Source organism: Diceros bicornis, unplaced genomic scaffold (genome assembly GCF_020826845.1).
Source record: "Diceros bicornis minor isolate mBicDic1 unplaced genomic scaffold, mDicBic1.mat.cur scaffold_54_ctg1, whole genome shotgun sequence".
In the NCBI taxonomy this organism is placed as follows: Eukaryota; Metazoa; Chordata; class Mammalia; order Perissodactyla; family Rhinocerotidae; genus Diceros; species Diceros bicornis.
Genome location: NW_026691418.1, coordinates 725447 through 797535, shown reverse-complemented (window position 1 = coordinate 797535; position 72089 = coordinate 725447). Strand labels below are relative to the sequence as shown.

General features: G+C 43.3%; 1 protein-coding gene and 3 long non-coding RNA genes across 5 annotated transcripts; all 4 read right to left on the bottom strand.

The window, feature by feature from the left end:
- Window positions 1-19018: 19018 nt before the first annotated feature.
- Window positions 19019-21713, bottom strand: LOC131403079 (uncharacterized). The gene is made up of 4 exons (XR_009219203.1): window positions 21621-21713; window positions 21150-21253; window positions 20597-20666; window positions 19019-19080 (listed from the first exon to the last, which is right to left on the bottom strand). It is a non-coding gene; the product is annotated as an uncharacterized LOC131403079 (long non-coding RNA).
- Window positions 21714-22421: 708 nt separating this feature from the next.
- On the bottom strand, window positions 22422-23275 carry LOC131403049 (ral guanine nucleotide dissociation stimulator-like). Its single transcript, XM_058537441.1, has 3 exons — window positions 23121-23275; window positions 22602-22978; window positions 22422-22448 (listed from the first exon to the last, which is right to left on the bottom strand). The coding sequence occupies exons 1-3, from the start codon at window positions 23230-23232 to the stop codon at window positions 22422-22424; spliced, it is 516 nt and encodes a 171-aa protein (XP_058393424.1). The 5' UTR covers window positions 23233-23275.
- An 8-nt stretch (window positions 23276-23283) lies between these two features.
- Window positions 23284-25439, bottom strand: LOC131403080 (uncharacterized). 2 transcript variants are annotated; one of them, XR_009219205.1, is made up of 3 exons: window positions 25084-25439; window positions 23923-24033; window positions 23284-23311 (listed from the first exon to the last, which is right to left on the bottom strand). It is a non-coding gene; the product is annotated as an uncharacterized LOC131403080 (long non-coding RNA). The 2 variants fall into 2 exon arrangements; XR_009219204.1 differs by lacking the exon at window positions 23284-23311 and adding an exon at window positions 23594-23605 and having other exon boundaries at window positions 25084-25438.
- Window positions 25440-46470: 21031 nt separating this feature from the next.
- Window positions 46471-49415, bottom strand: LOC131403082 (uncharacterized). Its single transcript, XR_009219206.1, has 4 exons — window positions 49382-49415; window positions 47199-47306; window positions 46860-46895; window positions 46471-46495 (listed from the first exon to the last, which is right to left on the bottom strand). It is a non-coding gene; the product is annotated as an uncharacterized LOC131403082 (long non-coding RNA).
- Between the last annotated feature and the right edge of the window lie 22674 nt (window positions 49416-72089).

Sequence of the window (72089 nt, the reverse complement as noted above, 5' to 3'; positions counted from 1 at the left end):
TTCTTTTTACAATTTCTATCTCTTTATTGATATTCTCTGTGAATTGAGACATCATTCTCTTTATTTTCCTTGGTTCTTTGTCCCTAATTTCCATTAGCCCTTTGAGCATATATAAGAGAGTTGTTTTAAAGTCCTTGTCTCATAAGTAAGTCCAATGCTTGGGCTTCCTCAGGAAAAATTTCTTTCAATTTCCATTTTATCTCATATGAACCAGCTATACTTTCCTGTAGTTTCATATCAATTGTAATTTTGTAGTGGTAACTGGACATTTTGCGTATTACAATGTGGTCGTTGTGACAATCAGATTCTCCTCCCTCTCCAGGTTTTGCTGTTGTGGCTTTTTATGAGCTGCAATCATCCTTTTGTTTAGTGACTTTTCAAAATATTTTTGCAAAGACTATGTTCATTGATGTGTGTGGTCACTTAAATCTCTTTTCAGTTATCTTAACAATCAGCAAGTGATCTGACAGAGATTTCTTTAAATGCAATGATCCAAAAGAACACATTTTAAAAAAAGAAAAAGTTAAAATCTCTCCAGCCTTTGCAGCTGGGGCCCCTGCACCTCTTCCTTAGACTTTACTCCCTACCTGCATGGAGCCCACAAATCTGCCAGAGGTGCAGGCCCAGGTCCTCTCAGGTCTTTTCTGAGCACACGTCCAGTCCTGGCCGTGCACATTGCACTCCCGCTTCCCTGGTATAAGCAGTGGCCCTTCTCAGCTTTCATCCCCAAAAAACTTCCTCCTCAGATCCCTCCTTGCCAGATTTTTATGTCTCTCTCCTGTCCCGGCCATCATCCCTTGCACGAGCATCTACCAGTAGCATAGACCTTTAAATCTTTCATCAGACAATGACACCACTTGGAGTCCATCTAGCCTTAGGGGTATAAATACATGTCAACTTCTGCGCTGTTCCCTCAGGGACCCAAAAGACAGATCACTACCACCCAGTCACAGAATCACCCCATTGTAAGAAGCAGGTTAGTATTTGTCTCCTGGCATGAGGAAGCCATACAAGGAATCTTGGCTCCCATCTTCACATCCTCTGTTGTACCAGAGAATGGCAGCGGGTAGGCATTAACCAAAAACACCACAATGCTTTCTTACACAAATTCAGCCACGTTTTCCTTCATTAATCACTCCTTTGGATGCTGTAAGGTTTTTATTATATTTCAGAGTTCTGAAACACTCGATTCTGTCAGTTTTCTCCAACTGAACAGTTGCTTCAGTGGAGAGACTGGTTCTGTGATTACATTAGTTTGCCGTTTTTGTTAACAGAACTAGGGAAATGTTTTGATATGTCACCTTTGTCCTTTTTCTCCTTCATGTATATTTTGTTTGATGGTTGGTTCTCAAAAATTCTTTTATTTTGTAAAATTTCTCTTTCATATGAATTTAAGAATCACCATCACGATTTCAAAAAAATATATGATTTTTAAGTTTATTACATTGAACCAAGTACTTTTGAGGCAAACACTCCTCCAATATTGTTGGTGAAAACAACTCCTCTGATATTGTTACCATTCACATCTGCCTGATCCAGCTCCCAACCTCAACTTGAGGGTAGAGGATGTGGTCGGTTGAAGAATGTCTCCCAAAGATTCAAGCTCACCCGGAACCTCAGAATGTGACCTTATTTGGAAACAGGGTCTTTGCAGATGTGATTAAAGATCTGCAGATGAACTCATCCTGGATTTAGGGTGGGCCCTCAATTCAATGACTAGTGTCCTTATAAGAAGAGGAGAGGGCACAGAGACGTGGAGGGAAGAAGATCATGTGAAAGATGTAGACAGAGATTGGAGATCTGCTGCCACACGACAGGGAAGCAGGAACCACCAGGACCTGGAAGAAGTGAGGTAGGATTCTCTGCTGTTGATAAACTGTGATTCAATTGTAGGGATCCCTTTTGTTCTCACTCAAACCCTCAAAACCAAATAGTGCCTTGTCTTAAAAATTCTGATTATCATGTGGCTTATCATATGGATGTCCTGAAGATCATGGACCACGCCCGATGCCATCATTTAAATTTCTCAGTTCTGCAATTATCACATGTGAACACCTTCATTTTTCAATGTAACTCATTGAAATCATGGTATACATATAAGAATTCGTCAAGAATAATTTAAAGGTATGGGAGAGAAAACCCAACCAAAGTTAACTTGAAATAATTTAACAGAATATACGAGGGAAGAAAAGATCCAATGAGGGAAGAAATCAGCTCATGGTAATGAGAATTGAGGAGTAGATTGTGACCAAGTGCAGAGAGGCAGCATACAAATGAGGCGGCAGGTCTTGTCCTGACTGCACCCATGCCAACACCTATTGTACTCTCCTCCCGTGTGGTCTCAGACGTTGTCAGTGGCTCCTACACTGTGGCCTCACTGAGCCCAGAACTCCAGGTCGGCCAGGTAAGAACCCCGTGTATACACAGCTCCACCTCCTGTTCCATAAAGGGTCCTGTGCCTGGATCCTGTTGGACCAGAGAGGGCTTTTTGACGCCCTAATCCTATGACGTTTGGGGGTTTGGAATATGCAGATTAGCTCACACTGAGGAATCAGAACACCTTAGTCCTAGGGAGGAGTCAACCCCACACCACAGCTGTGGACTCTGGCAGGGAGTCATCGCTGTGTTAAATCCAGAGGCCATTGTCAGGAGGCACAAGGCACAGCTGTCCACCTCCACTCACTCTCTGCCCTTCTATTTTGCAATCACTCATTTATCCTCTGAAATAGGCTTCCTTCCCCATGACTGCTAAGACTACTCTATCAAAGGTCTTCAAGAAAGTCCAGAAAATTCCAGATCCTTCCAAAATCACATCAGTCCTTTTCCCTCCTGACCCAGTAATAGAGTCCTACAATCTCACTTCTGTAACTTGACCCTTTTTTCCACCAAATATTGTTCATGACATGTTTATTGAATAATTATGGTGCGCCCTATTCTGTGAGCAGGTGGACAAGTTTCCTTGACTGAGGACCTAGTGCCAAGGTGAAGGCAGCAAGCCTGCTGCCAACATTCTCTCGGTGCTAAATGCTCCCAAACAATATTTTCCTTGTTAAGAATCTAAGGTGAACTCTATTTTAAAAAATCACCGAGGTGATTTTAGGTAACAGATAAGGCTGTAACAGGTAGTCTAAGAGCTAATTAAATTATATGAAAATGTCTTGTATTTGAGTTAACATTTGGCAAAAAAAGGATACAACTTATGTTAGATTGAGATATAAAAGCAAGCTTAGTAAAGTAAGACATTTATAGAATCAAATTAATTTAACGTTAAACAACGTTAAAGCTCTTTACAATAGGTATCATCTTTTCCTGATTACAAGTATTCTAAAAAAAAAATAACTAAAAATACTAAACGATCCCTTAGGCCAAATTACCTTTAATATAAAAGTGAGTAAGAATCATGATAAGCAGAAATTGCAGTATACAAGGACAAGTAAAGATCTTCTTTCCTGTCACATGAAACCCGATCTCTCACCCACACAACTGTCTACTCTTCACATTTATGTCTCTCAAAAGAGTTTAATAAAGTACAATTATAAAATGACAAAGCATCACAGTCCAGAGTAAGAAGCAGGGTTGACATTAAATGAGGTGAGTGAAACTGGGGGCTGTTCATGGGGAACACTTCTTGGTTTCTTCAGTATGACCTTCTCCTATTTTCCATCAGGTCTCAGAACATCCGTCTTGGCTCCTTGCTCTCTGGGCCTCCCTGGCAAACCTCTCTGCCCTCAGGACCTCAGCCAGTCTCTCCCTTGCTTATTTCACTCTCTGACTCTGTCTGTGAATGTCTCCATAAGTTACAAGTTGTGTTTAGAGTGGCTGTGGGAGACCGAGACCCACTCCTGGAATCAACTCTGCCCAGTCTGAAGACTGTGTGGCAGTGGGCTTGAGGCTGGTGTCTACAGACTCAGCACCAGCACAGCCCAGGCATTCACCTGGACCACCTGGTGCAATTATACTTAAGGTATTTGTGATATCAAAAGTGCTTAAAATTTCTCCTTCACTGCTGCAGGACTGGAGACCCTGCAGTCTCCTGTATGCACAGACTTACTTGAGCTCCTGCAAGGTCTCCTCTCGCTGACGGTAACTGACCTCATAACCAGGGTGGGAAGTCATCCTTGTAACTGGCCTCTTGAAAATGCAGCTGGTGAGTCTTCTAGGAAGTGCAGACCTTTCACGATGTCTCTGCTTGGTCTTGGCTAAATGGACCTGTTTTTCTTCTCTGAAGTCTGGGGCATCATATTTCTTTTGAGCTTTCCCCTTTGAAAAAAAAAATGAAATGTTAAATTAGAATAAAATGGGGGATGCAGACTGCCAGCCATGGAGAATGTTCTCACTTCATTTGGATCTTCCACCCTCCTGTATCTTGGAGAAATTTCTCTCAAACTGCCCTGTGCATCACAATCATCTGGAGGGTTGTTAAAACACAGATTGCTGGACCTCAACCCAAGTAGGCTTGGGGAGGGCTAAGAATTTGGATTTCTAAGTGTTCCCGGATGCTGCTGATACTACTGACACAGGCACCACACACTGAGAACGAGATCCTGGGATATCAAACTGATATGAGTCAAGGACAGAAAGGACTATGAAAACTGGATGATTCTGTGCCCAGAGCATAGGAATTTAGTGCCTCATCTCTAATGAAATCACGTTCCTCTCAGCAATTTGATGCTCACTTCATTTGCACACCCAAGTCCCACCTTCACTCAAATATCCTCCTGTTCATAAGTAAATAACTCACACACGCCATATTCCCATCACATAGTTCCAGCCACTGTAAAACCCATTTTTCCTCCCCTGACTCTTCCTTTCTCCTCCTACTCCTCCCTGTTAATCTGGGCTCCACCATCTGACTTAACACAATTGACGCTTCTTAGAAGTCAATCCTGCTCTCACATTTGTTCCACATCCACACCCTCTTCTAGGCCAGCCCATCCATTTCCCTGGCTTCACATACCATTAATGAACTAGTAATACCCATAGAATCAGCACAAATCTGGCTTCAATCCTGAGACCCAAATACCCATCTGCCCACTCACAACATCGGTGATAACTTGATGACCAGCTCGAAGTGAGCTGGTCCCAAGTTGAACCAACCAGCTCTGCAAATAATCACCCATATCTCAGCGTCCTCTAATCTCGCTTGTTTGTACTGATATTCTGTCTACACCTGAGTGTCATTCTGGACACCCTGTCACCCCACACTCATATATCAATGAACCATTCATCCACCCTCCTGAATCCACCTAAAGATTCTCCACTTTTGAATACTTCTTGAGCACCTTTCAGATTTCCTACAAAATACCATTTCAACAGAGTGACCTTTCCTGATCCAGCCACCAAAATTAATATCACATTTTCTGTTAATTTTTAAAATTTTAATTGTATGTGTATTATCATCTACTTCTCTCATAGTGTTTTTCTCACTAAATTGGATACTCCATGAAGTGAAGACTAATGTGGACTGTAATGTTTTATACTGCCGTATTCACTCATTACTTTGCCCTTACAAGGTACTCAATATATTTATGGAAAGAAATTATTCAAACTCCAAAAAAACTTTCTAAATTTTTCAAACAAATTCACTCATCTACAGTTATACAAGGATATAATCTGTTTTGTGGTATACTGCAATAAATTATCACTAAGATTGCAAATCCTTTCTGTCTGTAATCCATGATAAGACACTAGGCACAATAATCTATTTAAAATGTAAACCTAATCAGTGCACCTTTCCTTTACAATCTCTCATTTCTGTCTTCAGATAGTTTTTGAAAGTGAAGTCATAAATCTCACTTCATCTCTGTTGTCCTGCCATAATTATTAATACCATCTCTGGGGCCAGCCCAGTGGCCCAAGTGGTTACGTGCACTTGCTCTGCTGCAGTTGCTTTGGGTTTGCCGGTCCGGATCCCAGGCACGCACTGACGCACTGCTTGGCAAGCATGCTGTGGTGGCGTCCCGTATAAAGTGGAGGAAGATGGGCACGGATGTTAGCCCAGGGACAGTCTTCCTCAGCAAAAAAAAAAAAAAAAAATAGAAGAGGCTTGGCATATGTTAGCCCAGGGCTTATCTCCTCACACACACACACAAAAAATACCATCCCTTTTGTTCTCCAACATGTCCCAGTTTGGAGGGAAAACTATTTGTGCTTCCCATTTATAGAACACCCATTATATGCCGAGTTATGTACTAAAACCCGTGATCCAGAATTTAACATAAAAAGTCACTTCCCCTGTTTATTTTAATCTTGGTGAGAGGAATGAGTTAATAAAGAGACGGATGAATTTCTAATATAGTGTTAGGTATAATTAGATCCTGTAATAAACAGTAAGGGCTACACAGAGATAGAGAGACAGAGGGAGGGATGGAGGAAGAAGAGTAAGGAAGGATAAAGGGGAAAGAAATTACTTACAATTATTTCATTTATTTATTTACCTTGTGAGGAAGATTAGCCCTGAGCTAACATCCATGCCAGTCCTCGTCTTTTTTTTTTTTTCTGAGAAAGGCTGGCCCTGTACTATCATCTGTGCCCATCTTCCTCAACTTTATATGGGACGCTGCCCCAGCATGGCATGACAAGTGGTGCCTTGGTGCACACCCGGGATCCGAACCCTGGCCACCAGGAGCAGAGCATGAGCACTTTACTGTTACGCCACAGGGGCCGGCCCACCTACAAATAGATGATGCAGAGATTAGGGAAGGACTAACTGATGAGGTGATATTTGAGCACAGAACTGAATATTTTTTAAAAAAGACCAATCACATTGTGGGTAAAATGTTTTCCAGAGATGGGAACAGCGTAAACAGTGCAGGGCTGAATACTACGTCCAATTCCCAGTGATGCTGTTGGTTAAAAACAACACAAAACAAATGTTTGGCCTATTAACCCAAGAAAGCTCCCTATACAGAAAAGTACAATACCGTGAACATCACTTAACAAACCTTAACACCTAGGAAACAAATTTCAATAAGGTATCTTCTTGTTTTAAGAGCTACTGCTTGCTCACTTATAGAGGTTTCACAGAAGGACAAAGGGTACAAACGGACACTCTTGCCGTCCATATGGATTCCACACTCACCAGAATAGGCTGGCTTGAAAAACAGGCCGATGCAGGTTCCTCCATGGCTTCAGAGTTGTCCTGCTCACACCACTTCTGATGTGCAGACAGGCTGTGGAATGCTGGAAAATGCAAGGACTTCTGCCTCTTATTCCCCTTTTATGGAGGAAGGGAGTGGATAATCCAATCAGTGGATAATCCAGGGGAGACATCCTGTCTCTTATCAATGGGATTTGAGAGATTCCTAAAGCTTTATACCTAAAAATAAATGTTGGGTTATTGACACTGTCAGCTACTGTTGGTATGAAAACATTTAATACAATTGTGGGGGTAGGTGGTATTTGCAGTTTCTATCAAAATTTTAATGTTTCCTTTTTCTTCCACTAATGATACCTTTGTAAAAATGGGAATGGAAGTTCATATGTACAAAAATGTCCATACCTCTTATGTTTTAATAGGAAAAAATAGAGACTGTGTAAACGTTTATCAATAAATGAATGTCCAAAATATTTATTAACAATTCTCTAGACTACATCACACAGCCAATAACAAGAAATTAGTATTTAGTGCATTTACATCTAGTGTAATTACCAGTAAACTTGTAATTATTTCAACCGTCTTACTCTTTCCCTATCCTTTGACCTGAAAAATTAATGTTCCTTTACTCTCTTTACTTCACTGATGTTGATTTAACTCTTATTATTCCGTTACTTCCTCTATAAACTTATTACTTGGAATCATATAGAAATATTTAATTGCACTAATGGTTAAATCCTGAATCCTTAATACAGTCTAATATGAATAATTACTTTTACCATCTCCCCCAAATGCTAATACCTTCAACACTTTCAATTCTATTTTTAACATTCTTAACATTTGTATTACTGTTTTCATATATTTTATTCCATGTATATTTTAATCTCCATGAGAGATTTCTAGAATTACTTCACAAAATAAAATTCATTTATATTTATTTATAAAATATCCTTTCCTTTCCTCTTCAGTCCTTCCTGCATTCTTGGTTTTCAAGCTGGGTTAATTTTCCTTTGGATGTGATAACTCACTGCAGTATTTTGTCTAATTCAAGGCTGCTAACAGTGAAAAGTTTCACTTTAATTTTTTCTAGGACATCTTTATTTGGGGCACTATTGCTGCTGGGTGTAGAATTCTGGTTTGACATGAGATTTGTTTTAGCATTTTAAAAATGCTGCTCTGTGGATGTCTATCTTATTTTCTTTATAGTTAGAATCACCAATTGGCCTTTTTCTTGCTTATTTGGCCTCTCTCCTCCCTAAAATACTTTACATTAACTTTGGTTTTTAGACCATAGTTTATTTCATTAATATTTCCTGTGTAGTCACTCTGCTTAGGGAATGTTGAATTAATTGAATCTGTGGATTGATGTCTTTCATCAACTTGTAACATGCTTGTGTATTTTCACTTCTGATATCAATTCCTCCCCACATTCTCTCCACTGTCATTTTAATCACACCCCATGTGTCTTCTAATTCTACCCTGAATTTTCCAATGTCATTTGCCCTATGATTTTGTTGGGAGATTTGCTCTTGAACTGTCTTCCATTTTAGTAAACCAGCCTTTGCTGGAATCAATTCCTTCTTAATTACTTAAATTCTTAATTTCAGTTCTAACATAAACACAATATATCACTTTAATTTATAAAAAAAGAGATAGCAGAGCAGTTTGACAATGAGAAAATGATTTCCTTTTGATGCAATAAAGCTCAAATAGATGGGAGAAAATTACATATTGGATCATATTGAGATATATGAGGAGCCAGTATTCATTAAAATTGACCAGCAAGACAGAGGGGGCAGAAAACCTGAGTATCTTGTTCTTTGTACTGATGTGGACTACATTTTGAAATGATAATATATAGATTTCTTGAGTTAAAGAAAAATGTTATAAAATCTGGTTTCATCTGTTTGTATTTACTTACTTTAACATGTGTTCTGGAAAATTTAAATAACATAGGTCACGTTGTGATATCTCTGTTGGTCTTGTTTGGATAGAGCCATGATGTGATGGTTAATTTTAGCTGTCAACTTGACTAGACTCAGGGGTTCCCAGATAGACTGTGAAGCATTATTGCTGAGTATGTCTGTGAGAATGTTTCTGGAAGACATTATCATTTGATTCCATGGTCTGCATAAACAAACTCATCCTCACTAGTGTGGGTGGGCATCATCTAATCTGTTGAGGGCTCAATAGAACAAAAAGCAAACAATGGCTGAATCCATTGTCTCTTCCTGACCTGGGATGTTCATCTTTTCCTGGACTTGGACATCAGAGGTCCTGGTTATCAGGCCTTCAGAATTTGACTGAATTATATCACTGGTTTTTCTGGTTCTCCAGCTTGCAGATGGCATATTGTGGGACTTCTCAACCTCCATAACCTTGTGAGCCAATTCTTACAATAAATCTCCACTTCTATATATTTATATATATTCTATGTTTGTATTTCTCTAGAGAATCCTGACTAATACACATGGATAACAAAGTGCATATTAAGTGCACATGGAGGAAATTTCCTGAGTCATAGGAGGTTCCCAAATCCCCAGGAGGAAGCAACTCATCACATCCAGGCAGCAGGCATGAGCACGTGCACACACACACACACACAAGATATTTGAAAATGTGCTCAAGCTCAAATTCTCACTCTCTGCTTTATTGTTCATCACAGCATGATTTACATGGCATGTTATACATCCTTTGCCATTTATTATCTCTTTCCTCCCACTAAGACTAAATCAAACAGGGACAGTGAGACTGTTTAGTTATTTTGTAGATCACAGGTTTTACACCAGAGCTTTGCATGTAGTAAGTGCTCTAAAAATAGAATGACCAAATAGTTTTCCATCCAAACTGGAACATATCAGGGAATGAAAAGGGTAATATTAATAATTATGATAAGACAACAGGAGAAATATGTGCTGAAGACAGAAATGGAGGATTTAAAAGTTAAGATGAATTGATCACTTTCGCATTTTAAACAGATCATTGTGACTAGACTCTCATGATTGGATTACGAGGATAAAGGATTTGGAATCTTAAGCTACTCCTGCTAATTTATTGCAGTGTACCACCTAAAGGTGGTATCTTTGCACAAGAGTAGTTAAGTGGAGTGGCCGGCCCCCTGGCTTAGTGGTTAAGTGTGTGTGCTCTGCTGCTGGCGACTGTGGTTCGGAACACCAGGTGGGCTCCTCCAGCCATGCTGAGGCCGAGTCCCACATACAGCAACTAGAAGGATGTGCAACTATGATATACAACTATCTGCTGAGGCTTTGGGGAAAAAAGGGAGGAGGTCTAGCAATAGATGTTAGCTCAGAGCCGGTCTTCCTCAGTAAAAAGAGGAGAATTAGCATGGATGTTTGCTCAGGGCTGATCTTCCTCGGGGAAAAAAAAAAGAGTAGTTAAGTGGATGGATTTAAAATATTTCATGAAGCAATATTTTAGTGTTTGAATTTTGTATGTATATGAATATAATTTATATATTGTACACATAATATATGTGAGCCCTTTTTGTGTGCAAAGCCATATGTGAACATTATTGTGGGAAAATTTGGAAAATCCACATTAGTCTTGTCTTCATGAAATAACTAATTTAGTGAGAAACAACTAAATCTTGAAATTAATAATAATGCACCTATAAATAAAATAGAAAAAAAATCAAGAAAGAGGAAAAATGGAGTTTTGTAATTTAGGTTACTGGAGCAGGAGTGTTCACTGTCTGGAAGTGATATTTTGTATGAGGTCTGAAAGGTGAGTAGAAATAAATCAGAAGTGGATAACCTGTAGGTAGATTCAGAAGGGTGGATGGATGGTTCATTGATACGTGAGTGTGGGGTGGCAGGGTGTCCAGAGTGCCACCCAGGGGTAGACAGGTTATTACCAAAAATAAGTGAGTTTGGGGACACTGAGAGAGAAGCCAATTATTTGGGTAAGTGACTTGTTCAACTTGGGACCTGGTCATTGTGAGTTGAGTCATAACTGATGTGGTGAATGTGCAGGTTGATAAATGGGTCTGGGGTTCAGAGTTAGGTCTCTGTTGATTCTTTGGACATGTTTGGCTTATTAGTGGTATTTGAAGCCAGGGAAATGTATGGGGTTGCCCCAGAAGGAGGGTGCAGATGGGGAACAGGTGTCAGAGAAGGGTTGACTTCTAAAGCATCAGTCATTGTGGGGTGGTCATAAAGAGAAGCCTGGAAGTTGCTCGGGAAGTTTAGACAGGCAAGAGCAGGACAGTGTAGGGTGGTGGATCCCAAGGACAAAGCGGCGTTTAAAAGGACATTGGAGTCCGCAATGTCACGTGTTACTGCAGAGCTTATCAGAAAAATCATGAAAAGTCCCCAGTGGATTAGTAAGAGACACGGCTTGTGAGGTTAGCAGGAGAATCATCCACAGAATGGGGATGGGATTGGGTAGGCTCTGTGGAAACAGAGGCATTGGGATATATGTGACCTTATCAAAATGGATCCCTGGCAGGAGGAGGAGAGGAGGGGTGTGGAGGCTAAGGACTATTCGGAATGCTGGCTGAGAGATTGGTTTGTAGATGGTAGAGATTTGTGCATATTTGAAACTTGAGGGATGATTCCAGTAGGGGAGTTATGGAAAGCACAACAAATATTGAGGGCATAATGTCATTGAAATGGAAGGATAAGATAAAAATCAGAGTGGTTTCAGCCAAAAAATCAATTTCTTTGGATATAACATCAGAAAAGGTGTGATACATGAATTCCTTATGAGGAATATTTGTAGATCTGATGACTAGAGAGTGTAATAGTTCTTGTCTGGTGGTTAACAATTTATCTGTGAAATGTGGAGGAGTTCGGAATATAGAGATTTATGGAACTCAAGAAATGGAAAGAAATGAGCAGAGCATTCAGGAAGCATTAGAGTAATGCATATAGGTCCATTGGTTGCTGTGATTCTCTGTTGGGATCCACAGGCTCCTGGTGCATTCTCTGTTCAGTGCAAGTGTCAACATGGCATGGCAGGTATTTGAAATCATCTGAGGTGTGCAGGGTTAATATGATGGCAATAAAGAATCTGGGAGTATGGTCAGTGGATGATTGAAATGATGGACTGTGAATCTGAGATTACTAGAAAGGATTATGAGAAGAAAAGAAAGAGAGGCTTGTGAAGATATTCCTACTGGAGTAATCAAGTTCATTGAAGAATGGTTATTTAGAGTGGATTTCTTTGTGTAAAAACTGGAAATGTGGAAATTTGTGGTGGGAATATGGTGTTTGTGAATTACTGATTTGTGAGCAGGAGAATTTTGGGTGAAGATAGGATCAGGGTGTGGAAATGAACGACTAAGGATGGAGTAGTGAATAATTTCATTAGAGGTGAGGCCCTGAAAGGAGCTCTGGAGTCCTTGGAACTCTGTGTCCCAATAACAGTGGGCTGTGGGGCACCAGCATGTGTGTATTTGACCATGACAGAGAGAGGAGGAGAGGAACGTCTTGAAGCAAGATGGCGGAGGGAAGTTGGTCTGGATTTGACACTGGATAATGACCTTGAGCTTTCTGTCCTTGTCTCACATCAGCTTGATGATGCCACTGAATCCTCTTCTCCACATGTGGTCCCTGTACCAGCAGCTCAACATCACCTCTTAGAAATGAAAATTCTCCATTCCTTCCCCAGACCTACTTGGGTTGAGATCCAGCAATCTGAGATTTAAAAACCCTCCAATGATTGTGATGCACAGTGTGATTTGAGACACATGTGTCCAGGGAGAGAAGGAGGGTGGAATATCCACGTGAGCTGAGAAGATTCTCCATGGATGGTAGTCTTCATTCTCCATTTTGTTCAAATTTCATATTTTATTTTTTTTTGAAAGAGAAAGCTCCAAAAATATTCTCCGAATTCATAGTGGAAACAGTAAGACTATGAAACTAAAACCATTCAGAAAACTGAAGATCTATGCACCCTGAAGCCTAAGCAGTTGCATATTCCAGAGGGCAGTTACTGGAATAACTTCCCATCCTGGCGGTGAGGTAAGGTGCAGTCAGTGGGAGGAGACCCTGGAGAAGCCCCAGCAAGTCTGTGGATACAGTAGACTGCAGGGACTCCAGGCCTGCAGCAGTGAAGGAGAACTCTTAAGTTCTTTGGAGTCACAAATACCTTCGAAACAGTCACACAGGCTGGTCCATGTGAATCCCTGGACCATGCCTGGGCTGAGGCATCTGCACACCAGCCCTGAGCCCACCCGGGCCACTGTCACTATTGGTCAGAGATGAGTCCAGGAATGGGTCTGAGTCGCTCATAGCCCCTCTGCAGTCAACGGACATCTTCTAGAGATATCAGGAGACAGACACAGGAAATGAAGGAAAGCATGGGAGAGACTGACTGTGGTCTCGAGGACAGACGAGATTGCCGGGGAGACAGAGAGAGCAAGGAGCCAAGAAAGGCATCCTGAAAACACAGTGAGGAAAGCAACATCGGTGCTGAAGAAAAGGAGAGTGGTGTCGTTGAGAAATTCCCCATGAGACAGGCTTGACTCTCACAGCATCTCTTTGTAACGTCCATCATGATCTTGACCTTTCATGGTAAACCTCAATTTTTATTTACCATGAGTTTTCTCCTTTTTATATTAAAATTGATAGGATAATTGAAGCTGAAGTATTAGTGTTTTGAACTTACATTTGTTTATTCTAGAACTTACAGTCAATGAAGTGATGATACCTACTAGAATGAGATTTGTCTTTGAATGTATATTAAATCCGATTCCATAAATTTTTATTATGATTTTTCATGTAATTTTTTTTTCAGAGAAAGATTCACCCTGAGCTAACATTTGTTGCCAATCTTCCTCTACTTTTTGTGTGGGTCACCATCATGGCATGGCTGCTAATGAGTATTGTAGGTCCATGCCTAGTAACTGAACCTGGGCCACCAAAGCAGAACATGCCAAGCTTAACCATTCAGCCAGGGGAAAGCACGCTGATTTTGCATCTAATTATAACATAAAATCCATCAATCTTTTTCTTCATTGTCACATGGTAATTCAGACATAGGTGATTTCTATATCATGAATTAAGTATCTCTTATCTGTTACCTGGCAAATTTGTGTAGCTTTGATTTTGGAATCTCCAGAATGAGCATACCCCCGGGGGCATTATTTTCCACTTAGAGAACCTTGGCAGTAGGCTCATTGTCTTCCTTCCCACACTAGATCCAGAGTCGTGGAAATGTGTTTCCCTTGCACACAGCACAGAGCACATAGGAATTACTCAACAAACATATGAGAAGTGAATATTTGGTGGCATCATCAGGTCATTCACAGAAGCCAGACTGAGAGAGAGCTTCCTTAGGTCAGGAAGGAGAAGCATTCCTTCATATTTGTGATGTTTTAGTTTGTAACATTGAAATGTGAACACCAAGTATACTGTTTTTATCAAAATTGTGTTCTGAAGGTTTTCAAAAATCTCTAAAACTCAGAGTAGAGAAAAATCAATCTCTGTGAACCTGTTACTTGCTTCAAAGATTGTCAACTCGTATACCATCTGGCTTTCATTATCTTCACACCAAGACCCCAAGAATTAACCAGAGGAGATGGCTGAGAGCACATCATTTCAGCTGTAAATATTTAAGTTTCTCTTACAGATGAGGGATTTTTGGAACACAAACAGAATAACGTTATCACACACAAAAATAAAAATGTCATTCGTATAATCAACTATCTAGTCAGTATCCAAATTCTCCCAGTTTTGTCAAGGTTATTTCCTGGTTTTACATTTTATTTGAGTCAGGATCTTAATGAAACCCTTCTTTTGCAATTGGTTGATCTGTTTCTGAAGTCACTTTTAATCTCTTAGTAATTCATGCATCTTGGGATTTGGGTGGGATATGAGTGTGTGTGTTTGTGTTGTCTACATCGATGTGTGAATTCTTACTTTCCTGGATGGCAGTGCCCTGAAAGGAAGGACCTGGGCTGTGGGAACCAAGATTTCTACTCTGCTTCTGGCTGAACTGAAAAGGCCTCCCTGGGTGACACTTGAAGCCTTCAGAAAGGAGGGGAAGAGGTACCAAGGAATTCAAGACAATGGCCCTTGTCTTACAGGGTGTTTCCAGGGCATGATGTTCCAAATGGCTGGTGCTAACCCTTTAGCTCCAGGTCGTCGTGTGAGTTCTCGGCATGAGCTCTGAGCGGTGTCTGTTAACCACCCACCTGGGAAGCATTTCACCATTTTAATTGGTAAGGTTGTGTCTGTTGTGTCTAAGATTGGTGGCATTCCCCTTCTGGACCAACTTCTATACCTGCCCCTCTCCTGCCTCATCTTTCAAAACTCCCAACAGGAAAGTTTCACATCCCTGTAACACAATCCCATATAACCACAGCACAGACTGGGGAAAAGAACACAGCCGCCCCAGGGAGTATGTGCTCTATGCCCTCAGGCCCAGCATCCCCTTTGGGACAAGTCAGTAACAACACGAGTGAGTGTGTAAACTAGTGATTATCTGAGACCAGGGACCTCAGAACCACATGCGCCCAGATGTCACCCAGGGCAGCAAGGGATAATCTGGGTCATTCAGTGGACAGGATTAAGGTCTATTGTACTGGCAAACCAGAGCTTACCCCTGATCCATGAGGACCAGCTGGGGTGGAATGGCCATGATGATTCTGACAGAGAGGCTGGGGACCATCTAGGAAATTTCTGCCCAAAAAGAATCATACAAGGAAGTGCAGGGATGTTGGAAATCCTAGTTCACTGGGAGCAGTTAGGTTTATGGAACAAAGTCCTGCTGTAGATTTAAAAGGTGCATCATGAATCTTTCCTTCTGGATATGAAACAAGCAGGAAAAGGACTTCCAAGGGCATGGACCAGGATCCCAGGAGGATTCCAATCTAGTCGAAGGGTGAATAGGGAGCCCTAGAGGCGGCCTGATGGGGATGTCCTGTGGGCCCTTAGTCCATCTGCACATGGTCTTCCTCTGTCCTTTTCTGTTACACATGCAAACTTTTATCTTTTTTTCTCATTTAGTGTTGATGCAAATCTAGAGACTGGTTAGAAAATGGCAAGTTCCAATATCTGATCAAAGAAACCTCAACAAGAGAAGAAAAAAACATTCCTTCTTTCTGGAAAGCTGTAGAAAGACAGCCACTGTCCTGGGGAAGGACATGGTCCTGGTAGGTGCTATTTGAAAGACAACCACATTTCAGTGGTTATTGCTCTGCCTGGGAAAGTCCCTCCAACCTCTACATCCAGAGAGATCTGAGGGGCTGTCTCTGCTCCTGGCCCAGGTGAACCACACAGAAATGCACCTGTCCTCTGAGGAAGGGGGACGTGAGGGTTTCATTCAGTAGCCAGGGAGGAGGTTGGCCCTCATCCCTTCTGCCACATACAATAAGCTGTGACCATACACAAGTTCTTAATTCAAGGAGGAAAGTGAGATTCTGTGTCTCATTTACATGAGCATAAGAAGTGAAAGAACCACACCACAACACTCAGGCTGTGACAGAAACAGGATATAACGTAAGAGTCAAATCTACCATTTACTAGTAAAGAAATAATATCACTCCTCCCCAATTGGTTAACAGTCGCTGGGGTGCAGATGTCAGGGAGTTGGAGGGGGTGGTGCCCTCCCTCTGGGGCTTTAGGGGAAACCAGGGAAAGTCTTAGGATGTCCTCGTTCACTCAGGGTGGGAAGAGCTGGCCCGGTACACCCTGAGGGCGCCAGTGTCCCTGCTGGTCAGGAGGAGCTGCACTTGAGGTCTCCAGAGTGTGACGGCTCATCGCCAAATGCATGGCGGCTGAAGAGAAGAAACAGACTATTTTGGGGTACCTCCCCGAGATTCATGGCACACCTCCTTGCCCCCCTGCACTCTGATCCAAACCCTGTGCCGTGTGCTGAGTCCATCAACAGCACCCCGTTTGTCCCTGATGCAGGAGGCATCATTTAGCATCACTCATTTCAGAGGAGGCAACAGAATCCCAGAGAGGAGAGGGGAGAGGCCCGTCCCAGGCCTGGTCAGCAGTGGAGCTGTGATCCAGGCCCATGCTTAGCCTGAAGCTGTACTGAGCCCCTAGATTCAGTCGCTGCTGGTCCCAACACTCACTCGGCCCTAAAGTGGAGGATGTCTGGTTCCTCTTTCTCTTGAAGAGCCGCATTTTGCTCGCCTTCTGGTGTGCGGGCTCCAGCTGGCAGGAGACCCAGTAGCTACAGGACAGAGTGGACCTGTGAGCTGCCAGGAGCCACACCTCAGGTGCCCCTCCCAGAGCCTACCAGCAGCTGAGTCCCAGTGCCCCATGGGTCACCACGCTATGAGTTCTGAGGCTGATTAGCGAGCCAGACCACAGCCTCTGGAGCTGGCCATCAGAGAGAGTCTGCCCTGCCCTCACCCAACTCCTGTCCCCCTCACCTGTCATGGACACTGATGAGCTCCATGGCCTGGAACCAGGCCCCAAATCGCTCTTCGGGCTCCAGGTCACACGCATTTGCAGCCTGCTGGAGCAGCTGGATCCTCCTGATGACTTTGAATTTCTGGGAGGAAGGACAGGATGAAGATAGGGCTTGGGTGGGGAACACTGCCAGGGACTTGTGCAGAGTGAGGATCTGGTCTGGGGTCTGTGCTCACTCGGGAACCCTCCTTCCTTCCCACTCCAGTCAGGACTTGCCTGTCCTCACAGTTGGCTTGAATTAGTTCCTCATCCAGGAAGGTGTCCTTGATGCCAGCCCCCCCTGCACCCACCAACATGATGGGATACCCAGCTTTGTGGATCTGACCCAAGGGATGAGGCCAGAGAATGTCTTGCTAGGGGAGGTCTGTGATTTCCACTTCCCCACCTTCCCCACAGCTGCTCACCTCACACCCTTTCTGGAAGTTGGCCCGATTCCCTGGAAGGGAGACAGCCAATGTCCATCAGAAACAGCCCCCTAAGCCCATAACTAACTCCCATCCCACCCCTTCTCAGGCTGCAGGAACGTCAGGGCCCAGCAGAGGGCAGACCTTCCACAAAGAGAACTTGACACTGGGCCAGGCTTTGGGCTCCAGAGCGGGAGGGACAGGGGAGCTGAGGCCAGAGACCTTATGTAGCACACCCTCTCTGATGACAGATGGGGAGACTGAGGCCTCAGGGAGGAAGGGACAGCTGGACCACAGAAGTGCTTCCTCACTTGCAGGGGCTGATGGCACTCCCCCAGGGGCAGGGCCTGAGGGGGAGGCTGAGTGCAGCTCAGACACAGCCTCCTGCAGCTCTGCAGGCAGGTAGCTCTGAGCTTCACCAGCCCAGGGAGCCTGGTGGAGGGCTTACGTGGGACGTCTATTCATGCATTGCTAAGCTGGGCCTGACTCTCCAGCTCCCAGGGGTTGCCATGGGGCTCTCATGAGAGAAGGTTTGCCAGGTACTGAGAGCTCAGGGCCCAGTGCAGGGCTCTCGCCTCCCAAACCTCAGGATCCTGCTCCCTGGCCCCACCTCCAGGCTCACTCACTTCCAGATCATCCTCCATCCCTATGTCCAGAAGCTTCAAGTGATAGAGGAACGTGCCCAGGACGGGGACGACACCCTGTGAAATCAGGGTGGGAGTGGTGAGATGAGTCCCACCTCTCAGGTGCCCCCATGGACCCTCCCCCAAATCCCTTCACCCCAGCCTCCTGCCCACCACAGACTCCCACAGAGAGCAGCCTAGGACCCTCAGCGGCCTCCCCTCAGTTGCACCCTCCAGGACCACCCAACTTCCCCTGTCACCTCCTAGGGGCGGCTTTTGGCAAATCCCAGGGTATGTGCTCACTGCCCCTCTGCTCTCTAATTCACCCTGGGCCCAGCCCTCCCAGGCCTCCTCCTGGTCACTTCCAGGGCAGGTATTTCAGGCTCTGGGGCTCCAGGAGCTGGGCTGGAGGAGGATGGACCCCTCTCTTAGGGAGGCCTCAAGCCGTGAGGAGAGAGACACCCTCCTCTGACACCCTCCCCATCAGGCCCCCTCACATGCTGCTTCTGCCTCTCCTGGGTTCCCTGGGGATCCATCTCTAAGGTGGCCCACACAGAGGTCACCTCCTGCAGGGTCAAGGACAGGCTCAGGGAGGCCATGCTCCCTTCCCCATGTCTCCCAGGCCACTGATCCTGGACCCCGGACATCTGGTGTCTATGGCTGCTCCCATTCCAGAGTGCTCTGATTCTAGATCACTCCCATCTCCAACACTCCCTCCTCTGTGCCCTCAGGCCTGCACAGGCCCCTAAGCCTCTCTCCTCATCAGGAAAGGGTGAGGAGGACTCCCATGCCTCCCAGGGTCCCCTGAGGACTCAGTGTCATCTGACTGTCACCAGTACTCTCCCCTCCCCCCTCAAGGAGGAGGAGCACAAAGCTCCTGCACGTTCCTCTCCCCCTTGTACCTCATCACCCCTGTGAGGCCTGCACCACAGATCATCTCCCTCCATTTACTAGATGAGGAGACCGAGGCCCACAGAGGGGCAGTGACTTGCTCAGGGGCCCACAGAGGAGACCACCCCCACCTCCCAGCCAAAGGGCCTGGCCCCCGGCTTTCACTCCTCCTCCAGACACACCTCTGACCAAGGTCCTGTCCTCTGGACTCTCGGGGTGTGTTGATGCCCTCAGTCAACCTGAGCCATGGATCGGGAGGCACAAGGTGTCTCGGGGTCTTATCCAGGTGGATTCTGTGTTTTCCAGCCCCCTGAGATTCTCTGACACCAGGCTGGACCTGAGGCCATGCCAAAGGCCTCAGCTCCCTTGGATCCCCTCAGGATGAACCCTGCACAGAACTCCTCCTTTATTCACTCAGGAAGGGGACCCTGTTGTACCACATCTGAGTGACAGTATAGGGGGTGAACATGGCGCTGTGTAATGGTGACATTTGCCATCTTTTTTACTTGGAAACTTCTAATGTCCTGTCAGGAAGGTCCATTAAGGATCTGTAGGTTCCCCGATAATTCTCATTGCCATCTGGGGCGTATCTTTGTCAACAAGGAACCAGGTGAGACTCACTGGTTTGTCAGCAGTGACCACTATAGGGCTAGATCGCACAGTCCCAGAGAGCACACAGTTCTGTCCCAGATCCACCATTTGGCCCAAGACTGGGCAGCCCCTGTGTCCACAAGGCCTGTGTGACCTCACAGTGCCCATCCCTGGGGCAGGCAGTGTGCCCTCCCTTGCGAGGTGCAGTGAAGACTGAAGGAGCAGCAGGGGCCTGGCTTCCTGAGGATAGGCTGGGCTGCTGTAGGAAGAAAGAAACACCCACCCACTCCATCCACCCACCAGCCTGGAGGAAGAGGGCCAGCTGATGGGTCCGCATGGAAGCCAGAGACCTGCTCATTCTGCCAGCTCCTCACCTCCTGGAACAGTCCAGGTGACACCACTGTATCCCGTGACCAAGGCCTCCTGCTCCAAACAGTCCCCACCAGCCCCTGCAGCTCACACCCCCTGTTTCCTGTCAAGCTGGACAAGACAGACCGTTATTTCTCAGGGAACCTTAAGTGAAAAACATACCAAAGCACATCCTGCCTGCTCTCTCCCCCCCTCACCTCCCCTCCTTCCAGATCTCCAGCCTCCACTCACCTCCTTGAGCAGCTTCCTGCTCTCCTGCTGGCTTGTTTTCATCAACTTTTTAAGTTTTGTACAGTTCTTCCTGAGGAGGGAAAAAAAGAAAGAAACACTATGGAGTGGTTTGAGGGTAAATCCATTTTGTTTGAAAACCCAGAAGATCCAGACAGCCTGGATGAGCGTTTTCACTGTGTCCTCTGAGCCCTGAGTTGTCTGGGACTGGGGAGGGGGCTCTCCTATTGTCACCTGGGGCCTCCATTTTCTTATCTTCTCAGCAGATGTGTTTTAAACAGTCTTAATTTCATGTGGACAGAGAGTTCTGTTGCTGAAAATACTTGAAAATCTTCAATTTGGCTCAAGTCAGGATCTGTCACTTAGGGAAACTGATTCCTGAAGCAGAACCACTGGCTTAAGTTTTCAGAAAGACTCCAAGCCTTCCAACCATGTCAGACCCTATCGTCAGGGTTTGCTGTCTCCCAGGAGGTCCCAACTGACTGAAGGGCAATGCCAGCCCTGTGCGGGGTCTGGTCCACCCAGGTGGTACAAGCATGGAGAGAGGCCCACCCACCTGGACACCCATCTCCATGTCTCTTTTAAATGCTGAATGGAGGGGCCCTGCAGAGCCCAGAGGATCACATGGAGTGAGAAAAGGTTCCTCAGGCCTTGGTATTCCTGGGGAAGGGAAGAGAATGATCTGTGAGGGGGAGCTTGAGCCCTGTTTCCTCTGGCTTCTGTCGCCTCATTGACGTCTCTTGTCCTGGATGAAACAGCGGCTCAGGGAACCCGGGAATGGCACAGCTGGAACCTGATGAGGAATACTTCCAGGAGGAGGATTTTAGCTCAAGCCAAGGAAGGAGCCCAGGAAGGGGTGAGCTTCCCACCACTGGGACCAGGAGTCAGGTCATCGAGGCACTGGCAGGAGGGGCCTAAGGATTGTGCAAAGGCTCAGACCACAGACTTCAAACATGAGAGCTGAGAAAGGAGGAGCGGCAGTTCCCCCGACTCCAGAGAGGGGCTCTCAGGGCCTCCCACATCTTACCTTGGCCACCTGGATTCAGAGCTCCACCACCCTGGCCCTGTCCTGGACCATCATGCTAGGGTCCCCAATGCAGGTGGTGACGACACATTCGACCATTCTGTTAAAGTGGGCCATGTTGGCACGGATGGTGGGTGCCAGGTGCTCATTACTCCTGTTGTCACACTGGGACCAGATGGAGTCCAGGAAGTCGTGGGGCATCACTTTCTTGAAGAGCTCCTGGGAAGGAAAGGGAGTGTCACCCAGCCCTGCCACAGCCCAGCTCAGCATCCGCATCCCCCAGTCCCAGGCCGTGTCAGAGGTGAGAGCCTGAGCTCAAGAATGTGATAATGCGGCCTGAGTCTTGTGTGAGTCCCTGGGTGTTGCCTGTGTCCCCTGAGGTCACCCAGCACAGGATGACCCAGGACATGATACTGTGGCGCAGGGAAGTGGCATTTGCTCGCTGCCCAGTCTCACTTCCTCCAAGCACCAGAACTCGGCTCCTGCTTGACCGTCTCTAGGGGCACCTCCCACCCATTCTGACCATCCTAGGGTCTGTCTCCTCTTTCAGTGGCACATTTCCCCAAGGCAGCAACAACCACGGGCTTTGTTTGTCTGCCTTGTAGTCATGTACACACGAGGTGCCTAATTAGTGCTGAGGCTGTTGAGGCCTCCTGGGCAAATGAGTGAACTACCCAGGACGAGACAGCACTTCAGTGTGCTCCGCTCCCCCACCAAAGCGCAGACTCTGCCCAAAGTCCTCTCTGCTCCACCTCGTCCATCTGCACAGCCAGTCTGCATGGCAGCTGCTCTCAGTGTCCATCTCTACTGTCCACATGAGGACAGCAAAAGCTTGGGAATTAAGAAGTCTGCTTAGGTCACATGAGGGTAAGCAGGGAAGCTGGACCGAGATCATGGAATTCTGGATCAGAAAATGTCAGGTGTGGGGCAGCTCATGGCACAGCGAAGGCCGACCCCACCTGCCCTGAGAGCCTCGCTGCTCACCACATCCTTCTGTGTCAACTGCTCTTCCACCAGCTGGGGAGGGAACTCCAAGAAGTCAGGCTTCTCCTCCCTCAGCAGGTTCTTGCTGGTCACATCCCAGGGGCAGGCGGGCTCTGGGGCTGGATCTGGCTCTGCTGTTATCTCTCCAGGTGGAGTGAGGATTCTCCCTGGAGCCCATGGTCCAGCTGGCTCCAGCTCAGGAGCTGGCACTGGGGCTGGAGCTGATGTTGGTGGTGGCTCTGGCCCTGGAGGGACTGATGGTGGTGACACTGGCTCCAGCTCTAGCACAGGTGGTGAAACTAGAGCTGGAGCTGGATCTAGCCGTGGAGCTGGCCCTTGCTCTGGCTCTGGAGCTGGAGGGAGCTCTGGAGATGGTACTCCAGCAGGAGAAAGAAACAGTGTCACTCAAGTAGCTGACTTCACTGTCCCTGTCAAAGTCAAGAAAGACCCCACAGCCTTTAAGGGAAACTAGACTTTGAAGATCCTGCAAATCATCTTCCCAGACTGCAGTCTGCTCACCTTCCAGATCTGCCTCAATGGGCCTTGGATGCTCCAGCTGGACCTGGCGAAAGTAGGCGTGGCCCCTCAGCTCCGAGCCAGGCAAGCTGAGATGCAGAGATGTCAGCTTCATCCTGAAGCAGGGAAAGTGCAGGGGTTCCCAGAAATCCTGCCCTGGGTCCAAGCAGGTTCCCACCAGAGAAGAGATGGCACTGGGGGATGCAATTTGGCAACAGAGTCAGAGGCCTGGCCTTTCCCTCCACACTTCTCATGCCAGGCACCTTGGCTTGGGACTGGGCCCTGATGCCTGCCCCTTCCCATACTGGCGATGAGCCCCTGCTCATACAGCACGTTGAATACAGAGTCTGTCGTGACTCTCTTCCTGCTGACACTCTTCTCCTGAAGGGCCGGGACACAGCCCAGCCCAACCCTCCATGTACTTGCGCAACTGGATTGAGCAAAGGCTGGTTTTTGAACGGGTTGCTCACAGACTTCCTGTCTTGGGCCTGGAGGTGGTGATCAGAAGAGGTGGATATGGAGAAGAGACAGATTAAGATGGGTCTGTGATGGGAATGGGTCTCTTGGAGACAACTCAGCCTAGCCACCCATCTGCTTCCCAGGGGTCCTGGCACCCATCTATAGCTCTTTGACTCCTGTCTTCCTGGAGTGGAAGCCACCAGACCTCAGTCTTCTCTTGGGAATCAAAAGATGTGTGAGACGCAAGGTTCTCACAGGCCCGCCCCAGCCACAGCCCCCGTCTCTCCCTCCACAACTTGTTCTGTAGAGACAGGAAGCCCTTCTTCTAGACCCAAAGACCACTCACTTTTTTAGATGGGCCTGTGCTCTGCCCTCCTGGCTGGAATAAGGGAAGATGCCTCCAGCTATAAAGGAGGCTATCAGGGCATCACTTGGGATGTACCATGGAAGACAGGACCTGCGAAAGAGGTCTAATGTCACTGTCTGACACTCAGACGACAATTGAGGCACAGCGATTGTGTCTCCTTCATTCACTGACTTTACTAAGTATCTCCAAAAGTCCTGCATGTAGTAGGTGCTTAATCTACACACTTGAATGGATGAAGTCCAGCCAGACCATCCCAGACACTTGAGTGGGCCTAGGGTCTCTCTGCTGCCCCAGAGATCCTTAATTGGCTACCCCAAGGAAAAGGATCAGGACCAGCTGCATGGAATCTCAACTCCTTGACAGGGTGTTTCCATGTGTTTTTCCACACTCAGAAAGGCCACATCCTAGAGATCAGTGAGGCAGACTACTTTTCACGGCGAAGAGAAAAATAAACACCATGGACAACCACAGCACATCCACAGCACTTTCTGCAGATCCAGGCACCAGGTAAGCACTTGCCATTGCTGATCTCATTAGTTCCTACAAGATCACCATGAAATTTACCCCCCCCCCACTTTTCAGAAGAGCAAACTGAGGCTCAGCAAGATGTGGGGATTTGCCCCAGGTAAACAGCTGGCATTGGGCAGAGTCACCACTGTGCTGAAGAGGGAGTGTCTACTCAGCTAGTAAACAGCTGGTCCAGGACCCGGTGGGATGTGTCTAAGGCCGAGTAGTTGACCATGAAGGTGGTGAAGCTGGACATGTTCCTACTCAGGAAAGCTGGTGCCATGTACTCTGTCAGCTTCTCCATCATGCCTGCCTGGAGGGCACACATCCTGCAGACCTCATTTAAATTCACAGTGAACTCATCTTCACACTGGGGGAGAGGAGGAGGGACATACAGTAAGTGATATCACAGTGAACCACCAGGAGGACTGAGGTGACTTTTTACCCTCCTGTGTAGTTGGTGGGGAGGAGTGGAGGTCCAGATTCCTTTGAGAGTGTGACTGTGGGGTAGTTTAGTGAGAAAATTCTGGTGGCGGGGAGTCCAGGGGGTTCTCAGATTTGAGTCTGCATTCTAGTACTGCCTTGGTCATCTCAGAGTCCTGCGTGTGAAGACACCTCTGCACCCACACTCACCTCAGAGCAGCCCTGGTCATTGATGGACTGGTGCACTTGTGTTCTCTCCAGGGAGAGGCTGAACTGGAAACCATCCACCAGCTCCTCGACCATCTCTTGGGTGTAGCTCTGCAGTGACAGTGCCCAGCAGTCAGGCCAGGAGGGATCAGGGGCCTTCCTGGACTTTGCCACAGGGGGAAACACCCCCACAGATCAGGCACTGAGGGAAATCTGCATAGACTCCACCAGGGAAGGAATGCGAGGACACTTTGAGGGCCCGGGATTCACATGCAGATAGAGGAGGTTGGTCTCCAGCACTCACCTTCATCTCCTGCAACCAAGATCTTGAGTATGAACATGACACACTGCCCGACTCCCACCATCTAGCTCCCTGCTCCTGCTCAGGCTGGGTCCTCCTCATCCCCAGCTTCCCTAACTCCACCTCCCACACACACACACACAATGAGTGTCAAGGGGTGTGGGCCTGTCCTTTTGAGATCACAGTTCTGGCCTGACCTAGAGTGTCCTGCCCTGGCCCAAACTGTTACCTCATGGTTCCTCCTGCCAAAAGGCCACAGACATTCAAGGTGAGGGCTGAGCCAATGTCTAAAACGACTTAACATGCTCTCATTCTGGGCTTTCTGGGGACCAGAGCCTCGGAAAGTCACGGGACAACATGAGAACATCCTGCTGTGTCGAGTGTCTCCACTCAAATGAACTGGACAGGAGGCTGTGATTACAGTGTGGGTGCCTGGTAACCAGAGTTCTAAGTTCTGTTGGGTGCTGTCACCAAGGAAGTGAGGTCACTTGTTCAAGATTCCAATACTTCGCCCCTTCATTCAATCAGACCCACCCAAAGCCCCCTCTAGGCTGTTGGCTGCTCTCCCTCCTTGTTCGTGTCATCTCCATCACTGTACACAAATACCCATCACCACCCTCCCCACAGCTCCTTGGGAGTGGATCCAGGGGCCCAGCTTTGAGGAGACAGAGCTGAAGTCAGACCTCTTTTTTCCTACCAGTACTGTGTCCTGGAAAAACTGCGGTGCCTCTCAAGATCGCCCCAGTCTTCCAAGCTGCACAATGAGGATTGGGCTAAAAACAGATTCCTAGGGATCTTGTCAGGGTACATGTGATAATACGGACAACACCTGTGGGCTGATGTCACCTGTGTCTAATGTACACACTTAGAGATGGAGGAAGTACAAGAAGGAGTAGGACATCACATAGAATACCAGTCAGAACTTCTCTGGGTTCCAGATGTGTGATCTTCGGAAAGTGACTTCCCCTCTGGGCCTCATTTTCAGGTCTGCATCCTGAAGAAGTTGAAATTAGAGGAAATTCAGACATTGTGATTCACTGGCATTAACTCTTCCACGGTCCCGTTTTACTCAGAATCTGTCCCAAGTGCCTCACTTTGGCCTATGTGGTGGGCAGCCTCCACAAGGACCCCAATGCTCCCTGTCCCCTGAAGTGCACATCCTTGTGTCACCACTAAGTGGTCAGTATCTGACTTCTGAACAACAGAACACAGCCAAGGTGATGGGATGTCACTTCCAAGTTTTAATTACAAAACGTCTGTCACTTCCTGTTTACTGGCTTACTTGGGTTCCCTACTTAGCTCCCTCCTTCTGTTTCCATCTCTCTCTCTCTCTCTCTCTCTCTCTATCAAATCACCAGAACTGGGAATGCAAGTGCTGATGTTTTCAGTTGCACTATGTAGAGGCTCCATAGGAGAGAACTGAGGGAGTGTCCAGACAACAGACAGACAGGAGCTCAGACTTTCAGTCCTAATGGATCCTGACAAAACCCATGTGAGTGATCTTAGGTGGGAATCCTCCCCCATTTGAGCCCTGTTGAGACCACAAACCTGCTTCACAGAGACTTTGAGGCAGAGGCACCCAGCTAAGCCATGCCAGATGCTTGGCTCACAGAAATTATGAGATGTTATATATTTGTACTGTATAGGTGATAGGTTTTGGAGTAATGTTGTCACAGAGGAAGAGAAAGTAAATCTACCATGTCCCAGGATCCAGCCTGATCACCCACCTCTCTCCCATCACTCTGTCTTCTCAGGCTCCCTCCAGCCACACTGGCCACATTTCTGACCTTCCCTAGTCAAACTCGTTTCTTCCTGTTAGTCTCTGCACCAGGGAGCCTTCTCCTTGACACACTAACTCTTCCCAGACATACACAGGGGTGCTTACACTTCTCATTCTGGTCACAGCAAAATTCTGAAATGCCTCAGAGAGGCCTTTCAGAACCTCCTAGCACAGTCGCTACCATCACAGATCTTACATCCAGAAGAGCATTACATGATTTCCTCCTCCTTCCTTCCATTGAGATCAAATGAGTGCATGGGGAATGGCTGTCTGCTTTGGCTGATGCAGAGCCAACTCCTTCTGGTTATACTAGGAACACAACTGTCTCTTCCAGGACGAATTTTTCCCACCACGAGTCCATTGTTTAAGGAAACCGTCATTCCCTCTCTTTCATGGGTCTGGTTTCCCTAAGAACACAGTGAATAATCCCCTCTCCCTGTGCTGCATCACCATAAACCCACAGCCAGAAATAAGCACCAGGTTAAAACACCACCAGATCCTGAATTCAATCACTGCTGAGACACTCCCATAAATGTTGTCATTCAATGGTGACTCCTGAGGACACATTTCCCCTGAGATCCAGTCCCAGCCTGTCCTCAGCTTCTTACAGTAACACTGGGATTTCCTCAGAGTCCTCCCAACCTGGTCAAGAAACATTCTGAAATGTTCTCTGTATTAATTTTCAGGGACTGGGTACATTGGGAGATGTAATTTGAGTGTGTATGTGCAGTAGTTTCTACACAGGTATTCTATTTTTCAGACACAGATAAAATAGTGTGGCTACTCAATGAACCAAGAAAATAAATAACTTATCAAATTTTTTCATGATGTGAAGTCTTTAGAGAGTAGATGTCGTGGTTAAGAGCACAGAGTATGGAGCTAACTCCTCATGTCCAAATTCCAGCTCAATCCCTTACTAGATATATGTATTGACTGAGTTATTTACTTGATTGGTGCATCAGTTTCTTCATCACTCAGTTGGCAATAATGATCAGCATACCTACTTTGTAGGTTTATGGGTAGTATTAAAGGAGTTAATATTTGAAAAATGCTTGGAACACCTAGTGTATTGCTAGTGCTGTACCTATATATTAGAAATAAAATTTAGAAATTCTTCTGACACTGCCTGTGAGCCCCAGAGTGTGAGACTGTTGCCTGGATGTATGTAGAATGCACTCCATGACATACGATGAATAAATGAGTGAACAACATTGGCGAATGCATTACTAATGTCACCTATGTCACCCTACAGGCATTCCCAAGCCGAACCACATGCAGACATTCCTGCTCTGTCCTGCATCACATTCCCTGGATGAATCACTGGGGCTTCTTGGACCCTGGTAACCGTGCCCACTAAAGGTTCTTTTCTGTCAGCAAACCCCAGTCTTTGTCCAATTGCTGCAGCTCACAGGGTCTGCGCTCTGATCCTTGTCTTCATTCGAGGGAGAAGTGCCATCCCCAGAGCTGGAGACACGCAGAGCCTGAGCCTTGGAGAAAATGATTCTCTGGCCCTGGGGCAGGTAGAAGAGCACAGGGACAGAGTGGGATTTGGGGAAAATCCTCCAGGTGTTGTCAGAAGAGATGGAGGCAGGAGATGTGTCAGCAAGGACTGGTCTGGTTGGTGGGCCTTGGTGGTTAAATAATAGGGGGGCTGGGAAGTTTCCTAGCTTCTAGCATAATACAATCAATATGACGGTCATGAAATCAGAATCAGCCTAATTAAGGCCAAATTAACCCAATGTCAGCTGTTCCCTGACTCTCTAATCCAGTAGTGACTTATAATAAGGGTATTCGTGTTCTATCATCTCCTTTTCATTGATTGGTTAGAGTAATTATTCTTTACATAGCCTGTCTATTTTTACATAGTAAAGAAAAAGTGAGTTTTAAAACAACCCTCCTTGGAAAAGTCTTCCTAACATATTGAATTAATAACAGAAGCCACGACAGAAAATTCACCACATATCTTGAGCTTTAGTCTCTGGTTTTCGATCTTCCTAACTGGTAAATTACCTTGACTTCTGCCTTCTTTCTTGAGATTAGTCCACTTAGGACTAAGTAGGAGTGCAACCTCTTGCCATGTGAAAAGTGGTGGGACTCTAGGAAGAGGTTTGTTTCATTCTGTCAGTTTGTGTGTGTGTGTGTGTGTGTGTATGTGTATGACAGTTTTTGCTGCATCTTGCAGTGTGGGCCATTTTAGACTTCTTTCCTAGGGAAAAATTTTCCCTAACCACTTTCGCTGGAATTTATTTTCACTGATGGCTTCATCGGCACTGTCCTATAGTAAGATTAAGCACTCTATATTATAGAATTTAATTTTTTTCTTAGTACCCACATTTTAAAAAATGAAAGCAAACAAGTGAAACTAATTTTAATAGTATATTTTAACCCACTATAACCAAGATATCATCAATGTGGGTGAAGTCTATACAAAACTTCATAATGAGAGAGTTTACATTTTTTTCCTGGGTTTCATAAATCCAATGTGTACTTCCCACTTACAGAACATTTTCCACTTTTAAGTTGAGTTTTTCCTACATACATTCTCTGTACTGAGATTTAATGTTCACAGTTGTCAAATAAAGTCACTAGGAGTGGGGTGGATGATAATTTCACTACTGATTTAAGCTCTAATGGAGCTATGAACACCAACTGGTCAATAGGTTAATCAAATCAATAGTCATATAGTACAGAAGAATACTATGATTTGGGATTTAGAAAAAGACTGGGGAACGTGGGTCCTGACAGGGAGCACCAGGGATTTTGTTGTTTTGAGTGACAAGGACAAAAAGAGAATAAATTCATACTCATAAGTGTCTAACAACATGGGGGAGAAGAAATGACCTGCCGTAGTCCTGAGTTTTGACTTAGAGCTTTCTGTTCTTGACCCAAATCTCTTTGATGACGTCCCAGGACACAGGTCAGATTAATCCCCACAGGGAGAGAGGGAGGGTAGAAGTACAAGGCATCTGACATAATTGTCCTGGGAAGGCAGGCTTCATTTATCACTCTGATCCACATTCCCAATTTATAGGGTAAGAGGAAAAGACATATGATGGTCAAATCATCACAGAAGAAGCGACATGATTGTGGACACCAATCCAACCCAAAGCCTGGTTTTAGCATCTCCATCCCTTTGAGGATGTCCAGTTACATATTCAAGAGGCCAGTTACTAGAATCACATCCCATCCTGCCAATGAGGTCAGATGCCATCCATGGGAGGAAACCTTGGAGCAGCCCCAACAACTCGTCTGGCAGAAGATACTGCAAGGTCTCCAGGACTGCAGAGTGCAGGAGAACCCTTAAGTCCTTTGGACCTTGCCAAAGCCCTGCTGAATCTTGCACCTAGTTGCACAGGTGCATCCCTGCCAGGTGTGCTCACAGGTGGTCTGAACTCCAGTCCCATGCCCACCCCTGCCTGGTCTTCAGATTCAGCAGAGACGATCCCAGGAGCTGCTCTGTACATCCCACAGCTCCTTTGCAAACAACTTCTGGTGACTCGGGAAGATATCAGGAAACAGGAAGAGAAAATGAAGACGGCAAGAGAGAGACTGGCAGTAGCATTGATGCAGAGAGACTGGCTAGCGAGGCAGGGAAAGTGAGGGGCCAAGAGGGACGTCCCAACAAACACGATGATAAAAGACAAGACGGTGCAGATGACATGGAGCTCACACTACATCAATGCCTCTGCAGGGGTCATTAGGTTTTCTTGCTTTGAGCTCTTGAAACTTTAATATATACCAATACTTTTCTTTTCATTGATTCCTTTGCAAGACAGAGAAGATACAGACAGTGATCCTTCTGAGGTGGGAGACTGAGCTTCAAGTGAGGAGAGAAAGGAGATCTTTCCTTCCTTTCCTTTCCTGAGTGTTATGTATTTGTATTTTAAGAGCAACAGAGAGTTATCACAGTCAGGGGATTCTTTAGAGTTTTGCCCTCACAGTTACAGAGAAAACATACCTAGTCCAAATTGATTGTCCTTTTTGTGTAATATTGCAATAGATTTCAACATAACATTTCACTAAAGAGCTGTTATATCTGTCTTCTCAAAAAAGACACCTACTTCAGGGTCTCTATTTTTCTGGTATTTGTTGCATGTTGAATCACTAGTTGCATACAATGAAATACTAGATTTTCAATTTTTTTGGATTTATATACGTTGGAAATTTGATTCATGAAAATTGATATGCCATTGCGGTATCATGCTGTCAGGAGAATGACTGTTTTCAGCATCACAAGTCTCACAATAAGCCAGTGTGTTGGGATTTGTCTATTTGTCTGATCGTGTATGTTGCACTCTTCAAATCCTCTTTATTGTTACTTACTTTTGTCCCACAGAGTTATCAGTTTCTGAGAGCAATGTGTTAAACAATAATAGAGTATCTAGTATTTATATCTTTCCTTAAAAATGAGTCATTTTTTACTTAAATCTTCTCTCTATTCTTCCATGTGGTAATTATCTGGAATTTTGGTTCGAATGTGTTTTTAATGTCTTGTTTTAAAACTAATGCTAAATTAGACAGACGGTTTTTTCCTTTCCTCATGACTCCTGTTATGTTTTCTTGGGTTCACATTTCTTCTTCCTGATGTACATTCTTTACCGGTTCTTTCACTGCAGGCCTGTGGGAGGTCAACTTTGAGTCTGTTTGTAAGTCAGAAAACGTCTTTCTTTCTTTGATACATAGTTTTAATAGGTGTTTAATTTAGGTTTGTAGTAATTTTTTTCCTTCTTTGTCAAGTTATTTAATATTTCTGAGCCTCCACATCTTTAGCTTAAAATGGGAATAAAACCCTAAATATTGTGACTGTAACTGAGATAACACACGCAGAGCTTGCCAGTCATGTTGCTTAGGAGAAATTAAATAGTCAATAATGATAACGATTATTATCCATCATAATGATATTATAATAATGTAATATATAATAATAATATATTAATGTATAATAATTATACATTAATTTATAATTATAATGTACAGTGTATAATGTATGCAATGCATAATAATATATTTATATTATTAATCATTTTAATCTTCAGAGTGTGCATTCTCAGAGAAGCACTGCTTAAGTTTGAGAATGTGAAACTCACACACAAAAAGTCTGAGAGAATGCCATGACTGTGACTTTAATTCTCAGCCCTTGGGTATCTTCAGCTGTGGTCATCTGCACAGAGTGTACAGATAATGTAATCTGTTTGCACAGACCCACTGCAGAACAGCGCAGCCTGCCTCATGCCTGGGATGCGCTGGGCTGCTTGTTGGGGAGCCTCTGCTTTAAGGCTAGTTGGACTCTATACAGAGAAAGATGAAAAAAGACTCTTTCTTTTCCCTCAAATTTCTCCCGCTGAGTATTATTCACTTTTACATCCAGAGCAGATACTCTCTTCCCAGAGCCTTGGTGTTTCTCTGGGATTCAGGATTCCCAGACACCTAGTCATTTCAGCTTCCAAGGCCCAAGGTGAATGCAGAGTCATTTCTCACCCACTCCTCCCATCTTGGCCTGTTTCTGGTCATGGAAGACCCATGAGTGGGGGGAGAAGCCATCGAGGGAGATTGATCTGGAAGTCCTGGTGAATCTGAGCTTCAGAGAATGAAGCAGAAAAGGGGAACCTGAGACTGCCAGGCCTTCAGTGGGGGAGGAATATAGAGGAACCGAGAAGTGTGTGATGGCTGCACAGAGTGAAGGGGAGAGATGTTCCAAATTTCCCTAAGAAGGGAAATCTTGCACTGAAGTAGGGATTCGATTTTACATGATGGCAACGTCTGTGCTGGTTTCACCAATTCTGGTGTCCCTGAGGGATGAACTGGTGTGACATCACAGGACAGAAGTTGCAGTCACTTTCAGGACTTAAGGAAGGTGAAATCTTTCAGCTTAGACCCCTGTGAGTCAGTCAGGGGCCAAGTCTAGAAAGGCTCGGAGCCTGTGTCTGTGCAATATGGTTGCGTTCTGTTCCGGCCAAGCTCCTCTGGACCACAGCTGGGAAAAAGGGACCTCAGATCTAGTCAGATCTAGCATCGCAGCTTCCGTAGGTCGCCATGAGGCAGGTAAAAGCCCAGGCGTCATCTTTGGAGCTCATAGTCACCCTCCTTCTTCCGCCAGCAGACAGTGACTTGTGAGGTGAGGAGAGCGCATCAATATGGTCCCGTCAGCTGCCCAGTATGGGATACTCCAGGGGAAGGACATGCCAAAGCCACAGAGACCCAATGCAACCTGTGTCGCCCTCTTCCTTTTTTCCACTTAATTTTCACCCTCAGTCCTTCTTTTCCTTTCCTTTTCCCTCTTTCGGCTCTCTCTCCCTCTCTTTCCCCTAGATGTTCTAGCTTAATTGAGGTATTAACGACATACAGTAAACTGTATACATTTGAAGTGAACAATATGATACATTTTGATTATAACTTATTGAACCATCACCTCAATCAATAAAAGGAACGCATATCATCCCCAAATTTCCTCATGTTCATTTTAATTCCTCCTTCCCTGCCGTTTGCAAACACATTCTCATTCCCAGGCAACCAGTGATCCAGTATATGTCCCTATGGATTTTCCTGTATTTTCCAAGGATTTTGATAAATGGGATCATATACTATGTCCTCATTATTTACTGGCTTCTTTCACTCTGCATAATTATTTTGCGATTTACGCTTGTCATCGCATGTACTATGAATTCATTCCTATCCCCAATGCTTCCCTGGCAGCCCTGTGCACACACCCGAGTGCTTCCCAGGATTGAGTGAGAGCCGATAGTACTGCTGAATCCCCAAAAGTAGGAATCTGCCTTGGTGCAACTCTGGGAGGGGTTGGCGGGAGCCCTGGACCCTCAAATGAATGCTTTCCTAGATGATTGGAAAGCCCACTGTGCCACTGCAGTCCCAATGATTGGCCAATGCTCAGATTCCGTGAAGAAGTCCCACCCACCAAGCACAGAGGCTGGCATGAGCATAAGAAAAGGCAGCAGCAGATATATGCACACATGCAAATGCTTTCCCAGATTGCACAAATACCCATAGTAGTGCTGCGGTCTCACAACTGGGTACGTGCCTCCGTGTGGTGGCAGCTCTGAGCCCAGTGTGAATGCTTTCCCGGTGGATGGGAACACCCATTGTACCCACACAAATTCCAGCATATGGAGGGGCATCAGAAACACAGCTCATGTTTCCCTCACAGTGGTAGCAGGCAGCATCTGTGACCTGATACTACCACAAATACGCAAGCAAAAGATTAGTTCATCAAACACCATGAGAAACTACAGTAACAATTCAGAGCAGAAGGAAATGACAAATCTTCAGAAACGAACCTTGAAGTCACAGAAATTTGCAATCTAAGTGACAGAGAATTCAAAATAACTGTCATTAAAGAAACTCACCAAGTTAAAAGAATGTTCAGACAGTTCGATGAACTCAGGAATGAAATTAATGAGGAAAAGGAATACTTCATAAAAGAAACTGAAACTATTTTAAAAAAGACAAGCAGAAATTCTGGATATGAAGAACATAATTAATGAGATAAAAAAGAATTTAGAATCCTTAAAAAACAGAGCTGATATTATGGATGAAAGAATTAGTGATTTAGTGGATAGAAATATAGAAATGCTTCCAGTGGATGAGGAGAGAAGACTTAGATTTTTAAAAAATGAAGGAATTCTTGGAGAAATATATGACTCAATTATAAAAGCAACTTAAAAATTATAGGTATCCCAGAGGGAGAAAAGAGGGAGAAAGGAGCAGAGAGCTTGTTCAAAGAAATAATAGCTGAGAATTTCCTAAACCTGGGGAAGAACCGGACTTACAGATACATGAAGCCAACAGAACGCCTAATTACATCAATGCTAAAAGACCTTCTCCAAAGCGTATAAAAGTAAAGTTGGCAAAAGCCAATGACAAAGAAAAAATATAAAGGGAAACAAGACAGAAGAAAATAACTTACAAAGGAACACCTATCAGGCTTTCAGCATATTTCTTGGCAATAACTTTACAGGCAAGGAAAGAATAGAATGATATATTAAAAATACTGAAAGACTAAAACTTTCAGCCAAGAATACTCTAACCAGTGAAATGATCCTTATGATACAATGGAGAAATAAAAGTTTTCCCAAATAAACAAAGGCTGAGTGAGTTCATCGCCACTAGATCTCCCATACAAGAAATGATCAAGAACACCCTCATACCCGAAACAAAAAGAAGGCAAATGTCTACAAAGTTTTGAGCAAAGAGATAAATAGAAAGACAAAATCAGAAAGCTACAGCTCTGTTTCACAACAGGGTAGCAAATACTTAATTATAACATAAAGAAGAAGGGACGGAAAGCATCAAAAGTAACTATAAACACTTCAGATTATTCACAAACGCACATCACAAAATTGAATAAATAGTGACAACAATCACTCAGAAGGAGAAGAGGAAAGGGATGGAACCTGCTTAGGCTAATGGAGATAAGAGGCTCTCAGAAGATGGACTATGTCATCTATGAGATCTTCGTACAAACCTCACAGTAACCAGCAAACAAAAAATCAGAGCAGAGCCATCGATCATTAAAAAAGAGAACACCTCCACAGAAAACCCCCAAAATGAAATGGTAGTCAGAAACACAAAGGAAGAGAAACAATGGAAATATAGATTAGGTAGGATTAAGCCCTCATGTATCTGTAATCACTCTAAATGTAAATCGATTGAATTCTCCAATCAACAGACACAGAGTGGTGGGGAAGATTAGAAAACAAGACCCAACAATACGCTGCCTCCAGGAAACACATCTCAGCACAAAAACAAACAGGCTCAGAATGAATGGATGGGAGACAATACTGCAAGCAAATTGCAAATAAAAGAAAGTAGGTGTTTCCATACTTATATCAGCCAGAGCAGACTTCAAGATAAAAAAGACTATGAGAGACAAAGAAGGGCAGTATATAATGACAAAGCGGACTTTCCACCAAGAGGACGTAACACTTATAAAGATATATGCACCTGACACAGCAGCACAAAAGAATATAAATCAACTATCAATAGACCTAAAGGGAGAAATTAACAGCAACACAATAATAGCAGGGGAGCTGAACAACCCATTTACATTCATGGATAGATCATGCAGAGAAAGGCAACAAGTAAATAGTAGAATTAAATGAAACATATGAGCAGATGAACTTAATCAATATATATAGAGCATACCCTCCCAAAAAAGCGGAATACACATTCTTCTTAAGTGCACATGGAACCTTCTCAAAGATATACCATATGTTGTGAAACAAGGCAAGCCTGAATAAATTTAAGATTGAAATCTTATCAAGCTTCTTTTCTGACCACAATTCTATGACACTAGAAATCAACTACAAGACAAAAGATGGGGAAGTTACAAATATGTGGAGACTAAAGAACACAAGACTGAAGAACCATCGGATCAATGAACAAATGAAAGGAGAAATCAAAAAATACCTGAAGACAAATGAAAATGAAAAGACAACAAAACAACTCTTATGGGATGCAGCAAAAGCAGTTCTAAGAAGGAAATTCATAGCAATACAAGCGCATCTCAACAAACAAGAAAAATACCAAATAAGTAACCTTAAACTACACCTAATAGAACCAGAAAATGAAGAACAAAGGAAGCTCAAAGTCAGCAGAATGAGGGAAATAATAAAAATTACAGCAGAAATAAATGAAATAGAGACTAAAAAAACAGTAGAAAGGATCAATGAAACAAAGAGCTGGTTCTTTGTGAAGAGTGAAACAAAACTGACAGACCCTTAGCCAGACTCACTAAGAAAAAAAGAGAGAAGGCTCAAAGACACAAAATTAGAAATGAAAGAGGAGAAACTACAACAGACACCACAGAAATCCAAAGGACAATAAGAAAATACACTGAACAACTTACATGCCACCAAATTGGATAACCTAAAAGAAATAGATAAATTATTAGATTCATGCATCCTCCCAAAACTGATTCAAGAAGAAATAGAGAAAATGAACAGACCAATCACAAGTAAAGAGATCGAAATGGTCATCAAAAACCTTCCCAAAAAACAAAAGTCCAGGACCAGATGTCTTCTCTGGAGAATTCTACCAAATATTCAAGCAAGATTCAATCCCTATGCTTCTCAAACTATTCCAAACAGTTGAAGAAGATGAAACACTTCCTAATTCATTCTATGAGGCCAACATCACCCTGAGACCAAAAGCAGCCTAGGACAGCACAAAGAATGTGTATTACAGGCCAATATCGCTGATGAACACAGATGCAAAAATCCTCAACTAAATATCACCAAATGGAACACAGCAATATATTAAAAGGATCATATACCATGATGAATTGGAATTTATACCAGGGATGCAGGGATGGTTCAACATCCGCAAATCAATCAATGTGATACACCACATTAACAAAATGAGGAATAAAAATCACATGATCCTCTCCACAGATGCAGAGAAAGGATTTGACAAGATCCAACATCCATTTATGATAAAAACTCTCAATAAAATGGGTATGGAAGGAAAGTACCCCAACACAATAAAGGCCATATATCACAAACCCACAGCCAACATCATACTTAATGGCGAAAAACTTAAAGCCATTCCTCTGAGAACAGGAAGAAGACAAAGGTGCCCACTCTCGTCACTCCCATTCAACATAATACTGGAGGTTTTGGCCAGAGCAATTAGGCTGGAAAAAGAAATAAAAGGAATCCAAATTGGAAAGGAAGTAATGAAACTCTTGCTGTTTGCAGATGACATGATGGTAAATATAGAAAAGCCTAAACAATCCAACAGAAAATTATTAGAAATAATCAACAACTACAGCAAAGTTACAGCGTACAAAATCAACTTCCAAAAAGCAGTTGATTTTCTATACTCTAATAATGAACTAACAGAAACAGAATTCAAGAATACAATCCCATTTACAATTGCAACAAAAAGGAAAAAGTGTCTAGGGATAAATTTAACAAAAGAGTTTAAAGAACTATACAATGAAAACTATAAGACATTATTGAAAGAAATCAACGATGACCTGAAGTAATGGGAAGATATTCCATGCACATGGATTGGAAGAATAAACACAGTTAAAATGTCCATATTACCTAAAGTAATCTACAGATTCAATGCAATCCCAATCAGAATCCCAATGACATTCATCATAGAAACAGAACACAGAATCCTAAAATATATATGGAATAACAAAAGACCTCAAGTAGCCAAAGAAATCCTGAGAAGAAAGAACAAAGCTGGAGACATCACAATCCTAACTTGAAAATATATTACATAGCTATAGTAATCAAAATGGCATGGTACTGGCACAAAAACAGACTCATAGATCAATGGAGCAGAACTGAAAGCCCAGAAACAAAACCACACATCTGTGGTCAGTTAATCTCTGACAAAGGAGCCAAGATCATACAATGGAGAAAAGAAAGTCTCTTCAATAAATGCTGTTGGGAAAACTAGATACCCACATGCAAATGAATGAAAGTAGATCATTATCTTCCACCATACACAAAAATTAACTCGAAATTGATAAAAGACTTGAATCTAACACTTGAAACCATAAAACTCCTAGAAGAAAATATACGCAGTACAGTCTTTGACATGGGTCTTAGCTGCACCCTTCCCAATACCATGTCTACTCAGGCAAGGAAAAGAAAAGAAAAAATATACAAATGGGACTACATGAGACTAAAAGTCTTCTGCAAGGCAAAGGAAACGATGAACAAAACGAAAAGACAGGGCCAGCCCCATGGCTTAGTGGTTAAGTGCGCGAGCACCGCTACTGGCGTCCCAGGTTCGGATCCCAGACGCGCACAGACGCACCGCTTGTCCGGCCAAGATGAGGCCGCGTCCCACATACAGCAACTAGAAGGATGTGCAAGTATGACATACAACTATCAACTGGGACTTTGGGGAAAAAAAAAGGGAGGAGGATTAGAAACTGATGTTAGCTCAGAGACGGTCTTCCTCAGAAAAAAAGAGGAGGATTAGGACGGATGTTAGCACAGGGCTGATCTTCCTCAAAAAAAAAAAACGAAAAAACAACCCACGAACTAAGAGAAAATATTTGCAAATCATATATCTGACAAGGGGTTAATCTCCGAAATATATAAACAACTCATACACCCAACAACAATAAAAACGATAATCCAATCTAAAAATGGGCCGAGGACATGAACAGACATTTTTCCAAAGAAGATATATAGAAGCCCAACAGGCACATGAAAAGATGTATAAGATCACAAATTATTAGGGATATTCAAATCAAAACTACAATGAGAGATCACCTTACACCTGTCAGAATAGCTATAACTCCCAAGACAAAAAATAACAAATGTTGGAGAGGATAAGGAGAAAAGAGCACCCTCACACACTGCTGGTGGGAATGCAAACTGGTACAGCCACCAAGGAAAACAATAAGGAGATTTCTCAAAAAAGGTGCAAATAGAAATACCATACCTTCCAGCTATCCCACTACTGGGTATTTATTCAAATAAATTGAAATCAACAATTCAAAGAGATTTACTCACCCCTGAGTTCACTGCGGCATTATTCACAATAGCCAAGACATGGAAGCACCCGAAGTGCCCTGCTACAGATGAATGGATAAAGAAGATGTGGTATGTATTATATACAATGGAAGACTACTCAGCCAGAAAAAAAAGACAAGATTATCCTGTTTGCAACAACTTGGATGGACCTTGAGGGTATGATGTTAAATGAAATAAGCCAGACAAAGAAATATGCATGATTTCACTCATTTGTAGAAGATAAACATACACAGGGATAAAGAGAACAGATTAGTGCTTACCAGAGGGGAAGGGGGCTGGGGGTTGAGTGAAAGAGTTAAAGGGGTACATGTGCATGATATGGATAAAAGTCAGACTACTGGTAGTAAGCACGATGCAGTCTATACAGAAATTCACAAATAATAATGAACACCCAAAATTACACAATGTAAAACCCTTTATCATTTCAATAAATTAATTAAGAAAGAAAAAAATAATTCATTCCTTTTTATGATTGAATAGTATTCCACTGTGGGGATATAACACACTTTGTGTATTCGTTCACCAGTAGATGGACATTTGGGTTGTTTTCCGTTTTCGTCTACTATAAATAGGTTGTTATCAACATGTGTGTATAAGTCTGTGTAAAGACATATGTGTTTATTTCCCTTAGATGGATTCCTAGGAGAGGAATGGCTGGGTAGACGTATGTAATTATTAAAGACGCATCCAAGCTATTTTTCACCAGCACTTGATGAGAGTTTCAGTGACTTGACATCTTCAACAACACTTGCTATAGTCAGTTTTTTTAATTTTAGCAATTCTCAAGTGTGCTGGAATCTCATGATGATCGTCACTTACATTTCCCCAATGACTCATGTTGTGAAGGAGAAGGCAAGCCACGCGCAGACTGGGAGAAAACATCTGCAAAACATATCCCTAGAAAAGGACGTATATTTATAATATATAAAGAGCTCTTACAACGCAATAAGAAGAAGACAAGCAACACGTCATGGCTTACCAGGAGACAACAGATCAGGCCTGTGATGAGCACCAGGAGTCCCGCCAAGCAGATGAGGATAAGGGCCCAGAAGGGGAGGTCTGGGGAGACAAGTGGTGGGGTGAGCCACGTCCTGTCATCGTCCCAGGGCTCCTGGTGACACCACTGTGCCTCAACCCTCCTTGACAAGGTTTGGTCAACATTCTTCGTCATCCAAGACACTGTGTGCATGGTTCTCTTCGATGAGACACAGCATCAAAATACTCGTCCCCTACCATGAGCTGGGGCTTCCTGCAGCTTTACCAGGCTTCTCAGTCAAGGTGTCATCTCTATTGGGAGAATATTCTGGAAGTGAATGAAATGGAGAATGCATGTGAGTGTGTTTCACTCTTTTTAATAAAACTTTTTAGACACAGAAAAATAAAGGGAACAGTCTCATAAACATCCATCATATAGATTTAAAAATGTATATTTCATCCAATTAAAACAATATTTCATCAATGTATAAATTATTAACACTTGCCACCCTTGATTCATCCCATGTTTTCAATGAAATATTAAAGTCAAGTAGACATCATGATGTTTCACCCCATTTTAGTTTCCATCTCTAAAAAGTGAGGACACTTTGCTACAAAATCCAAGACCATTATCACAGAACAAAAGTGTAATAAATTAAACCAAATTCATACCTCTGGGCACAGAGGACTGAATTTTGGCTGGACTTTCTTAGGACGGTCGGGGGGAGAATGGGTCATCACAGTTGGCAAGCCTATGGGATCTCTCTAAATTTGTAAAATCCCACTCAAAAGTGTTCTTCCATGCCTGGAAACACATCATTCCCTTCTACTTGATCTATTTGCTTAATATTCATTTTCTAGGATTAACCTACAATGTAATATCCTGCAGGAAGTCTTCTCTGAATACCGCCTCCAAGTATGAGTTTGTTCACATCAAATAATTGATAAGTTTCAATTCTCTATTCTTGTTATTGCCAGCTACAACATAAACTCCAAGAGGGGAGGACACACAGCAGACAGTGGGCATGGGGGGAGGGGTGCAGGTCCCCCTACTTGTACCTCTATCCAGACAAACTCTTAGAGGTGTGCTGCCTGATATGGAGCAGCAACAAGTCTCTTTTTGAATTAAAATTAATTTTAGTTAAATAAAATAAAAAATCTAGTACCTCAGTAACATTAATTATCAGTAACAATAAAGACCAGTCACAATACCATCCTTCGAGTACTCAACAGCCACATGTGGCTATGAACTGGAGAGCACAGATATAGAACACTTCCACCACTGCAGAAAGTTTTAGTGCATTGGTGCTCATCTAGAGCGGGACTTGGCAAACTATAGCCTGTGGATCAGAAAGCACATGACACCCAAACCTGTAAGTCTGCTTCACACACTGTTGGAGGCCCTCACTGACCATCTGGCCCAGTGGCTTTCAGTGCAGAGATAAGGAAACAGAAGTCCAGAGAGGGGAGGTGACTAGCTTGAGGTCACAGAGCTGTCTAGGAGAAGGTGACGGCCTTCTATATTACACTGGTGTCCTTTTCTCTCTCTCTATGGTGGGTAAAGACTGGGGGACTATGCCACCTCCTGCCAGCCTGAGAAAGTTCAGTGCTCTCTCAGCCCCAGGCATCCAGAGTCCCCAGAAAGGCCTCACTTCCTTTCCCAATGACCAGGGACCCTTACCATCCCCAAGGACACTCTTCCTATCTGGGGTCAAGTTCTGCAGTTGGGTACATTCTGGGTCAGCCACAGGAATTCCTCCTAGATGACAACTGTGTCCAGTCTCTGTGCCAAGGCGGCAAGGTACACAGGGAGTCCACTCCAATGTGGTTACTGTGGGGGACAGACCTGGAAGGGCACATGGGATGAACAAGGGTGTCTAGAATTCTACCCTGATTCTAGATTCCTTGCTTCTGTGTCCTGTCCAAGATAACTTGCTGCAATAATGTAAACATTTGTCTGCACTACTAAATACACTCATTATTAGCCCCATGTTCTTATCAAGCACTTAAAATGTGGCTAGTGTGTGTGAGTGAGGAACTGAATTGTGCACGTAATTTCATTTTAAGTAATTAATTTATAAATAAATAACCACAGGGAGAACATTTTTGAAACTTTTGAGAAAGAACTTCTGCAAATGCATAAAAACAATGAGAACAATGGTAAAAATGGTCAAAATCAACTTTTCAGAAGTCTAGAAATTAATCAACTGCTTGTAGGAATCTGAGTAGGGTTTAGTGAAGAAACATGGTCGAATCTTGATAACAGGAGAAAACTTTGCGGCATTATAACTTGCACTATTCCCATCCTGCTCACACAATATCCTCCATAACTTTGAAAACCATCAGTCTCAGAACCATGGTAGCTGAGACAACCAGCAGCCAAGCAGCCATAATGGGTTTGGAGCTCTGAAAAGACCCATCCCCATCCAACTGTCACTAGCTGACCTTCCTGGCAGTTTCCCGAAAAAGCCCCATGTTCAGGGCTTGACGTTACTTGACTCAGAGCTTGCCCAGGGAGGAAAGTCTGTCCCCAGAGCACTTGCTAAAAATATTCAGGGCTAATTGTTTTCTATTATGGTTGACTGAGGGAGTGATATCAGCTGAGGCAGGCAAGAGGTGAGCCAAAAACTTAGAAGAAAAATTGGGGGAATGAGATGTCCACAGGGGCCTTTGAAAAGCTCCAGTGTATTTGCGGGCATCTAGAAGGCCACAAGGGCTCAGGGCTGTGGCACGCCCAGGACAGACTTGAGAACATCTTAATCTCTCACCTCTAGTTGAAGGGTTGGCTTAATATCTGAAAACTTGACTATGTAATACACCATATTAATAGAATAAGGGCCAATACCACGCAATCTCGACCACATATACAGAAAAGAATTTCACAAAATACAACGCCCTTAATGTCTAAAAAAGAAAACACTCAACAAATTAGGAATAGAAAAAAACTTTCTCAACCTATAAACAGCATCGATGAAAAATCCACGGCTAACACCATATTCAATGGTGAAAGACTGAAAATTTCCCCCTAAGACCAGAGACAAGACAATGATGTCTTCCCATATCTCGTATGTTAATCACAGGTACTAGAGTTTCTAATGATGGCAATTAGGCAAAAAAAAATGAATAAAAGAAACCCAGATTGGAAGGGAAGAGGTCAAACTATTTGTTTTGCAGTGGAGAAGATATTGTATACAGAAAAACCTAAAAAATACACTCCTCTCCACACACAATATGTGAATCGTATCCTAATAAGTGTATAAAAAATTTAAATTGCCCCATGTGGTTAGCGGCTCCACTATTGGAGAGCACATTTAGACTGCTGATATTTGTTGAAAGTCTCCAGAAGAGGAGGAGGAGCAGGATGCTGGAGGTTGGTGGCACCAAATGTTAATGCTTTTCTCATCCCCCGAAAACCTATGGAAGGGGATGTTAGGATTAGCTGACAGGGATGTGGGGCAGAATGGGCACTATGTAAGTGACTTCCAGATCAATGATGTGTCACGGGAGCTCAGAGTCATCAGCCACCAGCTCAGCCAATGCTTCCAATCTCCTCAACCTACATCAAGTCGGTGACCAGGCAGGAGTGGAATATGTCTCAAAGCTGGCTGCCTCTGTAGAGCTTGGTGACCTAGAACAAACGAGAGGGAGAGTGGATGAAATGGAGTTCTCCTGGGCATGCAGGGGGCCACTGAAGCCAGTGAAACATCACAGACCTTTGGGCAAGGGAGGCCTGAATTCAAATCCTGGCTCTGCCCCTAACACACTGTGTGACCTTAGGCACAATACTCCCCTTTCTGAGCTTCAGTTTACCCATGTGAGAAATGGGCAAGGCAGCTAGGACATCACCTCTGGAAACTGAGATAACCCAGACATGCAGGGAAAGTGAAGGGTTGAAACAATCACATAACAGATATATGTCAGATGGAGGAATGACGGTGCCCTCAGGGCAAGGAGAGACGGGAGAGGGAGACCACACCTGGTCCTGGGTGTCTCTCAGCAGGGTGGTGTACTCCAAGGATGTCGGCTCTGAGTTGCTGAGGTTCCAGCTGAAGATGCGGAAATGTAGCTGGTGCTCTCGCTTGATGGATAAACTCTGGGCTGCAAAGCCTGGAGCCACCGAGAGGAAGAGCAGACAGGTGTAGACACCAGCTCCCAGCACAGAGGCAGGGTGGCCCACGGGGTCAGGGTGGTGGGTGCAGACAGCGTCCACACAGGTGGCTGCCCCATCCTTCTCAGGCCTGGGGAGAGAGGGATGTGGGGACTCTAGAGAGAGGTCCTGAAACCTCTGGGGGTGGGGGCCAGAACAGGAAGGAGGAAATGGGAGGACAGTGGGGACACAAAGAGGGGTGGTCACAAAAGTGGTCATTAGGGGCAAATGCTGAGGGGAGGGTCTCACCTGAGGGAGACCAGTCTGCAACTTGAGTAGAAGGGGCCCAGGCTGCTCTTCTTGAACAATAATCCAGCTGGGGAGGAAGGAGGAGGAGGAGGAGAAGGAGGGACAGGGGTAGGGGGAGGGGCTGGGTGGGATTTAACCCACCAGGAGCTGCTGGGACCAGGGTCTCACCAGGCTCTGCAAGACCCTCTCAGTGAAGTTGAACGTGGCCTAACCGTTGCTCATGTCTGATGAATACCGGAGGGTGGAGATGGTGACGTTGACTTTGAGGGTCTTCAGGTTGTGCCCCAAAGCTGCAAGACGAGAGGGAGAGTGATGGCCATCTCTGAAAGCCGGCCTGAGACCAGATAAGAGTCCTGCACTCATTATAATCTGTCATCTTCTGTCCCAGTGGCACCACCACCCACCCGTGTGGTCACGCAAGTCAGAACCAGCATATCTGCTCAGCTCCTCCTCCCTCCCAGTAACACCCATTCACCTTGCACACTGGTCCTTACATATACTCCCTCTCTCCATCCCTGTCCTAGCTCAGGTCTTAACTTCCTTCACCCGGACCAACACCCCAGCAGGCTCACTGGATGCTCTGTCTAAAGGATGTTCTACATGGACTACTAGAAGAATCTTTCTGAAATGAATACTTCACTAGGGCCACCACTGCTCTAGTACAACCCATGGCTCCCTATGGCCTTCAGTGTTTAGTTCAACCTTTTTGACCTGGCACTCAAGGATTTACTCAATCTGGCTCCTGCTGACCTTTCAGTCTCATTTTATCCATCTATTGCGGGTTAAACATTATGCTTCATGCAACCCAAATTCGTTTCAATTCTCCCCATACGACACGTTGTTTCTGGTCGGAGCCTTTGCTCATGGAATCCTCTCTGCCAGGAAAACCCTTCATACTCTATTTGCCAGGGTCCCTCCTACTCATTCTTAAAGACTTCATTCTGGTGAAATTTTCTCTAGCAAGCTCCTCCCCTGCAAATTATGACAGGTGCCTCTCCCCGAAATTTCCCACATTGTATTATAATGGTGTGTTAATTTCACAAGACTAGGGGCTCTCTGAGGGCTGGCCTTAGACTGAATCGTTGGTATAATCTTTGTGATCAGCATGATTACCCTAAAACCAGAAAATCACACCCTGGCTTCCCAGCCCCTGGATCACACCTGGCTCATGGGGAGTGGGGCCAGAGAGCTTCTCCTGGGAAGGAAAAGGGACCCCCAGTTACCTGTGGTGGCTTCTGGTGGCACAGGTGATGATCAAGTATGCAGGGATGTGTTGGCCGGCTCGGGAGCTGTGGATAAGTCTGTCATCAAGGAGGGACAGAGTGGGAGGAGCCCCGAGGCTCACACGGGCTCCAGCACTGGCTGTCTCAGGACCACCATTCACAGGTGAAGCATAAATTAGAGTGACGTGATGGGTGACTGTGTGAGTAGAGGGATGAGCAAGCCTGTGGATGAGAGGAGCCCGAGAGAGAGATAAGTGAACAAGAGTGACTGAACTCGGAGGAGAGACAGATAGGCAGAAAAATGGGCAGATAGATGGGATACCTGGAAAAGGAGACCCAAGGGCGGGGCTTTAGGAGAATTAAAGTGAAAACCATGTGGGGTCAGAATGTGGTGGAGAACATGTCTGTGTCTAAGGCTTTCTCACACTGGGCTGGGACTCTCCACTAGAACACGGGAGGGAGAGAAGGGATGAATTAGGGCCCTTCCAGGTCCTTCCCTCACCAGGGACAGCAGGTGAAGGAGAACAAGTGCTCCCAAACCCCAAATGCAGACGGGACACAGGAGATTAAGGCAAGGAATACTCACTGGTGGTAGTCGACGCCACGTCTCCATAGGTGTAACCTGTGGAGAGAAGGCGAGAGGAGCTGACCAAGAGTTGGGGTGAACATAAAACATTAAGGGAGAGGAATGATGTAGGGACCTTTGTGGGAAAAACAGAAGGGAAAGCAGAGGGGACGAGTGGAGGGGTGTTCAGGGGGAAGGCAATGGGATGGAAGGTGGCTGGACCCAGTGATCACACAGTGATGAGAAGACTGAACCCAGACCAGGAGGATAGAGAGATGGATCATAGCTCACTTTAGAGCAATGGAGGGAACACAGAACTCAGACTGGGACAGACAGCGTGGCTGTAGCACAGCCCCTCACCACTGACGTAGAGGCTGTCCCAGTCCAGGGTGAAGGAGCCCAGGTGGGTGACGTGCTGAGTCTCATGGCTCAGCTCCCTGTAGAGTCACTCTCTGTCCAGCCCGGGACCTGCGAGGGTCAGAATGGAAGGTGCAGATGATGTCCACGCCAGCGGCTACCCCACCCTTCTCAAGCCTGGGGGAGGAAGATCATGGGGCTGTGCAATACTGAGCAGGGGTCATTCTGGGTGTAGAAAGCGAGAGAGGGGAAGGGAGGAAGGTGATGGAAATGCTCAAGGGGCTGCTCTGATGCCTGCAGGGGTTCTCCTAGGTGTCTCCCGTGTGAGACAACCCCCTCACAAGTAAGGCCTGACTTTTTTAGGATGTGGAGGGGGGGCCTGTGAGTGGCAAAGAGGGGTGAAAAAACAGAACTGGGTGAGGGGGCACCTGCAGGTCTGCACAGACAACAGCGAGAACAGTCAGTGCCCTGTATCATCTGACACATGCAGGCAAGAAAGTACCGTTATGTTCTCTCGGTTCTACACTCCATGGTCTTTTCTTCCTACTTCTTTCCTACTCCACAGCCATCACTCAGGCCTAGGGAACAATCATCTTATTCCTAATCTTATTCCCAGCACCTCCTATCTTGCCTATTAAGTCTTCATTCTTAACCATGAAGTCCATTTTAACCCACATGCTTTGACCAAACGCTAATCACAGCATCCTTCTACTCGCATCTCTCCAGAGTGTTCCCACTGGTCTTAGAACAGAGTCCCATGTCACCACTGATCTGGTCCTGCCTGTCCCCCCTCACCAGTGTGGCTCACACCCCTCCCCCTGTGTTGACTTGGCTCAGCCATCCTTCTTCTCAGTTCATGGACACACCAGGCTCTCTGCTTCAGGGGTGTCCTCATGCGGGTCCCTCTGCCTGAAACGCTCTCTTGAACACACTCCCACACCCTCACTCCAGTATAACCCTCCTACCAGCTAAATCCAGTCCCAACTCTAGCTCTCAAGCTAAATATCAGTCCTTCTCAAGAGGGCTTCTCTGCCCCCTCATGTTGATTCCCCTTGTGACAAACTCCCACATCACTCTCATCATTAACTTTTCAAAATCTAAATTCCCAAATACAATGTAAATTCCATGGAGGTTGGACAAGGTCTCTCTGGTTCTCCAGGTCCCCATGCATGTGTCCCAGGGCCTGGCTCATGAGATGAGGAACCATCCCCGTTTGTCTAGGACTGCCCTTGTTTGAACACTAAACGTCCTGTGTCCTGGAAAACGCCACTGTCCTGAATAAATGAGGATGGTTGGTCACCATTAATTATACACTCAAAGACTATCTATTGCATGACAAGCACACATTCCCCTCAAGAACATCACAGGAAAGCTATAATGAAAAAGGCACACACACATACACACACAATTAGTAGAGGCCAACAACTAAATACAAAATTACTTAACAAGATTCTCTGCAACGTGAATCACCAGACCGTTATTTCAGAAAAGTTTCAAGAAACAAAGTTAATTCCCTTTAGATGACAAGGTGGAGAGGACAGTCTTTTTGGAGACTAGCGCCCTTCCCTTCAATCTACAGTGTTGCTTAGTACTCCTCCAAATGATTTGAAATGTCATAAAGAAAAAAATGCTCAAAATGAATCTGGCTACTGGCAAATTCAATTTTAAATTTGTTATTAATACAAAGAAGTTCCAATCACCTTTTTCCCTGAATGCTCCTTTATTTCAAATTTATGTGGAGGATTTATAGGACTTTAGAAATCAAATTGAATGGGTATAAGGAATGTTGCTGAGTATCCCTGCTAATATTTCATGGGATGTCTTCTAATACTACATACACATGCAAAACATTTCTGTATTTATATTATACATAAATCCTGACTTTTGAGTATTATGCAATACAAGTAAATCTATATTTTCTACTATAATACACATTTGCAGTTATTTAGGTTTGTTTCATGTGTTTTTATTTGCATATAACTGTACTTACTGAAATATTTACCACACAGAACCACACACCGCTTACCATTTTTCCATCCATTAAATATCAATAATTTTTCTCAAGACACCTTCACTGTCAGTGACTCCAGGTGGTGACAACCCGAGCCCAGGAAAGCTCACTAGCAGGTCTTCTGTACAGCGGAGGCTGCCGGAACCTGTTGGTACCAGGTCCACAGGGTAGTCACCTGGTCACACAGAAATCCATGGATCAGCGAGGACAGGTGGACGCTGAGCCTGGTTTCACCTCAAACTTGAGCTCCACGGATGCTTTTCGTGTCTGAGGGGGGATAAAAAGCACAAACAAGCTTTTGAGGCCTTTTATAGGGTGTTGGATGGAAAGGCCAACCCCATTCACTTTTCTATTTTTGTATTTACTGATTTAACTGTAACTGTTGGCTGTGGCTGGATTTTCCCGATTCCTATCCAGCCACCTGCTGCTCCCCGAGATGGGAGAAAGCATCTTCGTGCTGTGTGCACTTGAGTCGCTCAACTCACTTGGCTGGACAGAGACTTTTTGGTGACTCTGGACCCTTTAAACAAGCTTGTTATTTAGGGACCCTGTAAGTGACTCGTTGACTTGTCAACAATTTCCACAGTTCATTCATGGCTCGGGAGATTTTCAGGCTTTGGAGCAGGTTTCCCAACCTTGACACAACTGACATTTGGGGCTGGATAATTATCTGTCAGGCCATCCTGGGCCCTGGAGGATGCTGAGCAGCATCCCTGCCTCCTCCCCTAAATGCCAGGAGCGCCCCATTTGTAACGACCCAAACATCTCCTCCAGAAGCGGCTAAAGCCCCCTGGGGACAAAATCACACGGAGGACGGTGACGGGGACTCAGAGGAGGTGACGGCGGCGCCCGGAGCCAGGAGGAACAGCAGCCTCGGGGGCCCTGAGCAAACAGCCAGGGGGAAACGGGGCTGCTGGGGGATGGAGAGACGCCGAGCCCTGACGGGGCTGCCCACGGCCCAGGCCCCCCCCTGGACCGCGACTGGAGCCGGGACAGCCCGCCGCTCACCGAGCCCCGCCTCTGAGGTCGAACGTCCACGGGAATTCCGTCCACACCGAGAAGACGGAACACACCGCAGAGAACGCCCGCTCCATCCATGGCGCCGCCCGCGCTTCCTGTTCCGGTCTCGGGCGGGCGTTCGTGGAGGACAAACGTTTGGGGGCTGCGGGTTGAGGCGGCGGGCGGGGCGAGGCCACGCACCTCAGTCTCGGGGGAGGTGTCTAGTTTCTAGAGTGAGTGAGAAGCTGGAAAGCGGGCTGGATCAGCATTAGGGACAGGGACAAAATCTAGGGGCAGAGCAGTGTGCGGGAACCAGTTCTAGGGGCGGGCTGTGGGCGGGGAAAAGGCTGTGAGTGACAGCAGGCCGGGAAGGCAGTTCTATGGGCGGGAATAAGGGTGCAGGCAGGGCAATGAGCCTGGACCAGGCTGTGGGCGGGGGCAGGCACGAACGTTGTGGGCTGAGACCAGTTCCAGGGGCGGGAAGAGGCGGGGGTGTGGCTGGAATAATTAAGGCAGACTTCACAGGGGGAGGAAGTCAGCTACAGGGGCGTGGCTGGAGGCGAGGCTTTCCGTGGACCCCTACACTGTACAGGTAGCTGGATGTTGAACAGCTGTTCTTCATTCCTTTCCCCACCTTGACACAGCCTCATAGAATGATGTGCCCATATTTAGAATTCTACATTTTTTGTGCGTTTGCTGTTCTTAATTTCGTTAAAAAATTTGATCATATATTCACATTTCTCTACAACTTGCTGTCCCAAGCCGGTGGATAAGGATATAACGCTATTTTAATTTTAAAAATCTGGGGGGAGGGAGGCCTACGTCGTAGGTGCACGTATAAGAAAACTTCAAATATTCTCACTCTACCACTGTCTCCTGGTACTTTTGCACAGAGATAAACATCCTTTCCTCCTCTATCCTTCCAGACATACTGTGTATATGTGGGACTGTGTATATGTTCAAGCCCAAGAGGGATTTCCCCAAGCAAAACCTGAAGCCCATGAATTGTCTCATGCATCAGAAGTTAATGAGAAGAGATTTGATTTTCTGGTGGAAGGAGATGAACCAGTGATGAATCCATAGGAAGACAACAAAGAAACAAGAGAATTTTACCATTTAAAAAGTCAAAGGAAGGGGCCGGCCCGGTGGCGCAAGCGGTTGGGTGCGCGCGCTCCGCTGCGGCGGCCCGGGGTTCGCTGGTTCGGATCCCGGGCGCGCACCGAAGTACTGCTTGGTAAGCCATGCTGTGGCGGCGTCCCATATAAAGTGGAGGAAGATGGGCACCGATGTTAGCCCAGGGCCGTCTTCCTCAGCAAAAAAAGAGGAGGATTGGCGGATGTTAGCTCAGGGCTGATCTCCTCACAAAAAAAAAAAAAAAAAGTCAAAGGAAAATGAGAAAGAAAATGTATTCATACTATCTGACGTAGCACATTTCTGGATAAGATTCGTATGCTATAAAATGGTAAACACTGATGTCATAAAACAGTAGACATTGAATTTTGATTTATCTTAATTCATTAAATAGTTATATTGGGCAAGGGGAATTATGTTTTTAACCTATGTAAGAACACTTTGTGCTGATTTTTTTCAGAGAAGAAATAAACTATAAATAGTCAAAAGCTGAAAAATGAAAAAGCTGTATGAGTAGCTAATTTAGAAATATAGATTTTCAAGCAGAAAATTAAAGAAGTTGTTTTTGGAACCCGAGACAAGAGTGGGGAAAGTAGCTTTTCATTATAAGCCTTGGAGTATTATTTGAGAGATGTGCGTATACATACACACACACACACACACACGGAAGCCTCAATTTGTATTCCAAAGGGATCATCTAACTCTACAAAGAATTTGTAAAAAGGATTCACTTTACAAGAGTAGAACGTATTTTGAAAACTACAGACTTCAAGCATTAAAAAAGCTGTCATCATCCCGGTGGAAAAATGAATCGGGCATCACTTTCCAACCCACGTGTTGATAAGCATTTTACATACATTACTCTTGAGTATTTTCACAGCAACCCATAAGGAAGATGGTATTATCTATCTCCATTTTGCAGATGAGGAAATTGGTGACAGCATATTGCTAAAATTTTCATATAAGTTCTCAATAGATATTGTTTTATGTTAAAATTGTTTATTGAATTTTCTTTTCATTAATAAAATGATATGTGTCACTCTTACAAATAAGCAAAGGCTGTGTAAAAACAATTTAGCAAAACTACAGTTTTCTTTTGATATAATTAAATATAACAATCATTTTATTATTTTTCTGCTGTCTGCCTCACATCTACGAAGATGCTTCCTATCCCAAAGGCTTACTAGAAAACTCTACTAAAAATCAAGAATCAGGGAAAACCCATATTATATAAGGTTCCTGAATACATACCAAAAAAACCATTATAACAATGTTTTGTACAAAAATCTTAGATCATTCATGAACTGATAACGACACAAATCATGATTAGGTAAGGTATTTCTGTAGAATGACAAATATTTAAACTTTAGACATTTAGAAAGGTAATTCATTACAGTAACTAATGTGTATAAGAATTTTTTCAAACTCACTAAGTGCCAGGAAATCATTTGACAAAATGCACTGCAATATTATTCACAATAACCAAGAGATGGAAACTGCCTAATTGTGCACCCATGGGTGAAAGGATGAAGAAAATCTGGGGCATCTATACAATGGAATATTATTCAGCCTTAAAAAGGAAGGAAATCCTGTATTCAGAATTGCTTGCCTGGATCATTTCAGTAGCCATGTGCTTTCTTCCTTAGTCCCTTCTGATACATTCACCAACCAGGAACCAAGGTGATCCTTTTACAATGTAAGCGCCACAACCTCTAATGGATCCCTAAAATAGATTTTGGAGGTAAACTGCCGGGTACTAGCTGTGTGATCTTGGTCAATTATATAACCTCTAATGTTCCTCAACCATACAATAGTGGTTAATAGTATTGTCTCCATGGCATTGTTGTGAGGATTAAATGAATGAATACATGTCAGATGCCTAGAAAGTTCCTGGCACATGATAAGGCATCATGAAAAATTTCACTGTAATTATAACCAAATTAAATATTGTGATGGCCTATTAATTAAGTTGAACCATATGAAATTTCTAATATTCAACCATTTTGACCCATTATTATTGTTGAATAAATGATAAAAGTCTAGGCAGGTTTGTTAGAGTCAAAAAGGATTGGATAAGTGAAAATATTATTAGAAAAAATGAGCTGAAATAGATTGCTTTGCAATTTACAAAGCAGTTTCTCATACTTTGTTTCATTTAATCTCTATAGAATGCTTTTCAGGGTATTATTACCACTGTCTCTGAAGGAGTAACTGACTTTCCCCAAATCACACCACATTAAAAACACAATTAGAGTGGAAACATCATTTCAAGTATAAATCCCATATGATATGTTTTTTCCCCTTCATAATATCATTGGTCCTCTCAAGAAAGTGATGAAATAATGCTGATTCATAGGAACTTAGTCTTAAAGAGACATACTGTCAGATGATAAACACTATGTCTTTGAAACAGGGGTGTTGTGAGAAGAAACTTGGGACCCATGCTTTCTGGGTTTTCAAGTCCATGATTAGACTTCTGGTAAACAGTCAAAGAAGGGAAAGGGTGAATAATAGTCCAGAATGAAAAAAGTTTGATGTATATGTAACTTTATTGATCACCTCCAGATTCTCTTTTTGTTTATGGTCTGTGTCACCCTACTAGAATATAAATGCTCTTAGGGTAGATCACTGTTATCGTGCAGCAAGTGAAAGGCACTGAGTAAATATTTATTAAAAGAATGAAAGTGGCCTTGAATACATCTGCTCTTTACTCACCAGAGAACAGCCCCATAGCAGGCAAATGGCATCATTAACAAAATTTTAAAAATCATATCCTTATTAGCTCATAACCATGGATACAAGGCTCCCATTTATTTCATACTTTCTAAGTACTTAAGCATTCTGGTGTATTAGGGAGTGTTTCCACAGCCTTGCTGTAACATAAAGCAAGACTTTTTGGCCCATTGATTGCTGTTTCCAGCAGGGCCCATCTCTATACTTACCTCTAAACAATTAACTATTGATTTGTTATCCCAATGAACAGCGATTTAGTATGGAACCTGTTTTATCAGTGTCATGCGAAAGTAGACATTTGATATGTCTTTAAGGGGTGATATGGATAATAATGTTGATGCAGAAGAAGACAACTAAAAGTTCTCTCTGGTCTTTGTCAAGTGCATCTTGGTGAAGGGTATCTTGGAGTCACTGGATTTCAGAACTCAAAAAGACTCGTCCAACTCTTCATGTTACAGGTGAAGAAAATGAGTTCTAAAGAGGTTGAGAGATTTGACCAAGACTAATTCCTGGGAATAGAGAAAGATCCTCTGATTCTCAGTTGGCCACATTGTCATCAGATCTCCAGTTCCAAACAGCCAAGAGAAGCAAGTCTGTTGATTTCCAGGCAGAAATGATTCCCCTTCACGTTTTTACTTTTTCTCCCTTAGATGCCTGCTCTGCCCTAACACGGAATTTATCTGATGTTTACGCTAAACTTAAGAAGAGGAAAATGCTCCTGGAAAAACTTGTGAATCAGTGTGGCATTGGAGAGCACAGTCATGAGAAAATGAGAATCAAAAGAATAAGAGGTAAATAATATTAGAGAAGAAGAGAAAATCTATTATTTTAGTGGAACATAACATAAAATTTAGAACTGGTAAATAAGTACAGTAATGTATAAGGAAGCTAGATTCCTATATGAAACATCGAAAATACTGTTACATGAGCAAGAATTAGTTTAAACATGTAAACAATTATTCCATTCCTAAGAGCAATGAATTATTTAAGGTAAGTAGTTAAAATAACTGGAACTACACATTAGTTATATGAAGAAGATTATAAAGAGATACAAAGTGTGTAAAAGCTCTGATTAAATGGAGAGATATACTATACTTGTGATTGAAAACAGTGATTCAAAGATATCAATTTTCCAAACATTATTCAGATTCCATGTGCTTCAAATCAACTTTTAAAATGATGTAGTGTTTGTTTTATAGACTAAAAGATATCCATTTGTAAAATAAAACAATGGACCATCAACTAACATTATTCATAAGTAAATCATTCCAAATGGATTATAGGGCTAAAATTAAAAGTAAAAATCCCCCGTGTATAACAGTGGTGGATGACAATATAGAAGAATATCCATAATTTTAAAATTAGTGAAGATATTCTTAATATATATGCTTAAAGATGTCTGGTTGAAAAGTGGAAGGAGAAAAAGTAAAATGGAACGTGATATGGTCTCTGATTTTCTTTCAGAGACTTAATCTAGAGAAAAATATTCTAGTCTACGATATTGGATAAAGAAATAGAAATCTGTGATAATTACACAAATAATGAGGGAACATATATAAATGGTAGCATAATGTATCAGTTAGCTTCTGCTGTATAACAAACCAACATAAAATTTGGTGGCTTCAAATAAGAATAGTTTATTTTTTCTCAAGATTTTGTGGGCTAACTGGGCAGTTATTTTGATCTGGACCTATTGGTGGCTCAGCTGGGATTGGCTGGTCTAGGACGGCCTTACTAACATATCTGATTGTTGACTTGAAGTCACCTGGAGTAATGGAGATGTGCAGTCTATCTAGACTCATTCACATATTGATGGCCTCAGGCATCCCAAGGGCAGCCAGAGAAGGACAAGTACAAACAATGAGCAAGTGGTTTTCATGCCTTTGCTTATGTCATTTGTTAATGTCTCATTGGCCAAAGCAAGTTACAAGGCCAAGTCTACCCAGAGTCAACGTGGGATGCTACGACCAAACAGACAGTGGGAGAAGACTAATGTGTCGCCATTTTCGCAATCTTTCACACATAATTTTAGAGGAGAATTAGTATGAATGCTTTTGTATTTGTTCATTTGAATGCCCGAGGAAAATTGTACAAAGCCAAAACAAACATAAAGCAAAAAATTAAGTGGAGATGTAAGGTAAGTTTAGATGGTACTTAAAGTGGATCTGCAAAAATGTGGTAGTTTATTTTTCAAGTGTATGCAAGTTCTTGTGACCTATGAAAATAACTTACATTTCAATTATTTTCTCGCTGAATGTGTTTTATTCGTTAACACATTTGATGTGTTTCTCTCTGGCATTAGGAAAATAACGTAGCACTTGGGAGCAAAGTAGCAGCATAATAGCCCCACACTGGAGGCCAAGATGGAGCAGACATCCACGGCCACCATGACCTTGCCCTTGGTGCTGTGGTAGATGGGGAGGAAGGTGACCCAGACACTGCAGAACACCAGCATGCTGAACGTCAGGATCTTGGCTTCATTAAAGGTGTCAGGCAGGTTCCGGGCCAGGAAAGCCACAGTGAAGCTGCCCAGGGCCAAGGAGCCCAGGTATCCCAGGACACAGTAGAAAGCAGTGACCTAGCCCTTGTTGCACACGACGAAGATGTGGCGGTGTTCAGAGTGTGCATCTGTGTCAATGAAGGGAGGAGAGGTTCCCAGCCAGATTCCACAGAGACTCAGCTGGATAAAGGAGCAGATGGGAATGATGAAGTTAGGTTCCTCTGACACCAACCACTGCCTCATCCTTCTCCCTGGTGCAGTGAACTTGAAGGCCACAGCCACAGTCATAGTTTTGGCCAAGACATTGGAAACAGCCACAGTAAATACAACTCCAAATGTGATTTGATGAAGACTGCAGGTGGCTGTCTTGGAACGACCAATGAAGAGTAAGGAGCAGAGGAAGCAGAGGGTGAGGGAGATGAGCAGGATGTAGCTGAGAGTCCGATTATTGGCCTTGACTATGGGAGTGTCTTGGTGCTTCAGAAAGACTCCCAGCACCACAGCTGTGAGGACAGAAAAGTACAGAGCTGCGCAGGCCAGGGCCATCCCTAAGGGGTCCTCATAAGCCAGAAAGGTCACAACTTTTTTGAGGCAGCAATCACACCCTCTGTTGGCATACTGATGATCTGCACACTTCACACACTGATCCATGTCTGGGGAGAGATGCAAAGTGTCCTCAGCCCAGGTTCAGTCATTCTCTCTCATTTGCATGCCCCCAAAGAAGGCATTGAGTAAGTTTAGCCAATTGTCTTCCTTTGTTGCTCCAGGCACCAAATAACAGAATGCTCTGCAGAGAACCATTCCTAGTTAATACTGCCCATCTTCTTTCTGGTTAAGTAAACAAAGCTATTATCCTTCTCAGTATTTATCTTGCATATTCATGAAAGCACTTTTTTCTCAGCAGAAAACCAAATGTCCTCCCTGTTGTTCTTAGCTATACCCCTGTAAGCTATGGCCTAGATTTACTCATTCAATGAGCAAGCAGTTATTGGAAAACCTCCATGAGCCAGATAATATGCTACATTCTACGGAAACAGAGATGACCAAGTCATAGACCTCACTCCATGGGAGTTTCAAAATGAGACCCTTTCTACCATCTAAAATGATCTCCAAAACATTTCATCTTGATTTCACTTCCACCACTTTTGTTAACATTTTAGTCACTTCTCTCCTATGTTATCATAAGATCCTTTTACTCTGGTTCACTGCCCTTGTCCAGCATCACAAGTGATACTTCTACATGTAAGTGGGATCATGTTTATCCTCCATTAAAAAATCCGACAAACTCTTGGGAAGACCAAAAAGACTGTATAACCTTGGTCTTGCCTACCTCTACTACCTCTGCTCTGATTTTTAAGATTCCCAAATCTTCATGTGGTTCTGAAAGTGTTCCGTGCCCACTCATCCCTGCAGGTATCAATACATGCTTTTTCCTTCTACAGGGGCATTGCTCCTTCCTCTTTAGGTCCCTTTAAATTCTCTCACTTATCACGTTTAGAACTACAATCTGCCTGATAACGTTTTCTGTGGATGGTGTGAGTTAGGGTTGGCGAGTCATTGTCTTCTTCATGAAGACAGCCAATTTACCCAACATGGTTTATTGAAAAGTCTTTCATTTTCCCACTCCTCTTCAGTGTTTCCTTGTAAATCAGACGTCTATACGTGAGTCCCTATATGAGCAGATTGTATCTGAACTTACCGTTTGGTTCCGTTGATTTTCTTGTTTATCCTCTTGATGAACCTCCTCTATTGTGATGGTATAATACTTGATGTCAGGTAGAGTAAGTCCTCCCACTCTATTCATTGTCTTCAAGATTTTCTTAGCTAAGTTTTTCCTTTATCATTTCCATAAGAATTGTATCAACTGTAATTTCCACAGAACGGGTCATCATTTTAGCTGCAATTTTGTGGAAGCTGTAGATTAATTTGGACAATTTTGATATCTGTAGAATTTTGAGTCTGTTCAGTCACAAGTTTGATTTATCCCTCCACTTCTTTCAGTCTTCCTCCATTTTTCTAAATGCTGTTCTATAAATTTATGGACAGCAATCTTTTGAAAGTCTCATTAAAGTTATTTCTAGGTACTTCATACTTTAAGATGTTGTAAATGTCATTTTTTAAAATTTAAATTTTGAATGCTTATGATGGGTAGATGGAAGCAAAACTTTCTATATTAACCTTGTATTGAGACACCAATAAATTCAGTTAATACCTTAATTTATATGGTTTTTACATTTATACCATAATATCATCTGAAGATAACATCAATTTTACTTCTTCCTTTGAAGTAAATTATTCCTTTATTTATTTTCCTTCCAATATTGTATCAGGCAAGACCTCCAGCCTAACGGCTTATAGAGGCAGTGATGTTGAACATTTTACTCTTATCCTTGCTTTCAACAGTGCACCATAAATTTCCATTCTGTGAATACTGTGTATGGGAATAAGAGAGTTTCCTTCTGTTCCTGATTTGGTGATTGTTGTTTCTGTTGTTGTTGTTTGTTTTAAAATATGAATAGGTGTTTAATTTTACTAGTTTTTCTTACAGTTTTTGAGATTATTATTTCTCTTTTTTTCAGAGATTAGTGTACTGAATTACATTGAATGAACCTAATTTGGTCATGATATGTCCTTCTTATAAAATATGGCTAGATTTGGAACCTTGATTTGATTTGATTTTTTTTTAGTATAAATGAATTTAATCCAAGAAAGAGAGTGGCCTTTAACTTCCTTTCCTGCAATGATTTTGTTAGATTTTGGTACCAATGTTAATCTCGTCTCTCAAAGTGATTCAAAAAGTTTTCAGTTTTTCCTATTCTCTGGAAGAGTTTGAGTAGATGTATATATTTTTTTCTTGAATATTTGGGCAGATTCATCAACTTTGTACCAAATAAATAGCTTACAATAAAATTTTGTAGAAATGTTTTAAAGGATGGTCTCAATTTCTGTAATAGGTATGGCAATATTCAGATTTTTCATTTTTTCTTTAGGCAGTTTGGTAACTTTTATTTGCCTAGAAATTTGTGAATTTCCTCTAAATTTTCATTGTATCAACATGATGTTATTTATGTTTTCTTCATGTTAAAAATTTTCCATATGATCTGCACAGATTACTCCCTTTTCAGCCTTGGTATTATTTTGTTGCAATTTTTCTCTTTTTTTGAACACTAGTAATAGGATTTTGTTGAGCATATTTGTCATTTATTAGAATCTAATTTAGTTTTATTTATCCTTTTGATGTTTGTCTTTTATTTTGTTAACACTTCCTCTAATATTTATCATTTTGTGTTTTCTCTTTTCCTTGTGTTTACTTTTCTGCTCTTTTTATAGTTTGTGATGAATGCTTAGAACTTAGAAATTCAACCTTACTTTATTTAAATATACACAGTAATATATAAATATATATAATCTAGGATTATACATTTCTCTTTAAGGATAGATTTAATTCCACCCCATAAGATTTGATGAATAGTATTTTTAATTGGAAATACATTTATCCAAATTGACGATATGCTAGACTATATCATCAATCTCAGTACATTTCAAATAAATTGAAATTATACAAAAGATGTTGTGAAATTAAGCTTCATATCAATCACAAAAATAAAATTAGATAATGCCACCATTGGGGGGATTCCAGCATTGCACCATTTAATATCATAAATCTGAGTAATTCCAAGATGTTAATTATTGTATGGAAAGTCTTCAGTGTTGGTTTTCTGTCCCTCTTTTACTTCATGACCCAACTCCCAAACCCACAGTGTCTGTGTTCTAGTCATGTTGAACCTTTTCTCAGCTCCCTAGAATATTAAATGCAGGGCTAATTTGCCAGTTTCTGCCATTTCTAAGAATTCTACCAAGAATTTAATCCGCCTTCATTTGTCTGATATAATACTAATGCTACTGCCTCTATGAATAAGTCCATGACACTTCCCTCCCCACAAACATATATACTATCACTTATTTCATCCCATGGGTCTCTGCGTACCTATATTGCAGCCCTATGTCACCCCCTTGAATTCACATCACTGCATGTTGTCTCCCCTACTCACCTGTGAACTCGAGGAGATCAGAAACCAAGCTGTACCATAAGCTCATTGTACACCATGGAAATACTTACTTCTTAAATCAAACACAACCTTTCTGAGCTCCTGCTCTGTGCCAAGAACAGCACCAGACACTGGAAAAATAAGGATTTGTTCAACGTGATCTAAATGTAGCTTTAAAGAAGATGAAAAGTAAGGACTTACAATACCATGTGTTAGATTCCATGAGAGAGATTTAAGTTAGTTACTGTGGAGTGGTAGTAAAGGGTTTCCTTGAGATCATAATGCCTGCAATGATGCTAAAATGAGATAAGCAAGCTAGTTCAAGGTAGAGAGAGAGTATCATTTTGGGAGGAAATATTATTGGCTATAAAAGTTAAATTACTAAATGGAGGAAAGCAACATTTTGACCCTGCAGTCCTCATCAGAGCTTTTTCGTTTCTTTGGGAGAACGGTGCATACAAAAGAGAGGTGGAGAGCCAGCCCTCATAGCCTAGTGGTGAAAGTTCAGTGCTCACCACTTCGGTGGCCCATGTTGGTTTCCTGGTCATGGAACCACACCATCTCTCTGTGAATTGCCATGCTGTGGTGGTGGCTCACATAGAAGAACTAGAATGATTTACAACTAGGATATATAGCTATGTACTACAGTTTTGAGGACAATAATAAAAGAGGAATATTGGCAACAGATTTTAATTAGCTCAGGACAAATGTTTCCCTTCAAAAAAAAACAGAAGTGGAGAATGTCGCTGCAAGGCATATACTCACCTATCTCATTGGAAATCACATTCTCTGGGCTGAGAATGCAAGCAAAACAATAGGCAGCATTGCTCTCTTGAGTGCTCTTCCTGAATCCCGGACTGCAACTCTCACTGCATGCAGAGTGTGGAGTTTGGAGAAAATCAGATAACACTTGGTAATAGCTGTGACTTTTACCTAATTTTCAAGTAACTAGAGTGTTTTAAAGTATTGGGCCTTAACAAACTTAATCTTGAAATACCTAAATCCAATTCATTGGTTGGACGCCATGCTTATTGTATGATATAAAACACTGGTACACCTCAGAAATACTGTGGGTTTGTTTCCAGAGCACTGCAATAAATCAAATATTGCAATAAAGTGAGTCACACCAATTTTTGATTTCCTAGTGCATAAAGAAGTTATGTTTACACTGTACTGTAGTGTACTAAGTGTGCAATAACATTATCTCTAGAAAACATGTACACAACTTAATTTTTTTAAAAAAAATTATTCCTGAAAATTACTAACCACTTTCTGAACCTTCAGCAAATTGCAATCTTTTGCTTATGAAGGTCTTGCTTCCATCTTGGATTGTTGGTAAATGAAAAAATTACTTCAGTTGGAAGTGAATTGTTAAATTTCCATGTGTGGCCCTTTATGAAGATCTGAGAGGACACAAAACCCCAACAAGATTTTGGTTATTCATGTGTGGAGTAAGGAATTGTGATTGGGTTCAACACACCTCAGTAATTCCTGTGTCCCACTCAATCACCTCGTCAGATAAAGACAATTCTTGACCATGTGGAGCATGTTGGGAATATTCTCCTACTTTCACCTTAAGTCCAAGACCTTCGGGAAATTTCCAAAAGTTGAGAATAGTTTACTCTGAATCTGATTTTCCTTCATCAGCCAAATTCACTGAGTCACCAGCAGGATTGTTAAATTCTATGTTCCTCAGAAAGTGGTACAGCTAAAAGAGACACATCATCCTGTGGTGAAGTGGGCCCGGGTGTTAAAGAGAAAAACCCTGAATTGGGGACAGCCTTTCATTGTCTGTAATCCTTGCTTCATAATGTACCTTTATTACAAGTATCCAATGAAATAAAGCAAATGAAATCATATGGAGAACTACAATATCATAATGTTTCTAAAATATCAGTTAGTTTCAAGAGAAAATGCCTAAAGACAAAAATATCAAGATGATCAGTGGTGATAGGATTCAGACAAATCTCGAGTACAAAGTCCAATCTAGCCACCCTCATGCACTCTCTGAATTTTCCCAGACCATCAATCTGCAAAATAATGTTAGCAATACCTAAAGTTGTTGCAGAATTAAATGAGATCATTTATGTAAAGAATTCACTGTGATGTTCAGCACCAGATAGGCACATAAAGGACAAGTTCTCTTCTTCTTGTCACTGAGGAGCTTCATGGGAGAAGACAGGATATTCCCTATTGAAACGTTAGGCAGGCAGGATATTGGGATCCTTTGTAACACAAAGCATTGATATTGACTCATAGCTCAATTTCTCGTTGCCACTAGAACCTTCTTGTAGATGACTTACTACCCAGGACTAGATATACCTCTTAGAGAGTGAAACAAGTATAGAAACTCTTGTGCTTTTCTTTGAGAAAGAATCCTAACTTCTTGGATTGAGCACCTGTGGAACCATAAGAAAGTCACTTTTATGAGTGTACATTCTGTTAAGTCGAAGAGAATTTACCTGCCAGGGACAAAACACCAGACTTTCCCCACTTCGCATTGGCTGCATTTATGCATGTTGAAGAAGCATCTTGTGAAGCTTCCAGGCCACAGCATACACAGCATTTTACATACTGTAACACCATTTAGTCATGTTTGTGTCAAAAATCTGCCAAGGCAGCCATCCTAAGGAGGCATTAGGTGGACAATTCTCCAGTGTTTTACAGTAAGACTCAGAAATCGTGCAAGGAATAAAGGGAAACCACAACATAGTGAGGTAAATGTCTTCTGGATATTTGGAAGGGTTAACTGTCTGGATAAAATTTTCAAAGCCAGGGACCTCACTACGGTGGTGTGAAAAAATGAAAGTCCCATGCAATGAGTCAAGGATGAAATCTCTCTCACTGTGGATAAAATCCCACTCTGATGTCGTGACCCAGACTTTCCACATCAATAAATACTCCCAAGTAGAAAAGCTCAAGCTTATCAGAGAGTTGGCATCACCATAAATGATAACCACATTCCCTTCTGTTTCCTATACTTGGAAATCGTATGGCCATGTCCTTGAGCAATATGACCTTTCAGTCACAGGAGTCATTTCCACAAAGGCTGCACAGATTCCATTCCGGTCCATCTCTCCTCTGAAGTCTGAGAGAAACTCAACACCTTTCTTTTCTTCTGAGATGACCAGCCCCACCCAGATCCAACTGAAATGAAGCAGCAAAGAGTCCATGCCACTGGCTAGAGATGTGACCCTGGGGGCCATCTAATAGAGAGATGGAAACTGCTCATCATCATTCAGGGTAAGATCAAAAGGACCATAGGTAAGCTAAAAGGAAAAAACAATTGGAAGCAATATGAGGAAGGGGATTGGCAAAAATCACACTCTCAGTCCTGAAGGCTGTTCAGCAACACCTGGAGTGGTAGAAGGGGACGATTACTCATTTCATTTTCTAATCACTTTGCACTCCCTGAAAGCTTTCTATAAAATAAGATCAGTCAGAGTTCCAGGAAACTGCTTTGTCTCCTTCCCCGTCAACCTTCTCTCTACTCCAAAGAAAGGAAATGTCATACTCCATCGAGGTCCTGTAGACGGAGCCTTTGAGATCATATCCTTTGAGAGATGCACAAACCCAGTCTCCTCCTCTCTTCCTTTTTAAGCCCCTGAGAATGGCACCAAAGGAGACGTGGTTTCATCTCTCCCCATCCCACCCAGTCTTACCTGTGGAAATTTGTACAGTTCCAGCAGTGTTCCAATCTGGGCAGAAATTGCCAGGTGGTTCCTGTAAGGATCGCTAGAGACTTACTCTCTCTCCTGCAGTCGTAATTAGGGATGTCCTTGCCCAACCCTGAGAACCAAATCAGGGAACTCTCCAACGTCGTCTTTTCACTGGGCAGGGCATTATAGAGATCAAATCCCAGTGTTGATTTCCTCAATGGCAAAAACCAAGGCCAGAACATACTGGTAGTTCTTGTACTGAAACCTGCATAGAGGGATAAGGATCCTTAGGGAAAATACTCAAAATGATTTCCTTCAAATGCAATACAATGACTTTATTAAGATAAATTTGCTATTGACTCGAATGTCTGTGGCAACAGATGGCACTCCTGAAGCCTTAGAATTTATAACTAAAGAAAATAACATGACTCCAGCTGTGGAATGTCCTTACTGAATTACACACTCATGAATGAAACTGGTTAAATACACAGAAGAAAGTACAATGAATGGAAAAACAGATCACATTCAGAGTAGACTTGTAAATGGCTCTTTGGTTCAGGATCCAAAATGCTTGTGTATATGAGCACACCATTAAATCCTTCCTAGAAGAGCAACAATATTAGCATGAGATTGGAGAAACCCGTGGGGAGGAAGAGTAATTGCAACTGAAAGATACATGACAAGCATAGACGCATGACATGTGCACGATGAGAATGGTGCAACAGAAGGGTGTCAATCAAATTGCCTAACCTCTGTCCCCTCAAACCTGTGCGTCTCCCACCATCAAAACCAGGAAACTAAGGTGAACTTCAGAGATCCAATGAAGGAGGAATCATCAACAGGCAGGAACAATTGAAAGAATCAAGAAGGACTGAAAGGACTAGCGACAATTAGGAATCTAAGAGAGAGAGCATTGTAAAGTTTAAAAAGCTTTTCATCCATTTCTTGTTTTAAAAATATAAAATTAAAAGTAATCATTAACATCTTTAACGGTACCTATTCCTGATAGCCCATATTGTCTTCATCTTTTCTACAGACGTTCTAAACACAAATAACACCTAAGCCAAAGAAATTTCTCTGCATTTCTATTTCCTGGGATTTGTAATAGCATCAAGAATAAAATAGAGCAGTCACTTCTACTTATTTCAAGTGTTCTGTTATTTAAGGATTGATTAGTACCCTAGTTCATGCTCACTGCTTGTTAATGCTCCCCGTGTCCCTGTGAAGAATAGATGTTCTTCACTTTTTGGGTATAGGGTTCGATGTGTATCCATTAAATGCAACTTGCTAATTTGTTTTTCAAATACTCTATTATTAGATATATGTTATTCTTTGTCTCAGAGGAAAGTTGAAATTCTTCACTATGATGATATATTATGTCTACCTCTCCTCTTCCTCTGTCTCCTTCTCCTGTACTTCCTCCTCCTCCTCCGACTTTTTCTTCTTATCTTCTCCTTCTTCTCCTCTTCCTTCTCCTCCTTCCTTTCCTAGTTGAGGCTATATTATCTTCACATGATATCGTGTGTAGTATAACGACTATATCTTCATGCTAATTTGAATTTATATACCATTGGGGATTAACCACTTAATTCCTAATGATGCTTTTCTCCTCATCTGTTTTATCTCATATTATTATAGCTACCTTGGGTTGATTTTTGATTGATATTTTCCTAGCATATCTTTATATCTTCTATTCTGTTTTGAATTTCTAGTTTTCCATGTATTTTAGTTTTCACAAGTCTTGTAAACAAGATACAACTAAATTTATCATTGTCACATCAAATTTAACAATCTGTATTTAACTCGAGAATTTATTCCATTTACATTTGTTGTGATTATTTATGTCCTTCTTTTGCTCCCATTATCTATATGTTTTCCTTCTATATTTTCCACAAGTTTTATTATGTTATTTCCCTTTAAAATTTATTGATTTATACTTCTTTTCCATATTCTATTGTATCTCCTCTATTTGGGTGAGAGTTATATTCTCTACTTCTATTTTACCACCAGCCCACATTGCCTGAAGTGGATATAGTTTCTCATCTCCTGAGAAATTTATAGACCCTTTAACTTTCAGTTTTACCCTCATGGCTCACTTGTTTTTGTTGTACAGTACTTTATTTCTCCTTTTTCTTTACTCTCTCTCATCATCTCCATATCTAAATTATCTTTCATATTTTTTAGTTCCTTGTCTTTCTATGCTGCATTCTATTTCCTTCAGAATGCAAATTTGGTTTTCTATTCTCTCTTCTGTTGTAGAACCCATCTATGAAGTTTTAAAACTCAACACTTATGTATTTTTCATCTCTTAAAGTTCTATAAGGTCCTCTGCCAAATATGTCATATCATTTCTAAAATCTCCTCTTTGATTTTGTCATTCCATTTTTTGTTGTTCCATTTTTTCTACACAGTTATTTTGTATCTTGAAGTTGTTAAGTCTAATAGTGAAGGTTTTAGTGTTTAAATCTATGGTTTTATTTTTAATTTTCTTATGTCTTATGACTCTTATCGACAATGGCATGTATTCCTTATTTGTTTGGAGAACTTTGATTATGAGCTCATATTTGTCTGATTTTAATGTGTACAGAATGTCAGGCTTTTGCTTAGATTCTTTCTTCCAGAGATGAATGTCACTGGTTTCTGCTCACAGTCATGTGAGATGACACCAAGCTAAATGCCACTTTTGTGTGACTCACAACTAATCTGAGAGGCCCAGATTCATTCCCTTAAGTCACTGGTGACTCAAAGACAAATCCTTTCATTAGAGGATCATGCTGTCCTTTGACCACTGGGTGAATCCAAATTTGTCTAGTGCTTACAATTTCCTTCTTCTGTCCTTTGAGACTTGGCTTACATCATGTGAACTCAAGAATGCAATAACATTATATTTTATGGAAGATAGTATTATGTGGAGGGAAACCCCTTTGTGGTATCTAGTCCTCCATACTCCTAGTATTTCATTCTTTTGGATACTTCTTTGCATTTCTTTCTTTTAATAAAAATTCTTTCTTTAACTTGAAAAGAAAATAAATTGTAAAATCAAACGTGTGAGCTTGGGAGTATAGAAATAACTTACACGCTATTAAACAATATAAGTTTAAGATATAGAAAATTTTACAGTAATGTATGTATGGATTAGGTACATTTAACTGAAACTAAGAACCTCTATTTAGAACATATTTAATCAAATTTTAGGAGAAGAATCATTGAAATGCACACTCCAGGAACATTCTGTATCTGTGAGGTGCACACATACTACACATATACCTGATCGTCATGTGACAAGCCATGATATGACCAACTTTAGTTCAACTTAGTTCAGGTGTGATATGATCAATTAAACTTGAAGAAGGGAGAGTGTCCAGAATATCCAGAAGCCCCATGTGTTTCCAATGTTAGAGTATTAAATACTGAGATCAAGGAAGAATGGTGCAGGTGTTGTATAAGTAAATTGCAGGTGTTGTATAAGTAAATTGCAATGTCTAAAGAGCAGAGAACAGCATCCACATTAAACTTATTGCAGACTGTGTCACATTTCTGAAAATAAACCACTCCTTTCAGAAGAAAAATGAAGAACGTTTTTGTGTCAGTTGGGGCCTCCAAATGCTGAGGTGGAGTTAGGAGTACAAGAAGATTATTGTGGCATAACACCTGTGAAAAATCAAATGATTGGGTAGGGACAGCCTGCACACTCAGATACGGATTTTACTGCCTCTGAAATGAAAAAATAAGGAATATTAGGCAGAGGAGCTTTGAATCACAATGTGGAGATGCTAGTCTGCACCTGAGACCTACTGAATCAGAATGTTTGGGGTGGGGTCCAGCAAACCTTCTGTGTTTTAACAAGCTTTCCAGATAATTCAGATCCATAATCAAGTTTGAGGTTGACGGGGTTCAAAAAAAAAGCACCGTACCAAAGAAGTGAACACAGAAAAATTAAAACAATTGTCTCAGTACTTTGTGTTAATGCGATTTTTAAAAAATGCAAACCACAAACTACTTTAAAGAATGTACATAAAATTTAAAACCATCTTGAACCAAGAGCTTAATCTATACTGGATTAGGAGAAAAGAGACACTGGATTTGGAGAAAAAGAAAAGAAGTAATATACTAATTAATTTTTCATCTAACATTGAGGAGGCAGTGAGGCAAGACTTCAGATTCTGGGTTCTTCTTATTTCTAAATTAAAAATATTGTAAAATAGGGGCCACCCTGGTGGCATAGTGGTTAAGTTTGCACGCTCTGCTTTGGTGGTCTAAGGTTCATGGCTTCGGATCCCGGGTGCAGACCTCTGCACCGCTCATCAAGCCATGCTGTGGTGGTGTCCCATATAAAGTAGAGGAAGATGATCATGGATGTTAGCCCAGGGCCAATTTTCCTCAACAGAAAAAAAAATTCTAAAATATAATGTGAAAAAGATGTATATATCCAACATCGTGTAGAAAAGTTTACTAAGGAAAATTACTTTAAATGGAGCAAAATAAGGAAAAAAGAAAAAAAAGCAAAGTACAAAATTTAAAAATAGAACCACAGAGATAATGCTACATAGAGCAGTTATACTATACTGAAGTTACTTAAATCACTTTTTCAATATTGAATGTTACTCTACATTCCACGAAGACATAGGAAACTAACACTGAACATAGATGCTGAAAGAAAGGGGATTGTCAGTGATATTCCATACACGTGCTCACAAAAGTAAAGCCACAACTAATATGCAACTTTTATATATGAATGTGTATAACGGTACACATATCTGAAGGCAAAATATTTATGGACTAAAAGGTGGTTAGCAGGTAAAATGTATATGTTCAATTATAGTATCATATATTTGAAAAAGGATTTTAAAAATATGAAGTAAAGTGAACCTAACTACAACCAAAGTAAGAGTATTCAATTAACTTCTCAGTATTTCTCCAAAAACTGTCAATATAGGAATCATATATATTGTTAATCTTGATTTATCATTAAATATGTTTGGAGCATTCACACACATGTGCCCACATATAAATATCAAACTTCCTGCTCCAAAGCAAAGAAAGCATATTATTATAAAATTAGGTCCTATCCTTGTCCAGCAAGCAATTTCAACATAGCAATCAATTCCTGAAGCCGCCAGAAGTGAGATAGATGGCCAACCACAGAAATTCTGACTCAGTAGCTCATCAGAGGAACGGGCAGATTTGAAATCCAGTTCCTTAACCAACTTGCACGCAAAAATGTTCATTAACTGCCAACATATCTTAAACAAATCAGACAATTTATAAGCCAATAAACACTCTCATGAATAACTGTTTGGTCAAGCAGGAAATCAAATCAATGATTAGAAAGGAGTGGTGATGGTTTGTAATTGGTATTTGAGTGGTGAACACGATGTAATCTATGCAGAAATAGAAGCATAATGATATACACCCAAAATTTATACAATGTTGTAAACCAATGTTACTGCAATAAACAAAAATTAAAAATAAATAAATAAATAAATGAAGGATTATCAAGGAGCCCTGGAGAGTGAGGAGAGAGAAAGGAAGAAGATAAGAAAGAGGTCTGCTCTGTGAGAAAATATCTGAGCAAGGTAGGGGGAGAGAGAGGGGGAGGAAAGGGGGAGAGAGAATCCCCCGACGCCCTTTCCCTGCAGGTTCTTAGGGCTGGCCAAATCCTTAACAAGACAGGTTGGCTGGAGAAAATCAGACATATCTGAAGAACATGTGTCCATGGGAGAAACCCGGCAAACTGAGTCAATCCACACAATAGCAGAGATTCTCAACTTGCATCCTCTCCTGAGCTAATGACAAAGGTGGATGTCGTGGGTGGGCCTGTGTGATGGGAGAGGGGATGAAGATGATTATTATGCAGAGACACAGATAAAGGTTTGTCCAACCCGTTTCCCCTGCACTGGGGTCAGGTCCGGAAGGGAAGGCATGGAGGTGACCAGAACCCGACCTCTCTGTGGTGGGGCTGGCCCGAGGGCGGGCGTGGGGCTGATGGCTGGAAGAAGGATGGCTTGTGAGTTGGCACCAGCCAGCGGTGGAGCCAGAGACTCAGAGGTCAGGGATCGCTCTCTCTCTCCCTCTCTCTCTCTCTCTTTCCCACTCTCGGGAACCTGAGGAGAGTTAGGAGGCGCCACCTGCACACCTCGCCTACATCTCCCATGGGCCCTTCTTTGTCTGGTAGCTCGGGGAACCCTGCGGGCTTGGGTTCAACCCCCCACACCCCCGCACAAGCCAAGTGCTCATGATCGAATGCCAGGGCCTAGGGCTGGCCTCAGGGGTCCTCAGTGAAGGCCCCGCCCTCCCTCCAGGATCTGATCAGCTGGCGCCACCCAGCTGCAGCAGTTCCATCACCGCCCTACTTGACTTGGATTCAGCTGTTGTCTCCCTCCTCTCCCCCACTCCCACTCAGCTTGAAGGCGGCTTCTCTGCCTTGGAAGCATTGCTCTGGCCCTGATGGCCACAGGTATACTTGGCTTCAAGCTCAAGGCTCTGCCTGGGCCAGCTGCTACGTGCAGGGACTCATTTCTTCCTGGAAAGACAAAGCCATGGCCTCACCCCACGCCTGCACTTTGCGACTGCAGCCAGGCTAGGTGTAGGAAAGGCTCTGTGGAGTCAGAAGTGCCGAGACAGGCAGATGGCACCGCAGGGCTTGGGGGCCAGGACCTAACTGGGCAAACCCTTCCGGCCACAGGTCCCAGCCTCCTCCCTGGAGTCAGGAAGGCCTGGTCTTCCTAGTGCCCAGGCCATGGCTCTGGGAAGAAATCTGCCATGGAGGACACGCAGGAGGCTCGCTGCCTGAGGTCGCAGGTGTCTCGCCAGGGCCACTTCAAGCCTGGCTTTCTCCAAAGGAGGCTGGCCAACCAGCCGAACCTGGCATCTGGGCGAGGCCCCTTCCAAGGGGACGAGTTCTGGAGGATATAGACCTGGGGACGGCTGCCAAGTCTCCTGGGGCGTGTGCTGGGCCCCCGTCAGAGGAGGAAGCAGCCTGGGAAGCGGTGTGCCAGACCTGAGATCTGGAGGCCTCCCACCCCAAGGTCCCTGTCCTGCCCAGGCCTCCCCAGGGAGGACGATGGTCATGGCAGTAGCTAGCGGGGTGGGGCTGGTGCCGAGCCTGCCCTTGGATGCCCCGGGAGAGGGCACTGTGGGATGGGCTGCCTCTGGCCAGGTCTGAGGGACTGACCGAGCTCAGGGCTGTTGGGGGCAGACAGAGAATCACCCTCCGCACTTTCCCTTCAGCTTCTTATGGCTGGCCAAATACTTAACAAGACAGGTTGTCTGGAGAAAATCAGACCCAGCTGAAGAACATGTGTCCATGGGGGAAACCCGGGAAACTGAGTCTCCCCACACAATAGCAGAGATTCTCATCTTGCATCCTCTCCCGAGCTAATGACAAAGGTGGGTGTCATGGGTGGGCCTGTGGAATGGGAGAGGGGAGGAAGTCTATAGTCATGCAGAGGGACATGTAAACGCTTCTCTGAACCTTTCCCCAGCACTGGGGTCAGGTCCGGAAGGGATGGAACAGAGGTGACCAGGAACCGGCCTCTCTGTGGTGTGGCTGGCCCTGGGGTGGGCGTGGGGGTTGTGGGTGGAAGTGGGATGGCGTGTGAGTTGGCACCAGCCAGTGGTGGAGGCAGCAACTCAGAGGTCAAGGATCTCTCTCTCTCTCTCCTTCTCTTTTTCTCTGCCTTTCTCTATCTCTGTCTCTGTCTCTCTCTCTCTCTATCCCTCTCCCTTGGGGACCTGAGGCATGGACCACCTCTGACATCCTGCTCTGAGCCTCCCAGACCACCCCTCTACCAGCCTGGTGACGTCTCCCGG

Coding starts and splice junctions, on each gene's coding strand:
- LOC131403049 (XM_058537441.1), bottom strand. CDS start 23,232: ATGAAGCTGACATCTCTGCATCTCAGCTTGCCTGGCTCGGAGCTGAGG. Junction 22,979..23,120: donor CATTGAGGCAGATCTGGAAG/GTGAGCAGACTG, acceptor CTCCTGCTGGAG/TACCATCTCCAGAGCTCCCT. Junction 22,449..22,601: donor AGTTGACACAGAAGGATGTG/GTGAGCAGCGAG, acceptor TTAATTCCCAAG/CTTTTGCTGTCCTCATGTGG.